The sequence below is a fragment of the Phyllostomus hastatus genome, unplaced genomic scaffold, assembly GCF_019186645.2.
Source record: "Phyllostomus hastatus isolate PE091 unplaced genomic scaffold, TTU_PhHast_1.1 phas_scaffold_60, whole genome shotgun sequence".
In the NCBI taxonomy this organism is placed as follows: Eukaryota; Metazoa; Chordata; class Mammalia; order Chiroptera; family Phyllostomidae; genus Phyllostomus; species Phyllostomus hastatus.
The window spans coordinates 17,383,175-17,451,765 of NW_025334038.1; the positions used below are offsets into that span (position 1 = coordinate 17,383,175).

The window sequence follows — 68,591 nt, forward strand, 5'->3', positions numbered from 1 at the left end:
TAAACTAGGTAACCAGAAGGTCTGCCCCATGGATGGATCTCTTAACTATAATATTATCTTCCAACTTTACCTTTATGATTGCCTTCTTGATTCCCTCCTTAGGTTTAGTTCTTGAGAGGAGCAAACAAGATTTCAACCTTCAGCAGAAATTCCAGGCCTCTTTCTCCTAATCATGTCTTTCCACTCAAATTTGCCTCACTCATAGTTTTTCCCCCTCCTTTCTCTGACTGCTTTATTTATATCTCTGCCACCCACAATGTCAGTTCTGCTACAGAGTTGTTGCTGTATTTGTTTGGACAATTAATGAATAGCAGGATGCCTGCCTCTCTGTTGTATAAAAAAATGATTCTTAATCTCTTCATTTTACTCACTTAATCCCCCTTTACCTCTAACAACCATCACCCTCCCTCAGAATAAGCTTCTATATAAATGGTAGAGATAATTATCCAATGTCTGCTTTAAGTCAAAACCTGCTCCCTCCCAACTAGGAAATGTTATGGGGTAACATATTTTTACCAGTCAAGTCTGTCCCATTTTGCCTAGCAGGGTGAGACTTTTCTGAAACCAGTGATGCCCAAATATCTTTTCCCAGGATGTATTTAGAACTAAAGGAACCAGATATTTGACCAAATGGGAAAAGAATGATTTTAAAGGAACCTCCCATGAGGAAATTAATCCTGAGACTGACCGAATGTTTGCGAACCATCTTTTCTTCATTATTAACTCCCCTGAGAGCCCCAGGAACAGCCTAAGAGAGTACCCACTTAACTCAGAATGGCCAAAAACAGCAGAGAGTTACAGGGATGCCCTTAACTCTCAGCTTGCTACATATCTGTCTCTCTGTAGATGGGGAACCAGTCCACAGTGCCTTGGGAGTCCCTTTTGGGGTACATACTTGCCAGTTGGGAGAAATTTGACCCTGAGTCCCTCAAGAAAAGGGCTAATCTTGTTTTGTAACATGGCCTGGTCCTAATAGAAAGAAGGCAGTGCTAGATGGTGTGGCTCAGTGAATTGAGCACCGGACTGAAAACTGAAAGGTCACTGGTTCGGTTCCCAGTCAGGGCACATGCCTGGGTTGCAGGCCAGGTCGCCAGTTGGGGGAATGTGAGAGGCAGCTGATGGATGTATTTCTCACACATTGATGCATCTTCTCCCTCTCTTTCTCCCTCCCTTCCCCTTTCTCTTAAAATAAGTAAAATCTTTAAAATAAATAAAGATAAATAAATAAAGTAGGCAATGGAAAGATTTGGTCAGTCAATGACACTGTTAATTTCAATGCTATCTTGCAACTGGACCTGTTTTACTATTCCCATGGAAAATGGACAGAGGTCCCATATATTTAAACCTTTATGGCTCTTAGAGATTACCCTAAGCTATATGCTGTTGGTAAACTGGAAAAAATGTATCCAAGTGGAAAAACATTTCACATATGGGTAAATAAATGTATTTGTCAGTCTTTACAAACATTTGAGTGGCCACCCAACTGTTGAGGTATTAAAATAACTACCTTTGTTTCATGAATAAAATCTTTATAGGGCCAGAGGTGTGGCTCCAGCACATGAAAGCCCACCAAAGCCAAAACTTCCTCTGTTCATCTTTAAAAGAAAAAAAAAAAGATTTATTTATTTATTTATGGGGATAACTTTTATTTGATACTTTTTTCTTTTTAAAATTTTTATTTATTTTTAAAATATATATTATTGATTATGCTATTAAAGTCCCATTTCCCCCCTTTATTCCCTTCTGTCCTGCACACCCCCTCCCACCCTCATTGCCCCCTGTAGCTCATGTCCATGGGTTATACATATAAGTTCTTTGGCTTCTACATTTCCCATACTATTCTTAATCTCCCCCTATTTTCTACCTACCATTTATGCTACTTATTCTCTGTACCTTTTCCTGCTCTCTTCCCCTCCCACTCCGTCACTGATAACCATCCATGTGATCTCCATTTCTGTGATTCTGTTCCTGTTCTAGTTGTTTGCTTAGGTTTTTTTTTTTTTTTTTAGGTTCAGTTATCAATAGCTGTGAGTTTGTTGTCATTTTACTGTTCTTATTTTTTATCTTTTTCTTAGATAAGTCCCTTTAACATTTCATATAATAAGGGCTTGGTGATGATAAACTCCTTCAACTTCACCTTATCTGAGAAGCACTTTATCTGCCCTTCCATCCTAAATGAAAGCTTTGCTGGATAGAGTAATCTTGTATGTAGGTCCTTGCCTTTCATGACTTAGACTACGTCTCCCCAGCCCCTTCTTGTCTGCAATTAAAAAAAAAAAGATTTTATTTATTTATTTTTAGAGAGGGAAGGGAGGGAAAAAGAGAGTGAGAGAGAAACATCAATGTGCAGTTGCTGGAGGCTGTGGCCTGCAACCCAGGCATATGCCCTGACAGGGAATTGAACCTGCAATGCTTTGGTTCACAGCCCGAGCTCAATCCACTGAGCTATACCAGCCAGGGCATTTGTTTGTTTGTTTGTTTGTTTGTTTTTAGAAATCAGCTGATAGTCTAATGGGAACTGCTTTGTAGGTAACTGTCTTCTTTTCCCTTTCTGCTTTTAAGATTCACTCCTTATCTTTAATCTTGGGTAATGTAATTATGATGTGCCTTGGTATGTTCTTCCTTGGGTCCAACTTCTTTGGGATTCTCTGAGCTTCTTGGACTTCCTGAAAATCTGTTTCCTTTGCCAGATTAGTGAAGTTCTCTCTCATTATTTATTCAAGTAAGTTTTCAATTTCTTGTTCTTCCTCTTCTCTTTCTGGCACCCCTATGATTTGGACGTTGGAATGTTTAAAGATGTCCTGGAGGTTCCTAAGCCTTTTCTCATTTTTTTTGGATTCGTGTTTCTTCATTCTGTTCTGGTTAAATGTTTCTTTTGTCTTTTTGCTCCAAAATGTTGATTTGAGTCCTGGTTATCTTCCCTTCACTGTTGGTTCCCTGTAGATTTTTATTTCACATAATGCAATCCTTATTGCTTCCTGGGTGTCACTCCAGTGAGTTCCTGGAGCATCCTGATAACTAGTGTTTTGAACTGTGCATCTAATAGGTTGGCGATCTCTTCATTGCTTAATTGTATTTTTTCTGGAGTTTTGATCTGTTCTTTCATTTGGGCCACTTTTTTTTTTAGCCTCAGCACACCCATTACATAGTAAGGGGTAGAACCTTAGGTGTTCACCAGGGCAGGGCAACCCACATCACTGTTTTGGGATACTGTATGTGGGGGAGGGGTCTGAGAGGGAACAGTGCTGCTTGGTCTGCTCTGTCGGATTTCAGTCACTTCCCCCACTTTTTGCAAGTAAGTTGGGTCTTTCTGATGCTGGTTCCCAGGTGGGTGGGTTTGTGTATGTTCTAGGACCCTGTAGGTCTCTCCAACAAACCCTCCTGTGAGGCTGGGAGTTTCTTCTGGCACCTCAACCCCCACAGGTGTTTTCAACCGGTGTTTTGAGGCTTTCTTTCCCCACGCTGGGACCCTGGGTTGCTTGGTCTGTCTCACTCCCCAGTTTTGCCTGGTTCATCTGCACGCAAATGTGGGACCAGACGCACCACACCCCTCTACAATCCAGCGCCTCACTGGGTCCCCCAGCTGCTGCTTTGCGCTCCTGGGGTCTGCCAGCTGCCCTGCAGTGAGCCCTCTTTGTCCAGGCTCCCTGACTCCACCCCTCTTGCCATTCTGGATGAATGTGTCTATTTTTTAACTCCTTGGTTGTTGAACTTCCATTCAGTTCAATTTTCTGTCAGTACTGGTTTTTTGTTTTTCAATTGTTGTTCTTATTTTGATTGTGCAAGGAGTCACAGTGTGTCTATCTATGCCTCCATCTTGGCCAGAAATTCAGAAGCAAATTTTCTAATAAATTACATTTTAATCGAATCTACAACCATGTCATTCTAATTTTTTTCATTTATAGCCACTGTTTTTACTCTAGTGCATTTGCAAATGTATCTTTGGATAGGTTCATGAAACCTATCCAAAGGTTTAGATTTCTTACTCTAAACCTTTAGAGTATGGTTTAGAGTATGACTTACTCAACTTACTCTAAATTAAAGGTATCTAAGGAATAACTAGATTCATGGAAATACTGGCAAATAGTCAAGACAAACAAAATTTGGTTATATGGGACGAAATAAACTGAAGATAGTTGTTATACTTATGACTTTGCTCAAATATTGCTAATTTTAAATCTTTTTGTTTTCCAGGTGTAAGAAAACTTGCTTTCTCCCCCCTAGAATAATTTGTAAATTTTACCCTCCTAAGCAATATTGAAACATTTATAGACACACCTCCCCACTGGGGATCAGGCCTGCGATCCAGGCATGTGCCCTAGAGTGAGAATCAAACCAGTGACCCTTTGATTCTCAGGCTGGTACTCAATCCACTAAGCCACACCAGCCAGGATGAGAACTCAGCAACTCTTACTGAGTATTATTTCCATGGCAATGTATTTGCATAAATCCAGTAAGAATCTGTTCTTTTTATAATAGCACCAGTTTCCAAATGTGATTTTATCAACTCAGACTTTGCCTGGAATGTCATGATCAAAGGTGTGTTGCCTGGATTCTGGATGTCATCAGAAAGCCATAAGGAATTAAGATTGACTTTGAAGTCAATTAAAAGCCCCTTGGAGACATGGCTTGGTACCTTGCTTGGTCAGGTGGTTCACAGCAGTCTTTCCAGGTAAGGTATGAAGGTTGCTTTCCTAAAAGATGGCAAGAAAGAAATCTGAAGACATTTTGGGGACCTCAAGAACATGAAGAATCCACCCAAACCTATAGGTACTGCAGGCAAAGCCATATGGCAACTATGTGGCTTGGCTTCTGGCTTCTTTAGTCCTGAAGGACTAAAACTTAGTTGGAAGGTTCCTTGTGAAATTCCAGCAAAGCAGATTTAAAAGAGCCTATATAGTCAATTGCTATTCTTGTGTTCATGCAAATAATCAGGCTAAATTGAAACTGAACTTAATGCAGTCTCTTTGATAACATGAGGGTGATTTTAGGGAGAGAAATTATTTCAGTGGAAATTGCAACGTCCAATTGTCACCCACAAACTGAAATGAATCCTACTTTTTTAAGTTTTTTTCCAAGCCAATGTTCCATTTTTTCTTTCATCTTTTGACTTGGAATTATTGACAACTGTTGATGCAGTGTCAGTCATACATAATTTACTTGCTACTCTGTCTCTCCCTTTTTGGGATTTTAAGGCCACTATCTGGTCCTGGTTTTCCTGGCTAACTCCCTTCCTAGGACCTATAGCAGCCTTTTAAAATTCTTGCTTTTAGGCCACATCTTCTCAAATATCTCATATCCTTCATTCAACAGTTTCCAGGCTCTAGGAGATTCTCTCCCTAAATAGCCTCCAGCCACAGCTCTCTTTTTGGGCTGTCCAATTCCACCCTTTCCCCCTTAATGACCTATACCCTGACCAACAGGCAGGGACAGGTCTACAGTCCTAATCTGCCTGAAGTAGTCACAGAGAGACCTTCATCTCTACTCCCTAACTAGAACTGGGCCAGGTCATTAAGAATAAATCCATTTTAAAACCCAAGGGGAGAAAGAAAGGATAAAGACAGTGCCATTTGCTGAGTAGGCCCTATGACCTTGTTAAACATGACTGCCATTTTACTCTTCTGAGCTTATGTTTGTAGCACTGGAAATTACTGGAGAGCAAGAACAGACAGTGACTAACCACTTGCCACACCACAGGCAGAAGATAACACTGGAACAAACTGCATCTTATGCAAAACCACCTGAAACCTTCTGTGTTGCAATTCCCACAACAGCCCAGTGGCCACACAACAGCACCCCCCATAACCCTTTTTATAATCCAATTGTAATCCAATAAAAGCTCAAAGCCCCCATCCCTCAGTGCTGGTGTATCTCTCCACACCATGTCCCTGTTCACTCTTGGAAAGTGAACAAAAACTTTGCTCTCTGCATTTTCTTTTCTTTGTGAATTTTTTTCACAGCCCATGTTGTTGACCACCCTAAAAATAATACTGTCAGAAAGACTGTCAGATGTGCAGTTTTGAGTGATGTTAGCAGATTCCCAGTTGCTGCAGATACCACCCCACCACTCTTCCTTGCATCATATCTATTTCGTGAACTGTGTTAGAAAAGCAGGCCCCACAAGCACAAGCTGCCCATTTCTCCTGTTCTTAATGCCTCCTGCTTCCTCCTGCAGGCCTGCAGGTTGCCTCCAAAGTGTCTCCTGTGTGGTAGCAATGTGGTTTACTGGCCAGGGCAAAGTATTACATGCTCACTCAAAGAGCAGGCAATTAAAGGGGGACATTCAGCATTTATCTAGCTCTTCCCATACAGACCATACTTTAAGACCAATAGCCTTGATGAAGGAAAGCTATTTTTTTTTCACTGAAGAATTCCAGCTAACAAATGAGGGCAAAATAATAGAATTTAAAAATCAACATTTCATAATCCATTATGAAATAACTGATTCAGGCAAAACTCATCTGTGGATGAAATTGTCAGAGGAAGGGTGATGGGGGATCATTGAAGAGGAGGGTCAGGCTGTAGCCATCTGAACCCATAGAAACCCACCAAATGCAGTTTTTTTCTCAGAGAAGGTGGAGCCCAAGGTACTTGCCTCCTGTGGGGGGCAGAATAGGAAGCACATAGCACCTGGGAAGGAACCCCCTAAAATGGAATCTGAATCCAATAAAAACTCCAGGTTTGATAACTGGAAATACAAGAGATGGAGCAAGAAGTTAAATGACATTCTGAGGAAGCAACTGATAAATCCAGAGAGTGGAACTGTTACAGGAGAAACTACCAAGTATTTGTATAGATGGTAATAAAAAAGAAAAGTGGGATTACTATAGGTTAAATTTAGGAGACATCAAAATGCAATATATAGATTTTCTTTGGATCCTGATTTGAACAAATCAACAACAAATAAGACATTTTTGAGACAATGAAATTTGAACACGACTGGTTATTGGATGATACCACAGTATTATCGTTCATGTACAATGGTATTATGGTTATATAATAAATGTTGTTTTAAAGAATGAGATGTATACTTAAGAATGAAGGGGTGAATGTCATGAGGTCTGGGATTTGCTTTAAAATACCTCAGGCCCTGGCTGCTGTGGCTCAGTGGGTTGAGCGCCAGCCTATAAACAGAAAAGTTACTGGTTCGATTTCCTGCCAGGGCACATACCTGGGTTGCGGGGCACATGACAGGTACCTGGTTGGGGGCCTGCAAGAGGCAACCAATTGGTGTTTCTCTCACACATTGAAGTGTCTTTCCCTCTCTTTCTCTGTCCCTAAAAATTAAAATATTAAAAAAAAAAATAGCTCTGCCTGGCGTAGCTCAGTGGATTGAGCATGGGTTGCGAACCAAAGTGTCGCAGGTTCGATTCCCAGTCAGGGCACATGCCTGGGTTGCAGGCCATGGCCCCCAGCAACCGCTCATTGATGTTTCTCTCTCTCTCTCTCTCTTTCTCCCTCCCTTCCCTCTCTAAAAATAAATAAATAAAATCTTTTTAAAAAATGTTCATTTTATTTATTTATTTTGAATCTTCACCTGAGAATATGTTTATTGTTTTAAGAGATAGGGAGAGAGAGAAACATTGATCAGTTGCCTCCTGTACGTGCCCAGCTGGGGACTGAACCCACAAAGTATGTATGTGCCCTGACAGGGAATTGAACTCGCAAACTTTTTGGTCTATGGGCCAATGCTCCAACCAACTGAGCAACTTAATAAAATTATTAAGATTTTATTTATTGGCCAGGACTAAGAAATAAAATCTTAATAAAATAAAGTGAAATAAAACAAAATGTATCAGTAAGGGAAAGGCACAAAAAAGGATCAGAAGTAACAATGTGGCAATATCTTGATAACTGCTGAAACTAGATGGATGTTTAGTACATGGGGCTTGTTAAGCTATTTACTTTTGAGAGCTTTTGAAAATGTCTATAAATTTAAAAATTGAAGTTTTATATTATTGGTCACAAATTTTGGATAAAATATAACAAAATTATAGCATATCTTCACACAGTGGTATTATTTCACTTCTATCAGCAGGATAAATTATCCTAACATTTGCTAGAGAAGCAGCTGCAAGTGAAACAAACTTCTAACTGCAAATGAATGTGGCCCTCATCCCTTTGTGTGAGAGACATTCTTACTACGTCGTCCAGGTGTTGTACTTTCCTTCCATCAGGATGAATGCTGACTCTCACATTCACCTGTAGCCGCCAAGGTTCTTTTCCCAGCATTGCTGTAGAATGAAGATGCTATTTTCTCCCATAATTTGTCCCAGTGTTTATTCTCTGACAGGCTGGCCTGGGAGAGGCTTGCCACCTGTACTGTACACAGCTGCTCCCTGCCTCGTGGAGGACAGCACCCACTCATCTTAGAGATACAAAACAGAGCAGGTTTCAAATACCTTGTGGGATTCCCCTCTGACTGTGCATTATACCTGTGAAGGTCAATCTGTTTTTCAGTGATAAAGAATGTGAAAGGGAAAAGAGGGTTTGATTTGCCAAAGTCCGATGTTCGTAGGCCATAAAACAACAGCATCTTCCCCAGAGCTCATTCCCAGCCCCACTGTGTACACAAGGAACACAGACATGAAGATGGGCATTGACTAAACCACAGACTCTACATCCGTTCATTCATCTTCATTAAAGATTTTGTGTTACAAACATTTTGATCCATAAATAGTCAAGGCTGATGGTGCTACTAGTCCCTTAACCTGAAAAGAAACACCATGCCCTCCCAGGCCCTTCACCAACCCTCTCCAAAGCTAGTATCTTACCTCAGAGAGGAAGCTCAGCTTTCCCCAATTTCAAGTTCACATTTATTCAATTCTACAGGCCCACCTAGCCCTGCCCAAAGAAAGGACCAATCATTGTTTTGAGAGGGCAAAAAGTGTATGGGGCCAGACCCAGCAATGTGGAAAGGAAGCACACCCAGGTGGGGGCAGGACTTCCTGTGTGGGAGAAACAGCCAGGCTTTTAGTCCTAACGGAATGATTTCCCTGTCAAAGAAAAGCTGATTTTGCAAAAGGCTGGATCTAAAGGAAGGTGTAACTGTCTTTTAGGCATGTCCAGCAGACCCTCCATAGGCCCATCATCCTGAAGACTGAGTCCAGGGCCTTCTACCCTTGTGGCAGGTGTACAACTCAGAGTGTCCCATACACGCTGACTTTGGCCAGGGAGATGCTCTCTGTGTAGTGGTTCCGGCCTTTCTCATACAGGACGAAGAGTTGGGGGGCCTGGTTCTTCCCGCCCACACTGCCCTCCAGGGCTGCCAGCGATGAGTAGCCACTAGGCCCTGGCCAGAGCTGGACTGTCTCTTTTCTCCATGAGGTACCATTGCTAAAACTCCAACGCAGGGTCAAGTTCACTCCTGGGAACAGCAGCAGAGTCAGGAAAGGAGGGTTTCTGCCCAGGCCTTCTCTAGACAACATGCTCCCTGCCCACCCACCCTGGCAGACACTCACGGAACTCTGGATGGGCTGGGTTGGAGAAGAACACAATGCCAGAGCTGGTGGCTACAGCTCCTGCAGCAACCACAGGGTCCACAAGCTCAGGGTCAAAGGTCACATCACGGGGCCTCAGTGTATCACAGGCATCGTAACTGCGGAGGACAATTCGGCAGTGGCAGTGGTAGTTGTTCTGGTTCCGGGCGTTGATGACAACTGACCCATCTGGGAGCTCATAGGGCTGAGGAGAGGAGAGAGAACAAGGTTTCAGGAGGGGGCGGGGCAAAGGGCCCTGTCCCTGAGGGAGTAAAGCTGGTGGCACAAAACTGGAAGCCAGACCCTGGCTCTGTGAGTGAAATGGTGCTCTGGTGGACAGGGCAGGTGGAGTGTGTGGGAAACAGCCCACGGACTCTGACCTGGCACTCATCGGGGTTGAAATCATTTTCTCGCTTAGGCTGGCCATAGGGAATGCCGCTGACCCCACTGCCATAGCGCCAGGAAGCGCCGTGGTCATCACTGAGGAGGCAGAAGACCCCATCCCGCTCCAGCGTCCCATGACCACACACGATGAGCCGACCTTTCCGTGGTTCCCGTTGTTTCTGTGGGAAAGGAAGCTGGGTGTCACAGAAGGAGAGGCTGAGGGAGGCTCAGAGGTAGGGAAGGGGAACCCACCACCCTCTAAGTGTGAGGACACGTATGGTCCCCTTCAGTTCTGTGCTTGCTTGCTCAGGGTCTGACAAAGATCCCACAAACAGCCATTGCCTGCATTAAGCTCTTTTGCAGAATAAGCTCCTTCAGGACATCTAAGACCTATGCTGGACAGTTTGTGCACAGAATAAGGGGGCCCAGCCACAGTGATGGATGGGAGCTTACTCTCACACGTGGTGTGCTCACTCAAGCCATGCACCATGGCACAAACTTGTGTCTGACCAAAGGAAGGGGTGTTTTTTCCTAATATGCAGCCCTGTTGACAACCACCAAGTGGGAAGTTACATCTTCCCAATACTCCCAGGATATCCCTTTCTTCTTAGGGACTCCACCTAAGAGGGAAATTCTGACTTCACAGGATCTTCTCCTTGGGAGAGGTCCATTTTGGGGCATCTCCCAGGCTCTCCACTAGGCAGCCCCCTCTACCTATCTCAGGACAGAGACCTGAATGCCAGAGCCAGGTCCAGGAGCAAACATCTCAGTGCCAATATCCAAGGAGAGGTTCCGGGGCGGGCTCCAGGAAACACCATCATCTTTGCTCCATAGCAACATGGTGGAAGCCACCTGGCAGCCAGCCTTGTGAGCACATAGGGAGTAAAAAAGGAATACCACTCCCGTTTCAGTATCGCTCACCACTGCTCCCAGGTTCAGACCATCTGGGGTCTCCCCATCATCCACAATGAATGCTGTAGGAGACCATGTGCTGCCTGAAGAAAAAAGGGAAGAAACCCAGGGTGAGCACCCTGGAGATGCCGTTTTCACCACTCCCTGTAACCTTCACCTCCTGCTAGGAACCTGAGACCTCACAATGGCCCTGGGGCCTCCAAGACCTGCTTATGCCTTTGATCTTAACTATTCTACCCTCACTCACTCCATCCAGCCACACAAGCCCCTCCCTACTCTTCAAACACCTCCTTCCTCAAGGCCTTTGCACATGTTGTCTGGTACACCCTTCCTACAGGCTAACCGTGCCAGTCCTGTGAGTCTTTGCTCAAATGTCACGTACTGAAAACTGCAATCAAACTCTGGCACTCCCCATACCTCTGTTCTATTTTACGTCTCGTCATTGCATTGATCACCTTCCAACACAAAAAATACATGTATTTATTTGTTATGCTTACTGTCTGTTTCCCCCTAGTAGAATGTAAACCCTGTGAGGGCAGGAATTTTTGCTCTTTTGTTCATAACCGTATTCACAGAACCTACAATACAACAGTACCAGGTATATAGTTAAGGGCTGGGTGGATGTTTGAATAAATGTTCAACTTTGTGGTGATCCCACTTCCATGTCACTGCCCTGGTCACCTTTTCTCCTTGGTTCCCCCTCTAAGGTACCCCATCCCAAGGGCCCTTAGGCAGGTCAGACTGGTTCCCCCTGCCCACCCCACCCGACCTAGCACCAGCTCTTGCGACCCAGGCATCTTTATACCCTGGTCTATGGATCTCCGTAGAGCGATGAACTTGGCCCCCTCATCCGATGTGGACATTTTTCTCGCTTCAGCAAAGGCAAGAAGAGTGCCCTGAGGAGTGGCTGTGATGAGCGGGATTCGGAAAGTGTCCACAGAGCCGATCTGCCTCCCACTCACCCACAGCAGCTGTTCCATGGTCACCAGCGGTTGAACCTGCGAAGGGAGAGGGAAGGGTCAACGGGACACACTTGAGTTGAGGTTTTAGGAAGGATGAATAGCGGCTCTGAGTCAAGTTCCGCTGAGACAGGCAGGGTGATGGGGATCTCGACTGGGGGCGGGGGTCCCAGAACAAGGAAGGAAAACCCAGAGGAAGGTTTGGAGGGAAGCTAGGGGAGCGGAATGGGGCTGCGAGGGGAGAAGGTGCCCTCAGAAAGAATAGGGAACCTGGAAAAGGGAAGGAGCTAGAATGAGGGAAAGGGGCTGAAGACGGAGACGGGCTGGGAGCGGATGGAAGGAACGGGGTCAGAGAGTGTCGCGGAGAAGAGGGGCTCAGCAGTCCGCGTGCCAGGGGACCCACCAGGAATAGACCGCTCTCGAGACTCGGGATGGGGCTATTCGAGGGGTGACTCACCAGACCGAAGTCGTTCTCTGCCCTAGCCCCGAATACTGCCGCAGACAACAGCAGTGGGAAGATCGCGGCAAATACCTGTATCCTACAGACCCCCCCGAACCCCAGCACCCGTGGTCCCCCGGGTCCGCCAAGGAGCACTGTGCTAGGTCGCTTCTCTGTCATTTCTCCCCCGCGGTGACTGCGACCTTGGCCCCCAGGACTAAACCAGGGCTGGAGTCAGTAGCTGACCCCCGCCCTTTAAACAATCAGCTGTCATCAAAGCCGCCCCTCCTGCAGCCGTGCTGCTGCACTTCCGGGACTCAAATTGGCCTCCGGAACTCTCCGACTCTCCAAAGTGACCCATCAGCGCCTCTAAGCTAGCCCTCCTATTGGCCCCCTTTGAAACCCCGGAGCGCGTGACTCGGCGGAGAAGCGTATTGGTTGGGATGAGGAAAAGCCGGGTTTGACTCCTCAGGAGCCTTTTGATTGATCACAGCAGCTGGTGTACGTCATAGGGGCGCGGCCTCTTTTAAAGTGCCCAGTCGGAAGAAAAGGGTTTCACTGTCGAAGGAATAAAATATCAATCTTTAATAAAATCTTTTTACTACAAAATCAAGACCTGAAAGGCGGATGGGGCTGGGAGGCTGTATAGGCAGGGTGCAGTCTTCGTTCAGGGTCGCGTCTCTCACTTCTTTCTCCTGTTCTCTGGGGGCGCGTCGTTCTTCTTGCCTAAAATCTTCAGAAGGGCCTTGGACATGTAGTAGGGGCGGTCCAGGGAGCCGTCGTTCCGCTCTAAGTCTTCCACTGAGCCGCAACGAAAACCAGTTAGAAGGGACCCTGGGATCTCCGCACTCCCGGCAAAACCCGGGACTAAGTGACCAGTTGCCTGGTTTCCAGGCTGCACTACCAGTAAGTTACGTAATCGCAGTTTACTCATTGGCAAGTGGGGTCAATAATAGTCCATTTCATAGCTTGTAAGGGTTAACGGGGAGGGGGGACAAAACCAAACCAAACAATCTCGCATGCTTACTGCTTAGCGCAGAGCCTGGTACCTTACTAAAGTCTGAATGGATGTATACAGTAGGGTAAGAAAACCCTGCTCACTACAGCCACCTACTGGGAAGCCTACATTTCTACCCAAGGTTTCCCGGGAAATTATACTGGAAGCCTTTCCCCTGAAATGCTCTTTCTTGAAATAACCCAGTAGCCCACCAGCCTGGGAGCTCACTTCCCCCTTCAGCCTCCAAACACCTGGCCAGAGGATGTCAGGAGATGCTCCCTCTGGCTCTGGCTCCTTTGACTCACAAGGTTGCTGTGTCTAGAAACACCAAGTCTTCAAAAAACCCTGAGTAGCCTCTACCTTGAAGTTGGGGGGCGGGGGGAGTCACTCACAGAAACAGAGGAAGAGTGTGTCCACACACATGCCAAAAACGCTGAAAAAGCCGCTGGCAATGACGTAGGCCCCCAGGATGGAGGTCTGGAAGACACAGGTCTGTTAGGATTTGTTTGGCAAATTAGGGGATAAGGCAGAGTCGAGGAGTCACACTCACCATGATGGGCAACCAGTAATAGTTGAGGTGGGGACTCTCAAAGTCTTTACCCAGCCCAGGGATACGACCAGTGAAAAAAAAGAAGGACAGGACGCCTGTGGGAGAGGTCAGTGTCATTCCTCTAAAGTCACCTCTTTAGCTTCCCAGCACCCCCGCTCTTTGTCCTTGTAACTCCTTCCCTAGTCCTTACCAACACCACCCACCACCAGCAGCTTCCCGAAGAACAGCAGCAGGTCTGTGACTTTGTCCAGGACAACCACCCTGCATGGGGAGTTGGAGCAGATGGGGGGTGAGGGGCCCAGCAGGGCTATATGATTTGTCATGACAGAGACAAAATGAAAATTGTTCACATTTCAAGATCGAGGCAGCAGAGCTTTAAAGAAAACTCAAGGCCCTTCGAGCACAGCATGCCCATGAAGCTGGCTGTACGTAGGAGATCACAGGGTCGGGGGACAACCTGACCTGACAATGTTCCGCATGAGTAGCATGAAGGCATTTTTGGCTGAGACACAGAAATTCTTCCCGTAGATGGCAATCTGGGTGGGTGGAATGGTGAGTTACCTGTGGGGAACTCACCAGGGCCAGGGTGGGGGGTTTGGGGCCAAGGGCCTTGAAGCAGAGGGCTGCTTGCGCAGTAGGGCTCACCATAATGTATGCGTTTCGGTTCAGAAACTTGATAAACTTTTCCAGACACCAGAGGCAGCACTTGAAACAGCACATGATGCAGCGGGCTATAGGATTCTGGGCTCCTGGGGACCAGAAGCTTGGGTTTGGACACTGGTTCTGAAGGCCTTTCTCCGAGGATCCAGCTGCTCAGCTGGGCCTCCCTAAGCCTCTGACCTTGGCTCACCTCTCAGTTTGTGATCAACATACTCCAAGATGACTCGGGCTATCTGCACAAGGGCCAGGATGAGGGCCCCAAAGGCCAGAGACCCTGTGTGGTAACTACAGAAGGATTAGTCAGTCAGAGGCAGCCCGCAAATCCCTGGGACTCCTAGGCTCACAATTCCTAGCCCCCAGCCCCAGGCTTACCGTAGTGTGCGGATGAAGGCAGCGCTCAGAGGGAAGGTGGGAATATCCCGGGGCTTGTCTAAGGCCCAGTAGAAGGAGGCAAAGGCCCCAGCCAGAACACACTGGCCCAGGGCCAGGACCCAGTTGAGGGTCCAGAATAGCCCCAGGACTGCGTAGATTTGCAAGTTGAAGAGAAAACGTTGTACCAGGCCTGTGGACAAGTAGCCTTGGAAGACGCACATCAGCCCTGGGCATGAGGAGTTCATGGGCTGAGCCTGGGGGACACAAATTAGGCTCATTCCCAGTCAGCTCCTGCCACTCCCAGAGTAGAGGGCAGGAAGTAACAGCCTCCCCCAGCTGGGGAAGCAGGTCCTTTCAGGAGATTCATCTCCAGGTTCAAACTGGGTTTAGCTTATCTATTATGTGAGCATAATATTGTGAGCATTCACTTCTTTCGGTCTCTGGGTGGGCACAAGAGCTCCCAGGAGGTCCCAGGACATGTGGGCAAAGGCTTAATGGTGTGTGGGGAGCCATGTGACTAAAGCCTGGCTCTGGAGAGCTTGGCACTCAATTAGTAGCGCCCTGTCAGAACAGCCTCTGCAACTCTAGCCGGAACGTTTTCCAGCAAAACTGAAGACTGGATATCAGATGATATTAAAATGTTATTGTTCATTTAGTTGAGTTTGATAATGGCAATAGTGGTTATGCTTTTTAAAAGCCCTTATCTGTTAATATCTATCCTGATGTATTTACAAGGGAAATGGCATGATGTCCAGAATTTGCCTTAAACTCTAAAAAAAAAAAAAATTGCTCATATGAGTGATGAGATAGATAAAATGGGAAAGTTGAAGGTGTGGAATCTGGGTACAGGAATTCTCTACCTAGTATGTGGTTTGAAAGGTTCTGAAATAACAAGTAAAAAGCACAGAAATTAAAAACAAAACAAAACAAAAAAACCCCACTTTCCAGCAAATGTGACAACCTTGGTAACTCCTGAAATTTGATACAAAAATACACCACTTTTCATTTGTATGTAACTGTGGCTTTGTGTCAATCTCCAATGCTAGATCCTGAGCAAGTTGAAAGCAAGAACCAGGTCGTTGGGGCCTTGCACACCCAGTGTCTGGCATACGTGGGCCTATTGCGTAGGTAAGCAAACCTCCCGCTCCTGTTTCAGAGTGGGGCGGAACAGCTGTGGGCAGAGCCCCTGGTCCCAGCTCAGAGCAGGTGGCCACATGAAAGCTTTGAGGACAGTAAAGTCCCAGAGGTCCAGAGCCACTCCCTGGGACCCTCTCAGGGGAGACTCCAGCAGCCCCTCTTCCAGATCCCCACCCCAGGTGTCCCGCCTACTTATCGTCTAGGGAGCTCTGTTTCCAGGGAGGGGGATTTAAAACAAACAAACAAACACTAAACAAAACCCGTAGTTATCAGCTCTTATCAGGTGCCAAGCATTGCACTAAGAGCTTTATATGCCCAATATCAATTAATCTTCTTGGCCACCTTGAGAGATTGGTATTAGGGTTAGCTCCACTTTCCAGATGAGTGGACTGAGACCCGGTTGGGTGGGATTGCTCATGGTCCTCCTGGAAGAATGTCTTGGGGAGGGTAGAGTTCTGGTATGCAGCTTCCTGAGGCCTGGCCCTGCATCTTGCACAGCATACCTCTTCCTCCTGCCTCAGGTGTCTGTCCTGCCCTGTCTCAGGGCCAGGATGACTAGATGTGGAGCCAGAGGACTGGCTTCCTTTTGGGCTCTGTTGGGGGCATGCTGTATGACCTTGAATGAGCCCCTTGCCTTTTCTGACCCTCAGTCTCTACTCCACGACGAGGCATTTGTGGAGATCCCTTAGACCTGTTGGTGCCTCCTCCTTCTCTACCCCCAATCCCCTCACCATGGGGTCACATGATGTATTCACTGGCGCTGTCTCACAGCTGGCTAAGCTGATGTTGGGTGCCCAGAAGACATACTGAGGTTGTCCTGATGTGGCCAGGTACCCAAAAGGAAGTCAAGGAAAGCATGGTCACATGTGGGCCCCTACAGAGTGCCTCCTTAGGAATCCCTTCCCAGGGCCTCATGTAGGATGTTCACTGTGCAGATTGGCTGGATTCAGCCTGACCTCCCTCTTCCAACTCTGTCTAGGGATGGGGCTGTGTCTGCCCAGAGGAAGGGGAGCCGTCCTCCCATTGTGCTAAGACACTGTGCAGCTACTGCCCTTTCTGCCCTCTGCCCCACAGACCCCAGGAGGGCTGGCTGTGTGCAAAAAGGATACAGAGCGATCATGGCCCAGTAGGCAATGCAGATGAACAGGAGGACAAAGGTAATCAGCGGGTAGAACATGGTAGACATCATCAGTCCCACAGCTCTGCAAGGAGATGAGTACGTCCACCAGCAGGCCCCCACTGGCCCTGGCCCCACCTCTGCCCTGCAGGGCCTGCTCCCTCCCCCAGGCTGGGCACAATGCTGGTGATCCCAGAGGGAACTGAAATGAAGGAATCAGGCTCAGGGTGGAGCAGCTTCAGGGAGAGTAAGGGAAACGAGTCCTCAGTGTATGGTGTGTTGGCCAACTTGGCAGATAGGTCTTGGTTGGGAGCAAGCTGCTGCTTCTCTTCCCTGCCTGGATTCCTGGGTCATCCCACCCAACCACCATCACCACAGCAATCATTCTCAAGGGGGATCTGCTTCATGCTCAAGGCACTTGAGACCCTAACTCACTTCATCCTCAGGGCAATCCTACAAGGTAAGAACAATTACCACCCCCGCATTGCATTACTGATAGGTAAACTGAGGCTCAGAAAGGCTGTCATACATCAGAGTTAACACTATTCTGCCCTTCATCTCTAGGGCTCCTTGCCAACTGCCCAGCATGCCCACACTGGCCCACACCCCTCCCCTCTGCCCCATCTCCCTCAGACAGGCGCTGACTTGCTGGCCTCCTTCAGGAGGGCGATGGCGATACGGATCCGCTGCCGCAGGAAGATGAGCATGAGCAGCAGGAGGCCTTCCAGCACAGCCAGTACAATCACTGAGGGTAGACAGGGCAGAAGGGCGGGGGTCAGGGCCAGGGTCAGGCATGGCCCAGGCAGCCCTTGGGCAGCTGGTGTTTGGAGGGGGACAGGGTACTCACTGGCTGCCAGCCAGGTCTCCCGAACGCTGCTGTAGGCACTGAGGTTGGTGGTGAAGCCCACCTGGCTGATGGAAGCGTTTGGATCTCCCTGCAGCGCTTGGTACTCTTTCCAGCAGTGGTAGATGCCATATGCCAGCACGCCTAACACCCCTATGATCAGGACCAGCACCATAGGCCCAGCCACCAGGCGCAGAAGCAAAATAAACAGCAAGCTCAGGACCAGAGCCACGGCGAGGGCACTGTAGGGAGGGTGAGGTAGGTGAGGGTTACCCCTGGTCCCCAAATGCCCTTCCTCACACCCCAGATTAAACTTCCTTTCTATTATAAATCCTGTTGGGCTTGAGGTTCATTCTGAGCTCTGGCTCCTCCTTCTTTTTCTAAAGACTGGGTTTCAGACATGGACTGGAGGATGAGGATCAGGAAAGAGCAGGGAAGGAGAAAGTTGTGGAATCTGGTGACTCACACAAGAATCCAAGACCAAGATTTGGCAAAATCTTCGAAGATCTTAATGCTGATGTCATGAGCACTGAGGCTGTCAAAAAGACCATTATGGGGAAAGACAGAGTCAGGCAGGGCTGTGGGTGGGAAGGGGTGAGGGACAGAAATATGGAGGCAGGGGGTGCCCACCTGATCCCCTGGTAGATGGTGTTGTTGCTGGAGATCCCTGGGAGTTCGGGCCAAGCACTGTTATTGACCCATGGAAGACAGCGCCCCAGAGCTGAAGGAAGAGAACTGGCTATTGGGTTGGGGATTGGGGCCCAGAGATTTGCCTTGAAAGTCTCTGGTCCCATCTCAGCCCACAGTGCCTTCAGGGGAGAGGGGAGAGGGGCTCTGCTCCCTTGGGCAGTTGCTCCTGATTCTATAGTCAAAAGGGAGCTCTTCTCCCTGGCTGGCGTAGCTCAGTGGATTGAGCGCAGGCTGGGAACCAAAGTGTCCCAGGTTCGATTCCCAGCTAGGGTACATGCCTGGGTTGCAGGCCATAACCCCCAGCAACTGCACATTGATGTTTCTCTCTCTCTTTCAATCTCCCTTCCCTCTCTAAAAATAGATAAATAAATAAAATCTTAAAAAAAAAAAAGGGAGCTCTTGACCACAGAGCCCAGGCCACGCTTCCTCGCTTCCTTCACCGTCTCTTAATGACCCCTTCCTTTCCTCCCTGAGCTGCTGCCTTGGCAGACCCTCCTCCTCTCTGTCTTGACCCTTACAACACCTCCACCTCCAACCTTGCCACCCATCAACCCACCCATCAACCCACCCTCTGCCCAAGTGCAGGAGAGACTATGGCACAGCATGGGCCTCATCGTTCCAAGGCTCAAGGTCACTCTGTTGCTCAGACACCTCCAGAGGCTCTGCCCTGGCCAGTGTCTACCTCATGGCCAGGCTTCAAGGACCCACTGTCCGAACACAGCCGCTTTCCCCTCACCTCTGTACCTGCACTCTTGCTGAACCCTCTCTGAGTGTCTCCCTCCTCCAGAAATTTTATCTATTACTCCCTGTTCAGCTCCATCGACACCTCACCTCCTCCAGGAAGTCTATGCTGTCTCCCGAGGCACCTACTACTTGCCTACAGCACTTGTCACCACCCTTACAACAACTTTGCCAGGTAAACTTGCTTCAACATTGGCAACATTCTAAAGATGAGGAAACAAGGCTCAGAGAGGTTAAGTAATGGGCCCAAGACCACACACCTAGAAAGTGCTGGGATTTAAATCCAAACCTGAATTTGGAGCATTTGAGGTACTTCCTCTTGTACTTATGGTGAGAACTGAATATCTTTTCTCATGCTATAATTTAAATGTTTTTCTTTTAAAAAATAACATTTACCATTGGAAAGAAGAACATATAGAATTTTTAAGAAGTTAACTGCAATCCCACTACCCTGTCACATCCTTTAGTAGCAATTGTATGAACTTCTAGTTTGTCTCCTGTGCATATACCTAAATGTACACTCTCTGTGCATGTCTTCATGAGATTCCCATGCACCCTCTTTGTGGATGTCTCCAATCTCCCCACCTAGCATGTAGCTCCCACAGGGAGCAGTTGTCATCTTCCCTGCGTCTGTCCCCAGGGCCTGGCACACAGCAGGTACATGATAAACTCTGCCTCAGCCCAGTTGTGCTGAGTGAAGTTGTGTGACTTCACTCTCTCCGACTCTGGTTTCCTCATTTGAGCAATAAAAGTATAGGACTAGCTGCTGACTGAGGAAGGAGTGTGCTTCTCACCTGGAGTAGAAGGAAGGAGGAAACGGGGGCACAGCTCTTGTCGCAGGCTTTGGTGTACTGGCTGGGGTGTGGGAGGAGGACGGACAGACACACAGTCATAGAGAAGGATGAAGGACTGACCCCCCCCACACACTACCTCCACAGCCATCTACCCAACTCCCCTTCACAACCCCACCCATGTGGCCCCTCCTTGAAGACAACAATGACATTGGGGCAGTGCTCACCATACTCCAGGGCACCCCCGGCAAACAGACATCCCGGTCTGCGGTGTAGAAGACTTCCCCGACCGTCTGTGAGAGCTCACTGTTACTCACGACCCACGGGGCCTCCGGACAGGAAGACACACACACCTGGGGGCAGAGAGTATGCCGAGAAGCTTGTACCTGGATCTGGGGGAGATCTGGGCAGAGGCAGGCCCCAGACTCTGACCTGGGGTGTGGAGCACTGCAGGCCTTGTGCAGCGACAGTGATGATGTTGGTGTCCAGGATGCAGCTGAAGATGTTGAAGTATAGGAGATAGGGTTTATCTCTGCAGGAAAGGAGGAAGTGCATGTGTCAGGGCCTGGTCAGGTGTAGGGGACAGCCAGACCTTGCTTCCAGGCCGCAGTGGGCCCAGGTGGGCTTGACAGGCACCACCCAGCTCCTGGCCTTAGGAAGCTCAGTCCACCTGGGAGGTGTGAGAGACACTAAAAAAATTCCAGAGTCATTCAGTATTGCAGATGGTTCAGACAGAACTGAGCAAATTCATGCTGACAAATCTTTAAGAGCAAGAACCCTAGAGCCAAATCACCACCCACTTTATGACTTCCAGCAAGTCATTTGATTGCTCACTGCCTCAGTTCCACCATGGCTTTAAATGATTTTGTGAGTATAAAGTACACCGCCTGCCTGGAACATGTACATACCATATAAAGACTAGAGGTTTTATTGTTGGTTGAAATTTCCTGCTTGCAAAGACTGATGGCCTCACTTCTGGGACCATTCTTGCATTTCAGATGAAGATATCAAAGCTCAGAGAGGTTGGGTACTTTCCCTAAGGCCATACAGCCAGAATCCCAGTTAGGGATTCAAAGACCAGTCTCTGAAGTCTAAAACCCTGTGTGGCTCGTTGGATTGAATGCCGGCCTGCGAACTGAAAAGTCGCCAGTTCGATTCCAGTCAGGGCACATGCCTGGGTTGTGGGCCAGGTCCCCGGCTGGGGGCATGCGAGAAGCAATCAATATATCTCTCGCACACCAATGTTTCTCTGCTTCTCTTTCTCCCTCCCTTCCACTCTCTCTAAAAAGTAAATAAATAAAATCTTTTAAAAATAAATAAATAAAACCCATGCACTTAACCTTGACTCTACGTTGCCTCACATGGGGGTAGTGCTCATAAGCCAACTTCCCAGCAATGGAGGCTGCTTACAGGGACCTGGGGGGTGAGATTCAGGGAGGCGGTCTGGGAGGTGGAATGGGAGGGCAAGAGGGAAGGGCCTGGAGCCTGAGTGTTGGGTGTCTCCTGCCCATCCCCATACTCACCACCCTTTTGGCCCTCTTCCGTACTCACTTGTTTGCCCCTAAGCCACAGTAGGCCCCAGTAGAGTTCCTGGGGTAGAGGACTTGCCGGGGGTCTCCATACACCCATGCTGGACACAGAGACACACAGAAGAATCACCAGAGGGGAAGGGCAGGGATTTAATAGGGGCAGCCATGGGTACGGTCCCTCTCTGGGTTATTGCCCCCCAGCCACTGCCCCAGCTCTGCACAACTGGAAACTCACCCACGATTCCCACCACAATATAACCCAGAATGAAGAGAAGGAAGAGGACACAACAGATGACATCTGTGCAGCTCCTGGAGAGGAAGAGGAACGCCTTTGGGGAAGAGAACTGGAGGAGACTGGAGAGTGGGCATTGGCAGATTTCAATTTTCTAAGAAAACTTTTTTCTATGTGGGTAAACTTTTCTCTAAAATAGAACAGAAAAGTGCTTAACTCATAAATGCTCAGCTGGATGAATTTTGCCAAAAGACACACGAGAACATCACTAGCACTCCGGAAGTCCCTGTGCCCCCTCCACACACAACAATGCCCCAACTCTCCAGGGACAGAAGTTTTCTTTCTCACAAACTTCCCTGCCCCCACCAGTGCAGTCCCCAGAACTCACCTGTTCTTGATGGGGCCTCGAAAGGAAGGGTCATATTTGACCGGTTTCCCTGAGGGGCATGGGAAACAGTTTGAAAAGTGAGGAACTGAAAGGAGTCTCTCTCCGCATTTCCTGAACCCCCAAATCTTTCCCCGCCCTCACTAGGGTTTGCAGGAGATGGACAGCGGAAGGGCTGACTGGAGGGGAAATTGGAAAGCAGGAAAGATAGGATTGAGGTCAGGCCAGCAGCTGACTACTCATCATGAATCCACTCAGGTGGCCTTGAAGGAAGGAGAGGGGGGCTTTTACCGGTCATTTCCAGTTCACATCTTGAGGCCAGCAGCCAGGAAAATGGCCTTTATCTCCTGCCCCCACCTTGGCTCATCATTCTAGACACTCTCCCTAGTTGTTAGGTGGGTCTCTGTATCTAGTAATCTCAGTGGGCCTCATGCTCCAATCCTTGTCCCCCTCCCTCCCTCCTCAGGGAGGTCACAGGCCCTCCCCCATCTGCTCCAGATGGCACCCCTGGCTCCAGGCCATGGGGAAAGAAACAAACCCAAAGCATCAACTCTGCAGGGACTGGGGAGAGAGGAAGCTCCCCGTAGACCCCACCTGAAGGGACCTCAGTCTCCAGGCCACTGCCTGTCTCTGGGCATGCAATCAAATCAGGGTGACACCTGAGCTTGGTGACTGGGATTGTGACCGTGTCCTGTTCCTGGTCCTCCCTGAGTACACACAGGGAGGAGGTGGGGCCAGGCTCCTAGGGTCTTTTGTGGGCAATGTAGGCAGAGTGGAGGGCTGGACAAGTGTGGAAGGAGGTGGGGTCTGCAGGTGCTCTGGACCCTGTCCCTCCGTGGCTCTCAGACAGCCGTTCCAGGAAGTCTCCTGGAAAGTCCTTACAACTTCTTCTCCGGTCCCCTTTGGGGCTCAAGCCCCGCTCTGGGAGGCCTCTGCTGTGGGGTCCCCCTCTCTCCAGAGCAGGGGCTCAGAGCCCCCAAGATCCCAAAGGACTTGTATAGGCAGGCCTCTAGCTCTCACTGCTCACAGGGGTCCTTGGGACTGGTCCCTGTTTCCTCTCTCCTCATATCGCCCCACCCCTAGTTCTCAGACCCCTGGGACAGGCTCCCAGCCCTCATTCCTCACAGATTCTGGAGACGGGCTTCTTGCTCCCTCTCCCCTCAGGACTTACCCTTCATGGGAACCCCGTAAGGCCCCTGCCTCTGTTCCTCAAGGTGCCCCCAGAACGTCTCCTCTATTAACACACCCAGAGGCAGAACCATCCTCCCTCCATAAAGACCCTGGGCCCCAACTCCTCACAGGGGCCCCCAGCACAATTCACTTCCCCTGCCACTGCTCACAGAGACCGGTGCGGATCCCCAGCACCGGTCTCCCTCAGAGACCCAGAGTCCAGGGTGAAACTTCCTCATGGGGACCCCAGCCTTTACTGCTGACAGGGGCCTGCACCACTGGCAGGTTGCAGGCTCCACAGTACAGGACACCCCCAGCCCTTGAGCCCCAGCCCCCTCCTTAGGACCACACCCTGCCTCCTTCCATTCAGGGTTTGCTTCCTGATCAGGGCCCTGCTGGCCCTGAAGGACCAGAGTCTAGGTCTCAATCACCCTCTTCTCAGGGACTCCAGCCCATTTCCTCTTGGAGTCCCCTGCTTCACTCCCCAAAGTCTCCTCAGCAATGGCACCCTGCCCCTGAACCCAGTCCTCCTCCCAGGACCCTGGCTCTGCCTCCTTCCATCAACTCCCCCAGCTCCTCTCCCCAGGGCCAAGCCCAGACACCGTTCCCCCAGTGCCCAGCCAGGCCTCCCTCCCTCTGCAGGGCCCTGGCCTCTCCCCAGCCTCACCGTAAGTCTCCTCCACGTCCATGTCCTGCTTTCCCCTCATGGCTCAGTCTCCGGAGTGATTGGAGCCCGGGAGACCAGGCAACTCACCTGCCATCGCCCCGCCCTCCCACGTCACAGCCCCACCTCCACCTGTGGTCCCCCGACACACTCTAGTTCCTCCTTGGTGTGTGGGAGGGAGGGCTGAGGGCGGGAAGGCCCAGCCAGGGACAGGGCACAGGGCTGCTCGCTGAGACCCACAGACCATGACCTGAAGGACCTGGAATGCTCCAAGAATCCTTCCTAATCCTGCAAACTACCTCACACACGTCCATATCCCCTAGCCAAGATTGTTATTTGCCTTTTAGGCTTTGATTAGACCCTGCCCTTGGTGGCCCCCCACTGCCCCCTCCTGTCCTGGGCTACTGTTTATACCAGCCCAGCCTCCCATCTCGCTCTGCCCCTTGGACTCACATTCCTTCGGCTGTGTGTGCATCCTCCCTGGAAGCCCCACCCCCACAATCACCCAGACAGTTTGTTACCAAACCCAGTATTTATTGAGAACAAAGGAAACCAGTTGGCAGAGGGCCACTTCAGTTCATCAAACTTTAGCTGAGGTTGGGAAGCAGAGGGGCGGCCAGCCCACGTCACCCTCCCAGGGAGGAACCAGCCCTGGAAGAGGGGCTGTCAGACCCCCAGGGCCTGGCTGGGGTCTCTGGCCAGGAATGTGTGAAGGGCTATGGGGAAAGATGGCAGTGTCCCTGGGTGTGGCCATGAGCAGCAAGTGACAGAGGCGGCTGCTAAGCTGGTGGCCACTCAGGGGTGGGGAGGGAGAGTATGGTCCACTCTCAGGGATTGACAGAGGGCAGGGAGCTGAGCTCGGGCAGCAGCTCCGGGTGGGGGTCCAGGCGGGCCAGGCGGCTCTGCTCTAGGGCGATGGCCTCAGCTGAGTGCTTACACTTCTCAGAGCCACACTGGCAGGTGAAATATTTGCTTTTGATGTCCCAGAAGCGGTCGCCATAGTCAAACCTGTCAGAGGAGCACAAGAGGCTTATGGGGGCCAGACCTGACTGCCCAAGCCCATTCCAGAACCCGTGGATCCTGCTCCCCAGGGGGCACTCTGGCACCCACACCCTTCTTCTCCCAATAGGCTCTAAATCCTTGCATGCTCTATGGGTCTGCAGCACCAGCACTGGCTGGGAACTTGTCTGAATGCAGAGTCTTGGGCCCTATCCCAAACCTATTGAATCAAAATCCTCTGTGAGGCTCAGGCCTATATAACACAACCTCCAGGGACACTTCTGTACACTGACTCTGAGCTCTGCTCTAATCCAAGCTGGCAAATCAGGAGCTCTCTCCAGCTGCTGGCCTCAGGTGTGCTGTTTCCCATGCCCCGGGCCGAGCCCAGCCACCTCACCCCAGCTCCTCCCCGGTCCGGATGTCTCGGGAACTGAAGAAAGCAATGCGTGGAAACCGCAGGTCTTGGTGCAGCATGAAGACCCGGACGGGGATGATGTTGGGGTCACACAAGTGGTTGATGAATCGGCTGATGTTGCCATAGTAACGGGCATCGATGCAGTATACCTCTCCATCCTGAGGGGAGGGTGGCACACTTTACATTTACCACCTCTCGTGCCCCGCCAACTTCCCCACTCACCGACAACCCTGTCCTGCCCTCCCCAGGTTTCCACTGCTGCCCGGGAGTAGGAGACAGAGGGGCCTCCTGCCCACCTTGTTGTCTAAGTCGAAGAGATAAGAATCATCCTCTCTCACATCGGCCTCGGCGTCGGAGATCAGCTCCCCGACATACCTGCCGGGCAGGAAGTGATGGTGCTGAAGGTGAGCTGGGGTTACGGGGGCCGGCTCCAGGCCGTGTCTCCTCACAACCCCACAGGCTCCTCTTCCATTAGGTCAGATGCCTAGTAGTGTCTGTGAATGTCGCAGATCAAAACTGCTGGGACCTGGCTGGGTGGTCCCCTCTGAAGGTGAGATCAGGAGGAGGAACATGGGGACACTGGCATGTGAGGTCGTCACTGGATAGCTGCCACAGGTGGGGCCAGCAAGTGCGGTGGCCGGGGATGAGCTGGTGACACGGTGGGGGAGGTAAGGGGACTGATGCCAGGCCTCCGGAGTTCAGGGGACAGCCCGTGGCCTTGGGTGGGAAACTCTGCTCAGGCTTAGACACTCAGAGGTTTGTGGACTCGGAGTCACCACGCAGGTGGTAGCAATGGCAGGCTGAAGGACATGAGTGGTCAAGCCAGCAGGAAGGGGTAGAGCCACAGAAGCTGTGAGGAACTCTGGGGAAGAAGTCAGAGGTGAGGATGCCCGCACTTGGAGAGTAGAGGAAGAGGAGCTGGTGAAGAGGAAGGGTAATTAGGGACCATTTGGATGGTCCCTAAATAAACAAATGGGGTTAAAAGTTTTTTTTTTTTTTTTTAAGTTCAAAGGAGACCTAGGTAAGTTTAAAGGCCATGAGCTAAGAGCCAGGGGGCAGAGAGTGATTACAGATGCCAGGCAGAGAAAGGAACTGATGGGGAGGAAAGAGGGCCCTGAAAGTGGACAGAAAATGAGGCTCAAAAAAGCCAAGGATACCAGCAGCTGAGTGGAGTTCAAACCCTGATTTATCTCCCAAAATGGTGCTTTCTCTAGCTCAGAAGAGCAGGGGCAGGCTATATAGGGCCGGGAAGAGGGGGCAGGGTGGGGATGTGGGCAGTGGCGATGGATAGCTCTGTGGTCTGGGCTGAGTGAGGTAGGAAGGGTGCCTGGCTGTGGGGAAGACAGTGTGAAGAAGCTGGCTGGAGATGGGACCGTGAGAAGAGTAGGACCCATCAGGGAGAAGGGCAGAGAGGGCAGAAGAGGTAGTAATGGCTGTGGATCCATCCCTTCATCCCTCCCCAACTCACTCGCAGATGAAGGTTCCCTGGGGGATGGTCTGCAGGGCGCGGACACCCCAGCCCATCTTGGCGGTTCGGTAGAGCTGCAGTCGCACCCTAGGGGTGGGAGAGAAGGCGATGTTGGGTGGATGGGAGACAGCGTGTGCTTGTATGTCTCTGTGCATGTGGGTCTGTGTGCGCGCATGTGTGCGTGCTTGTCTGTGCATGCAGTGGGCAGCAGCGGGGGGTGGGGTGGGAGGGGAGGCTGCAGGGACAGGGTCTCACTTGATGCCACTCTGCACCACCCGGTTCTTGCAGTTTCTCCAGCAGGAGCAGGCCTGGTTACACTCGAAGATCAGTGGGGGCTCGATCTTGTTAAATTCCTGGAGCAGCCGCCCATCCTTCGGGAGGGAGGGGAGGACAGTGGTTTCTGTGTAGTCCCACTTCAGGTGTCCAAGATCCCCAAGTCCCACAGAAGAATCCTCCCCTGACCTCAACCTGGTGACAGGGAGGCCAGGGTGGGGGATACTACACACACTCTAAGAAAGGACAAATGCCCCACAACCACCCGCCTCAACTTGCATGTGTCTGGGCCAGGCCCACCTCTGTCCTGGCAGTGTTGCAGGAATTCCAGGTCTGGCCCTGCCCTCTCTGCCACTCCCCCCCAGGGTAGGAGGTGAAACACAAGGTCCCGGGGAGTGAGCACAAGGCCTCCGAAGGAGTGAATGAGCACCTGCGGACAGGGCAAGGGCACGTACCTTGTCATACCAGCAGCGAATGCTGAGCTGGCCGCACAGGCAGTTGGAGCTGGAGCAGTCGTCCACACAGGTGCAGTGCTGGGCGGGAGGCAGGGTGAGCCTGACCCCCGGAATTGGCCCTGGCCCATCAGCTCCCAGGGCTCCCTGCCCCCCAGCTGCTGCCCTTTTGTTAGGGTCCGTGTTTTAGGATCGTGATGGTCCCACAGCGAAGGGAATCAAAATGTTGCTGAAGGTTTGTCCCTAGGGCTACCTCAAGCCTGCTTGATACCGTCCTGTGTCCAGAGTAAGAAGACCCTTCTCTGGGTGGAGACCACGCCCCTGGAGCTCCCTTCCAGCCATGACTTTGCAGGTTCTCTTGTTGGCCCACGACTCGCCCCACTATACTTGGTGGCTCTGCTGTCCCCTCAGGAGGTCTCAGGCCCCTCACCTGCAGATGGGTGATGTTACGGTCGATGTTCATGGTGGATGTCTCGCAATTCTCCGAGATGTACTTATAATCCTCGGGGCAAGGCTCCCCGTCCACGCCGTTGACACAGGGAATGGGCACATTCTCATAGCCCCGGGCCACGTCCCTGGTAAGGGAAATGGGGCTGAGGGCTCCTCTAGGTAAAAAGAGAGGAGTGGGGAGGTTCCTGGGCCGTGGGGATTGGGCTGGGGGGCTGGGGGAAGGAAGAGGAGGATTCTGGGTGTTCATTGGGGCATGTGGAGGGAGGTTGCCAGAAAAAATGCAGGGCACCAAGTAAAAATCAGATTTCAGATAAACAAGAAATAATTTTTAGTACACGTACATCTCAAATACTGCACGGGACACTTTTACACCAAAAAGGTAGTAACTGTTCATCTGAGATTCTAATTTAACTGGATATCCTGTTTTTACTTGCGATATATGGCAATCCTAGTAGGGGGAACCGGAAGGGGTTCTTGGGACTCAGGGGAGCCTGGGGAGGGCAGAAGGCAGTTCGGGGACTGAGGGCCCAGCACTCACCGGCAGATGATCTTCTCAGTGCGGATGGCCCGGTTCCCCACGCCAAGCCGGAGCTTGCGGTTGAGCTGCAGTGCAAACCACACGTCAGAGCGCTCAGGAGTCAGGTCCCATGCGGTGTCCCCCTCCTTGTTGCGCAGCTCAGGATTCGCTCCACGTGACAGGAACAACCTGGGAGGGGAGAGGAAGCCTTAGAGGCCGGGGGCCGTGAGGGGCGGTGGAGGGGCTTTGGGTGTGGGGTGGACAGAGGCTCACAGCACACAGTCATGGTAGCTCTCCCGGGCTGCGATGTGCAGGGGCGTGTCCCCGTGGTAGTTGACAGCATGGAGGTCGCAGCGGGCATTCAGGAGGACCTCCGCGATGGCAGCGCTGCCAGTGAAGGAGGCCCAGTGCAGACAAATGTTTTCTTCCTGTAGAGGTGGTGGCAGAAGGAGTGGCCCGGGCAATGAGCCCTTGAATCTAGCCTCCACCATGCTCAGGGCCTGGGCCAGCCCCACCTCCCCCACCCCAACCAAACTCTCACGTTGTCTGTGAGGGTGACATCGGCACCCCGTGTGAGCAGCATGCGGATCACCTCGATGTGCTTGTGCTCTGCGGCCCAGATGATGGGCGTCCATCCCCCACTATCCTATGGGTGGGAAGGGAGTGAAGAGAGTCGGGGGCAGGCCCAGCATCCAGCCCTGCTCACCAAAGCAGCATGTGGGCAGGAGCACATGCCCTGCAGCCAGACTCAGCTAGAGGCCCAGCTCCGCCACTCAATGCTGTGGCACCCTGAGCAAGTCACTCAATGTCTCAGCGTCTGTTTCCTTATCTATAAAGTGAAACTACAGTGTGTACTGTTCAAGGCTGCAGAGTCCTTTTTCTCTTTCTAAAAAGTACATTATTCCCTAGGTCTGCCTACTCAAAAGTCCTAGATGCAGTGACCCAATAGCAACAGCTATCCCTAGGTACACAGATGGTGTGTAAATGCTGAAAGGCCAGATGCTCCCAAAGGATACTAGGTCATGTCAAAAGCCACAGGAGCCAACTTCCAGGGGCTCCTCCTCACAAAGGATGGATTGAGAAGAAAGACAATAGAGTAAAACATATCTATCACACGAAAAACAAAGACTTCACAAATAATCTCATTGGACACTTCAGAGATTAAAGCAGCAACTCATTACTCTGAAAACTGATAAAGAGAAAAGCAAGAAAGAAAATAGTGAAGAGATAGCTGAATGAGGAGAGAGAAATAAGGGAACAGCTGGAGCAACATGGGATGCAGGGAGGGGTCAGAGGTCAGCCAATGTGGAAGGTGCCACAGCCTGAGGCTGAGCCAAGGACCAAAGGGCTGGGTAGCGGGGAGTGGGAGGGGTGACAGGGCAGCTGGGCCTCTGACCTGGGCGTTGACGTCCACCTGTCCCGTGCTGAGCAGCAGGCTGACCATCTCCAGGTTCCCAATTTTGGCTGCGTGGTGGAGGCAGGTGGAGCCATCCTCCTCCTGAGGGAGACACAGGCAGATGAGTCTTCCAGCTGGCACCTCTAAGCCAGTCCCGCCCCTGGGCCCCGTGGCCAGCCTAGCACACCTTGCTATAGACACAGCCACCACGCTGCACCATGTAGCGGGCCACCTCCAGGTGGTTGTTCACCACAGCCTCCATCAGCGGCGTCCGCTGCTGCTTGTCCACTGCGTTGATGTTGGCTCCCGCCTGCAAGGAAGGGGCATGTGGGCTGGTGCCAGGGAGGGGCCAGGCAGGGGGCGCCCGAGGGCCTGGTCAATGAGGCAGAGGGCCAGCCCATGCTGACCTGTAGCAGCACGTGGCAGATCTCCACAGAGCCCTTCTGGGCGGCTGCATGCAAGGGCGTGCGCTTGCTCTGCTGGTCGCTCTGGAAGTTGGGGTCCAGGTTGTCCACTGTGGGGAGAGCCCACCACGCCGGGAGAGGAAGGGACAAGGGGTAAGCAAGCCAAAGGCCAGGTGGCACCTCCTCCAGGAAGGTTTCTCAGGGCACGTGTCAGGAGTAAGGAGCCAGGTGCATTAGCTGTGCCTGAGTTCAAAGCGGCCCTTCCCCTCAGTGCTGCTGTGCACTGAGCAAGGCAGGTAACCTCTGGGGAGAGGATGAAGTCCTTCACTGCGCTCCTGGCCCCAGCCCAGCGCCTGACATATCCTCGGGCCCAGTCAAGCTTCGCTGAATGAGTAAGCGGATGGATACTCACACAGCATCAGGATGACCTTCTGCAGCTCCCCCTGCTTCACTGACAGGTACAACTGCCGTGGGTGGAAGCGCAGTTTCTTCCGCCTGCCATGGTGAGGGAGGGCGGGGTCGGCTCCTTAAACTCCAGCATCAGCTTCAGCAACCACAGATCCGCCCTTCCAACCCACCCCAGTCTCCGTGCTGAGAGCAACACCCCCCTCACCTCTCCGACTCCTGGATGACTAGTGCTTTCTCCAGGGCTTCCCGGCCTGGTCCAGGTGGCAGCCCCACGGCTGAGAGGCACCCTCCACTGGGCAGGGTCAGGGAGGGCCCTGAGCTGTCAATGGTGTCAGCCACAGGGTCACAGGGTGGGCGCCGGAGCTCCCCCTGCCCTCGCATCCGGGCACTGCAAGAGAAGGGGCTAATGTCTCGGGTGATGGGGAGGAGCAGGGAACAGACAGTGAGGAAGGGAGAGGCCAGTACCTGGGCTGAGAAGTGTCTGCTCTCCCAGGAGCGTCCTGGGCCAGGGGTAGGGGGGCAGGGGCTGCAGTGCCAGCTGGCGGTGTCACTCCATCTCCCCAGGGGATGGTCACCTCCTGGGCCTCGGACGCATCCTCCCCACAGTGGGGACAGAAGACCATCCCATTCAGCTGGGACACACAGGCCTTGTGGAAGCGATGGGCCACACGGAAGTCGGGGTGGCACTCCAGGAAGGTGCCCTGGACAGGGAAACAACACGGTGAGGCGATGGAAGCCCCTTTTGTGGCGGGGCTCACTGCCGGTGTGCCCTGTGGCCACTCACCGCCGTACAGAAGTAGCCACAGCCTGGGCAGCAGTGGTGTTTGACCATGCGGGCGCGGTGGGCCTCACAGAGCACCATCAGGGCCACACGGCTTGATGGCCTCATGGTCTCCCGCTTGAGGATTGCAGCATTGCAGCCCGACAGCTGTGGGCAGAGAGGATGGGCGAGAGGAGAGGTGAGGCGGGGGCCTGGGCCACGTAACCGGTCTGCTTCTCCCTGTCCACGGGCCCACCTCTCCATCCACACTCTCTGTGGCCATGCACTTGTGCCCTGCTCGCTCGCTGATGCGGTCGATCTTGGGCGCCTCCATGCGGCAGCTGCACAGGGGCAACTCCTCAAATCCGCGTTCTGTCTCCAGTGAAGATGTGTCGTTGGACACCCCTTAGAGGAACAAGGGAGCTGAGGGAGGCCCTGCCCCTCACCCACCGGGACCCCTGGTGGGGCCGTTCACCCCCACCCTGCCTGCCTTTCTCTCTGTGCTCCAGAACCCCCAAAGGCTGGCCATGGATATATATACCCTGGCTCCAATGGGGTCTCCCTCCTCCCCCTTTCCCTCCGGTCCTGAGGGTGCCCCCTAGTGGCTCCCTATCCCAGCAATTGGCAATTACCAGCGTGGTTGGGGGAGAGGGTCCCCTCGCTGGGCAGCTCCAGGGACCCCAGAGGGACCTCCATGTACTCACTGGGGCCTGAGGAGCCCACACCATTCACTCCTGACACAGAGACAGAGAGAGTGAGAGTGCGAGCCCATGGGCACCTGGATGTGTGGGCACATGCGGGCATGTACATGCATGAGCACGTGTTTGTGCATGCTCTCTGGGGGCTGGGACGGGGGCTGGAGGAGGGGACCCCAAAGCAGAGGAACCTTCTCACCTCGTGGCTCCTTGGTCCGGGGAGGATCCCGCTTCCGCCGTTTCCGGGAGGGCTTCACCCATGGGCTGTCCTTCCGCCATTTCTTTTTGGCTTTTCGCCGGCCACTGGAACCACTCTGGGGAGGAGGGAGGGTGGAAGAGCCTGGCCCCAGCCCTCACTCCTCAGGACTCAGACCTCTGGCCCCACAGTCCCTACTCTTCTGGGCATGTCAGCCCCCAGCTCTCACCCTGTCAGACTGATTGCCTGACTCCTCATCTTCCTCCTCTTCCTCCTCCTCTTCCTCCTCTTCCTCCTCCTCTTCTTCCTCTTCCTCACTCAGTTGTTCAGCAAGCGCTTCAACCTCGGACTGGGACAGAGGCAAAGTGGGGCGGAGCAAACAGGGACCCTTGGGCCACAGATCTCTCCAGGGGGGACTTGGGAGAGAGGCAGAGCAGGTCGTGTCCAACCGCCAGGACTCACACAGTGAGACGGGTAGAGAAAACAGCCACTGGAGGAGGGCTCTCCAGTGGAGGCGAGTGCTTGCAGGAAAGCAGGGAAAGAGCAGGAGGAAGAGAGGTAGAATATTATACAGCAACAAAAAGAAGGCACAATGGTTAGATGGAACAACATGTTTGAACCTTGGTAAGGCAATATTAAGCAAAAAGCAAAACCAAACAAAACCCCAGTTAAGTTCCAGAAAGGAAATGTATAGTATGTATATGTATACTCGCTCTTTCTATGAAGTTCATAAATAGGTGAGACTATCAATGGCTGCTAAAGACACTCGATGAAAAGCTAATGAGGAACTTTACAGCGAGGATCAGGCTGACATCACTTCAATCTCCTCTGACTGATCTCAACATAACTAATAAAAGGCCACACGCCCTACGCCTCCTGGCATGATGTGACAGGAGGCACTCGCACCAGCAGCGGTGGGGTGCGCTCCTGAAGCTGACCTAGCTTTCAGATACATGACTACAAGGGATACTTGTCAGAGAGCGACGAGTCAGTCCCCGCCCAGCCGGCCAACCCCTAAGTGTGAGGATTCTGTCAGACAACTGACCTGGTTTCTTCAACAAATAAATGGCAAGAAAATTTTTTTTAGATGACAGGGAACCTACATATCAAGAAAGAATGGTGACAAGTGTCAAGTCAATGTGTGGGCCTTGTTTGAATTTTGACAAATAAAAGCCCATTTATGAAACAAATGAGATATGAAGACTTAAATGGTAGTGAAACGATGATATTGAGAAATCACTGGTAAATTTTTTAGGTGTGAAAATAGTCATGCAGTGATGTTAAGGAACAGAAAGAGGTCTTTTCTTTTTAAAGATTTTATTTATTTATTTTTAGAGAGAGGGGAAGGAAGGGAGACGGAGAGGGAGAGAAACATGAATCAGTTACCTCTTGCATGTCCCAATCAGGGACCCAGCCAGTGATCCAGGCAGGTGCCCTGACCGGGAACTGAACTGGTGACCTTTGGATTTGTGGGAAGAGGCTCAACTCACTGAGCCACACCAGTCAGGGCAGAAAGAGGTCTTATGCTTAGAGATACATATGGAAATATCTCTAGATAAAACATGGCCGGGGCTGGCTCTAACACAAGCAGGGTCCGCTGGGGGAGGAGTGGATGGTGTAAGGACCGGCTGTCGGTGCGAATACACGACGGGGTAGGAGAGCCTCTTCAATCAATGCTGCTAGGGAAGCTGAACCAGCTTCTTACCCCATATATGAGAATACACTCAAAATGGATCAAAGACTTCAATTTAAGACTTGAAACCATAAAATTCTTAGAAGAAAACATACAGTAAACTCTCTAACATGGCTCTTAGCAGTATGCTTTTGGACATGTCTTCTCAGTCAAGGGCAACAAAAGAAAAACTAGACATGTGATTATATTGAGCTAAAAAGTGTCTGCATAGCAGAGGAAACCACCAACAAAACAGAAAAAGATATTTGCCAGTGATACATCTGATAAAGGATTAATATCCAAAATATGTGAGAAACTCATATAACTGAACAGCAAAAACCAAAACCAAACCAAACAATCCAACTAAAAAATGGGCAAAGGACCCAAATAAACACTTCCGCAAAGAGGACATAGAGATGGCCAATAGACAAAGGGAAAGATGCTCAACATCACTAATGTTTATAGTGATATGAGCAAATTAAAACCAGTGAAGTTTCACCTCACACCTGTCAGAATGGCTACCATCAATAAATCAACAACTGTTGACAAGAGTGTGAAGAAAAGGAAACCCTTGTGCACTGTTGGTGGGAATGCAAATTGCTGCAACCACTATGGAAAACAGTATGGAGGTTCCTGAGAAAAATTAAAAATAGAACGACCATATGATCCAGCAATTCCACTCCTGGGTATTTATCCAAAGCAATCCAAAATGCTAATTCAAAAAAACACATGTGCCCCTATGTTCACTACAGTGTTATTTATAATAGCCAAGATACAGAAGCAGCCTCAGTGTTCATCGGTTGACGACCGGATAAAGAAAATTAGGTACATATATAATAGAATATTACTCGACTGTAAGGAAAGAATAAAATCTTGCCATTTATGACAACATGAATGGACCTAGAGGGTATTGTGCTGAGTGAAATAAGTCAAAGACAAATGCCGTATGATTTCATTTATATGTGGAATCTAAAAAACAAAATAAATGGAGCAGAAACAAACTAAACGTTAGAGAGGATTTTGAAAGGTTGCCGGATGAGAGAGAGGCAGGAGGCTGGGTGAAAGGGGAGTGACTGGGAAGCGCACACTGGCAGGGAGGGCACAGCCCCGGGGGTGTGACGTGAAGCACAGCACAGGGGACGCAGTCAGCACCGTGACGAGTATGTGTGGGGCCAGGCGGGGACTGGGACTCAGGGGCAGCACTTTGTACAGCACATGATTGTCTGACCACTGTGCTGTACACCTGAAACCAGTAGAAGATAACATTGAATGTAAAAAACAAACATATAAATTTTAAAAAGAAAAAATACTGGGGTGGGGGGTAGTGGTTGGGGGAAAATGCAGTCAACTGTAATTAACAACAATAAAATAATTATTAAAAAAAGAAAAAATATCAGCTGTGTATTGCTAGAGCTGGGTGATGGCCTCATGGGGCTCACTGTTCTATTCTTTTGTGCACACGGTTGGTTGTTAAACAACACAGGGGCAGGGTGCCGACCCCCATGCAGTCAAAACTCCATGTGTAACTTTTGACTCCTCCCAAATTAACTAGCAGCCTGCTGGTGACTGGAAGCCTTACCAATAATGTAAACAGTTGATTAACATATATTTTGTATATGCAATACATACTGCATTCTTACAATAAAGATAGAAAAAATAAATCATAAAAAAATACACCGACAGTATTTATTTTTAAAAAATCTGTGTAAGAGGACCCATGCAGCTCACACCTGTGTTGTTCAAGGATTACCTGTATTTGAAAGTTTCCATGATAACACAAAACAGGCAAGACTAAGCATTATAGTACATAGGCAAACACGTGTACGATAAAACTGAACCAAGTGCCCTGCCTGGTGTGGTTCAGTGGATTGAGCGCCAGCCTGTGAACCAAAGAGTTGCCAGTTCAATTCCTAACCAGGGCACAAACCTGGGTTGCCGGCCAGGTCCCCAGTAGGGGGCACACTTGAGGCAACCACACATTGATGTTTCCTTCTCTTTCTTCCTCCCTTCCCCTTTGTGTAAAAAAATAAATAAAATCTTAAAACAAAACAAAACAAACAAGCAAACAAAAACCAAACTAGGAGCAAAGGAATAACCCAGCAGGCAAACAACAAATAAACCATAAAATGGATGGTGGTCGCTGTGGAAAGGGTAGGGATGGAATGGGTGCAGCACACACGGCATTAGGTTATAGAGAGTATGGGGCAATGAATTAGTGGGTGTTCAGAAGATAAAAAGGAGAGAGTGAAGCGGGGGGCAGAAAAGACGGGAAAGTAAGCCCTGGACACGGGGCGGCAGGCCATCTCACCTTGCTGTCAGAGTCCACACGCTCGTCCACAGAGTAGGAGTCATAGTAGAGGCTGAAGTCATCCCCCACCACTGTCTCCCACTCCTCCAGGGACCCAGGGTTTGCCTTCTCCAGGGTCATTTCTCCTGAACTCCGGGCAGAGCCCAACTCCTCCGACTGGAAAAGTAGGACAACAATAGACACTGCTGGCATTCCCCACCAACCCATTTCCTTTGAGTGGGGAAGCAGTCCTAGTTTGGGGCTTCCCTGAAGTAGCCCCCAGGTGGAGAGGTCTTGTTCTCTGCCCCTTCCTGCTCACCAGGCCACCTCCTGAGTTCAGTTTCCTCCTTTTGGCCACATCTGGAAGGAGAGAAGGATCCAGGCTTGTACTCTAAACCCTCAGGACAGGCCATATCAAGCTGCAGGTGGGTGAGGGGTGGGACTGACCTGAGGTCACCTTCCCAAGCGGGTGCACATCATCACTCATTCGGAAATGCTGCACTTCAGGGGGCCTCTTCTCAGGGACTGGGGGCTGGGAACCAGAGGGAGCACACTCAGGATAAGGAATTGGTTGTGGTTTGGCCTGAATTAGCCAGGAGTGCCAGATGGTGGTGAGGTGGTGAGCCACAACTTCAAAAATGCCATCTCATGCTGAAGTAGCCAGATGTGGCTGTAACAAGAACTGCTGTCTCCCCAGAGAAAGTGGGTCAAGGACATCCCACACCTAACCCTCACTTCTTCGAGTGTGCAGTGGGTCCTTTCTTCCCATTTTATAGATGAGAAAACAGGTTAAGACCTTGACCAAAGCTACTCAAACCACATGCACAACACAATACTACCAAGGGCCCTAAAAACACTGTCATAAAGGTTGTGAGATTCTGGGGCCCCGGTCATGTCCCTTGCCCTCATCTCATTCCCAGTAGGAACACAACCTTTAAAATGAAACAGGGGTAGGTTCTATGGGAGGAAAAATTCCCTGGGGTGTCACTTCGAAGTAAAAAGAGTGGTTTCAAGTTTCTTTACATAATCATTATCTTAAGAGTAATTAAAACATTAACTACATAAATAAATCTTTAACATTGGTCTCTTCTACTCCCCTCTCCCCAAGACGGTAAGCTCCAGGAAGACAAGAAACTATCTGTTCACACATTACACCCCAGTCCAGAATGTGACACAAAATAGCCCTTTGGTAAATTGTAAAGTTGTGAATGGATTGGAAAAGACCTGAATATGTATTATAAAAAAGCCCACAAGAGATGGAGGGTTGATTACCTGGCTCTCCCACCCCCTCAACCCTTCCCCTAATCCTCACCTGTCCATTTCCAGGTTTGGACATGGTTTTCCTGGCTCGGTGGATCTTGGGCTGTCCCTCAGGGCTGGTAGTAGATGGAGTAGGTTCAGGGCCTGATGCTGCTGCCCCCTGGGCCCCTGGCATACTCAGCAGCCTCATAGCCAAACTCTGGACAGATGGTGGTGATTTCCCAGCCCCTGTCATTGACATCTTGGCACGGCTGGGACAGGCACCCCCTTTGCTGGGTGAAGAGGGGAATGACTTTGTGGCATGACCTGGAAAACACACAAGCAGACAGGCAGAGGCAAGATTAGAGGAAAGGCAGAATCAGAGGATGCCCCACCTCATCCCCAGCCTCCACAGCCTCTCACCCAGCAGGATGCGCCCCCCTTGCAGGTCCCCATCTCCCTCAAGATTTTCAGGTTCATCCCCAATGGGTGGTGTGGCTCCTACAGGGGTGTTGGCCCCCTCATCGCCAACAGTGACGGTGACAGTTGCTGGGGATGAGGGGCCAGCAGGCTCCAGAGAGTCGGGGCTGGCCTTAGGTAGGGTCTCCTCACTAAGTGGGTTGTCCCCAAAGGAGCCATGAACTGTAAGGGAAGAGAAAAAGTTCAGGACTATGGGCTCAGGGAGTCCTGTGTTTGGGGAGGTGAAGTCTAGCTGGGCCGGTTTCTGTTTCACTCACCTCTCTCGGTGGCTCCTCTGAGCTCCTTGTCCAGCACCAGAGCCCCCATCTCAGCGGGGACCTCCCCCTGGGAGGCGACACAAGGGATAGGAGGGCTGGTCAGCCCGGTAGGAAGTTGGGGGACCCAGGGCCCCTGGGCCCTGGGAAGAGAGAGTAGGCTCCGGGGCCTACCTCTTCCTCTGTGGGCACCCCCCCTTCCGCGACCTCGGCTGCCGGGAGGGGCCGCACGACCCCTCCCCCGGGCCCGCATCAGCCCCCTGCCTCTGGGTAGACCCCGCATCTCAGAGGCCGAGAAGAGAGGAGGGGGAGGGGGCGGGGCCTCCGAGCACCGGCCCCGCCCCCTCCTCCCGGTTGCACGAACCGTTCCCCCTTTGTCCCCCAGGCCGCGGGGACCCCGGGTACCAACCCCTCCAGCGCCCGTTGCCCCCCCCCCAGCCCGGAGGACGGCCCCTCGTGCCCCTCGCGCGTGCTCCTGGGGCTCCGGCGCCCGCCGCCCACTCGGGGACAGCCAGCGGCTGCACGCGCGCCTCCGTGCCCACTCCCCCCACCTCCCACCCCCTGGTCCCCTCATCCGCCCCCGGTGCTAGCCCTCCGGATTGCTGTAAGTCCTGCCCGGGCCCCCCGGCCCCGTTGCACCCCCGGAGCATTGCACGGGCGCGCGCTTCCCCCGGGCGCGCGCGCGGGCATGCACCCGCCTCTCCCCCTCCCCTTCCGCACCTCGGCGGCCGCCGCCGCTGCAGCTCCCGCCGCCGCCGCCATCGCCGCTTGCGCTGGGGGCAGAGCCGGCGCGCGGCCGCCCCGGGTCACGTGGGCGGGGAGGGAGGGCGAGGAGAAACTTTAAAGGAGCCACTGCGCGCTTTCTGTCCATTTTCCTCCCAGAGGGGCCTTGTAGTTGGTAATGGTTGCTGTAGGGTGGAGGCTGCTGGAGAGAATTGCTGCCATTCCTGGTTTTATTTCAGCAGGGAACCGAAGGCGAGGCGCTACCGGGTCCAGGTGTGGCCTCTTCATCCCCCTACACCAGGTTTTAGGTAACAAGCTGTGTCAGACTCCCGGGAGCGGCTGTATTTCCAAATCTGGCTTACGTGTGCTTCTCCCGCTTCTCGGTGCTTTCTAGTTTGAGGCTCCAGATAGAAGGCACAGACTCAATTTTGGCCTCGCTTCTCTAACGAGCAAGAAGGGGTGATGGGGACTAGCAGAGGACACTTTTACTTTTGGCTGGCTTTAGCATGCTGGTTAATGTCCCGTTTTGAAAACTCGGGGGCCCTCCACTTTATGCCAGACATCTTGCCCCACCACATGCACTAGGCATTCAGGTGAGCCCCCAGTGGCCCGAGTCATTACTGTCTGGTCACACTCTAGTAACCTTTTTTGCCAAATACTTCACAGTCATAGGGAGGCACTCTGTAGGTTCTAGCCCAGCAGAGTGGAAGTATGAATATTAGGTCAAGATATACAACCTTGATAGGTATTATGTTCTGGTCAAAGTTGGGAAAACATCTATGATCTCAAGTAGTATCTGACACAGGCAGATGGTTGCAATATACGGCTCCTGAGGCCAATTCAAAGCCTTCTGGGAGCTGTAGTTGTCTTTGGTTAAGAACTATTCCAATAGGGTTTTGTGGGAATTGTAGTCTTTCCTGTACTCTAATCCAAACCTAGTGGTTTTTAGCTTTCCCAAGGCCACAAACCTTTTCTTCAGACCAAAAGTGCCCAAACATAGGCTCCTGCTTACAATTTCAGTAGGCACAATGATCACACAGGCGATCAATGGCCTGGGTAACAAACTCCTCATATACAGGAGCAGGTCATGTGTCATCACTGCCACAACAGTCACAGAGCACTTAAGCTTGAGGTATCTGTCAGGTGTTAGGGCTTCAGAACTGGGAGAGTCCCTGGCCAGAGGAGCCCACTTGTCATACTACTCTTCCCCACTGAGCCTCCTTCAGGCATGGGACCTGCATGAATTGTGACCTATGTCTGGGTATTGACCACAGTAACAGGCTGTCTAGAGTGGGATGGTCATTTACATGAAGTTTTGAATCACAGTACAAAGAAAAAGTTTTTTTTTTTTTATTTATTTTGTGGAAAACAAAAGCAAAACAAAACAAAAACAAAAACAAAACCCCCACAAAACCCTAAAACCCCAAACTCCAGAAAAAATCCTAAAAAATATGCTTTTTAAAAAAAATACTGTATAACTCTCCTCTCCCTCCCCCTAAACAGCCCTTCTCGTGTCCTTTCATCTAAATGCCCTACCCCCACCCCCATTCCCTGTTCTTGCTATTATTGTATCCCACTTCCCATTATCTATCCAGTATGCTCACCCCCATGATCTCTTACCTGCCACCTTGTTCTCCCTAGAATTTTGGTGAGCCTTGTACCCACAGCCCCATTCCCCCCACATGCAAGACCTGCCCTCCCTTCCTTTCTGGGATTCAATAATCCTTCCCACTACCAGTCCCTCTCCCAAGCATCTATTCTAAGCTGGAGCATGTAAAAAATTCCTGCCAAATTCCCTCCCAATTCCCACCCACCCAACACTACCTCAAGAAATGTCAGACCTCTCCCTGGGCAGGCTTAGCTAGGAATAAAACATTTTCCAGTTGTTTTGCCTCATTTTGTAGGACCCTTTCCCTCTCTCCACATATCCATGTATCTTTAATACGATCTCTCTGGGACCCTATATTCCCTTGGCCTTCCCAAAGAACCCTCTCCCTCTCCATCCTTTTCTTCTGAAGAGGCAGGATCTTCTCTCAAGAAATCTTGGGCCCCTCAGGGTGTGTGTGTCTGCTTAAGTTCCCCACCATATCTGTCCTCTCTGATCCCCAACCCCCTATTCTCCTGGGCCAAGGAACCCCTTTCTCACCCAGCTCAAGGACCCAGGCCTGCCGGGCCAGTGCTAGCGGATGAGGACGTTGATCTCGGCCACGCTGGCCTCCAGCACGTTCTCGGCAGTGGTCTTGCCATGCTGCTCTTTGAGGTGTCGCCTAATGGCAGGCTTGTGAGCAAAGCGCACATCGCAGTAGGAGCAGCGATAGGGCCTTGCTCCTGAGTGCAGGTTGAGGTGGTCGTGCAGCGTGGACTTCTGTGTGAAACACTTGCCGCAGATGCCACAAGAGTGAGACTTGACACCCCGGTGCACGTTCATGTGGCGGTTGAGGTTGCTGCTGTGGTTGAACTGCTTGCCGCAGCGCGGACACATGAAGATGAAGTGCTGCGCCCGCATGTGGAAGACCAGCTTCTCCACGCCCTGGAATACCTCTGGGCACTTGGTGCACTTGATGTTCTTTAGAGAGTTACCACTGGAGAAGCCCCCAGGCAGGGGACCCCGGCTGCTCCCCCCTCCCAGGCTGCCCCCCGCCCCCCGGGCAGCCATGGCCACTGCTGCTGCCTCCACCAGGCCCGAGGTGGCCCCCACGCTGGCCCGGCCTCCAGGGATCAACAGCAGGCCCTCCCCTTCCGCATCCTCGGACAGGCTATAGCAAGCTTTCACCACACCCTGTGGTGGGGCCACGGTGCTGGGGGGCAGGCTGCTCTGGGCCAGCTCCCCCAGGTGGCTGCCCACCGAGCTTCCGATGCCCAGGCCTCCTCCCAGACTTCCGGGAGGTTTGAGCCGGTGTGCCACCTCCAGGGCAGACTCCACCTTCACAATGCAGATATCAGACACATCCTCATCCTCGTCTTCATCCTCCTCTTCGGCCTTTAGCTCCAGATCCTCATCCAACGGGAACTCCAGCTTCACAGGCCGCAGGAGCGGAGGGGGTAGAGGGGGTGGGGGTGGGGGTTTGGGGGCTGGCTTTGGGGTCCTGGAAGGAGGGAGTAGGGATTTGGTGGCACTGACACTGCTCACAAGGCTGGTATCGCTGACCCCATCCTCTTTGAGGCCTATTTTTGGTTCGATGAACTGGCTGAGGGCATTCCGGCATTTCTCCACCACGTGCTCCATTTGCAGGTAGGAGGCTGCGGTCAGGTAGTTGACGATGTCTCTGACGGCGAATTCCAGGGCACCCGTGTAACAGGAGAGGAGCAGGTCGGCCACTATGCGTGCACTGTGCATCAGTGAGACCTGCAGCTCAGAGCTGGGGTTCAGCAGGAACTGGTCCCGCAGGAAAGGGGAGCAGGCAGCCAGGATGACCTTGTGGCCGCGGAACTTGAGGCTGTCGGCCACAATGGTCACGTCGCAGAACCGCTCCTCTGCTCGGAGCTGGTTCATGTTCCTCAGTGTAGCGGCCTCGTGGCCAGGCAGCTGGAAGCGCAGGACTTCCACCCCAGACGCCATTGTGGCAGGGGGTGGGCAACCCTGGTTGGGAAGGAAACCGGTCAGAGACAAAGGTCTCTGGCTCTCCTAAGCCAATGCTCCAGGCCCCTCTCCTCCATTCTTGCCCAGCCCCCCAGCATCACATCTCCCAGTCTTCAGGTCTGGTCCTCAGTTTCCCCAGCACCATGAGGGGGGCAGGAGGAGGCACAGTCCCTCCAAGGGGAGGGAGGCGTGGTTCCCGGGGGCGGGGCTCTGGTGTCCGCACCCCCAGCCCAACCGCCCGCAATGTGGGACGAGCCCGCTTGCCCGAGAAAGCAGGAGGAGTAAAGGCCTGGGACTCTAGGCTCCCGGGTGCCCAGGTTGCATATCTTCTCACCCCGCCCCCTTTACTCGCTGCCTCCTTCCTCCGCCCCCCCACCCCTTGCACGTTTGCACACGCCTTTCACGTCCTTCCCCAGCCGCCTGCACGCATGGTGCACGCCCCCCCCAAGCCCCACGACCCTAAGTGCACGCGCCTCTCACCTGGCCCTGGTCCGCGTTCTGTTTTTTTGCCCCCTACTTCCCCCACCCCCCCGGGGCCGCGGGCGCCCCCACACTCGGGCAGGGCCTGGGCAGCGCGCAGGCGCGGGGGTGACCGGGGCGCGCGCGCGCGCGGGTCTGGCTCCGCGTGGGCGTCAGGGCTGTGGGGCGGGGGCGGCTCGTGTGGTGTGTTCTAGGCTCCGCGCGCGGCGGCCGCGGCAAGAACTGTGGGAGGAGGAAGAGGGGAGGGAATTAAAGGAGCAGGAGTCCCCCCCTTCCCGACCCCCCTTCTTCACCAGCTCCCCCACACGGTTAAAGGGCCAGATGGCCTGGCCTCCCCTTTGGCCGGTATTATTTGTCCGCCAGAGCGGAAATACGTTCCACCCACACTTCATTCTAGCTCCCCCTCCTCTGTGCCTCCGGGCTCAGCGGCCGGTCTGCGCGTGCGTGCGAAGTGCCTCTGCGAGCCTCTGAGAAGCTTCCCAACTCCGGCCCGCTCCCCTCTCCGGGCGTCCCGCCGCGCCACCGACTCCGTGTCCTCCAGTGCTCGTTCCCACCCGTAGCGCACCCCGGGCCCTGATCTCCCCGAAGTCACCTGCTGCTCCCTGGGTGGTTCCGAGCGGCCCGGGTTAGAGTCACGGCCCTTCCCAAGGCCTAGGCCGCTCCGAGGCTCTCTGAGCTGTTGGTCGATGCTGCCCCACGAGTGCATCGCCTCTTGAATATGTTCCCAGTTCCTCCAGCAACACTTTCAGATTTTGCCAACTGGTTTTTGAAGCTGGTAACTACCCCAGCCTTCCAGGCCACGCAATCCAGCGCCCTCAATTTTCTCCATCTCGTGTAAATCTCATCCGCCCTCCTCTCCTCTCCATTTTCTCCTCTCCATTCTCAGAATTGACTCCAACTTTTTTGTTTATAGATATTCATTTATTTTTAAACAGAGGGGAAGGGTGGGAGAAAGAGGGAGAGAAACATCATTTGTGGTTGCTTCTCACATGACCCACACTGGGGACTTGGCCCACAGCTCAGGCATGTGCTCTGATTGGGAATGGAACTGGTGACCTTTGTTTTGCAGGTTGGCGCTCAATCCACTGAGCCACACCAAGCCGGGCTCACTTCAACTCAAATGCCAAGGCAAATGCCCTTCAGGCCTCTACTTAAACTGTCGATGACCTTGCATATCCATTTCACCCCAACTATACAAGTAGCCCTAGTAGTACTACTTCTAATTATGCAATTATTTATGTTATTGAGATTCTACTGTCTTGCTCTGGCTGTTGTGGCTCAGTGGATTGAGTGCTGGTCTACAATCAAAAGGTCTCCCATTCAATTCCCAGTCAGGGCACATGCCTGGGTTACCAGCCACGTCCCCAGCTGGGGACATTCGAGACACAACCAAGTGTTTCTGTCACACATCGATGCTCCTCTCCCTCTCTTTCTCCTTCCCTTCCCCTGTCTTTGAAAAGAAAATCTTAAAAAAATTGTACTATCTTTTATCTTCCCAACTGCAACCATCCCTCCACCAAATTACCAAGGTCAGAGCTTCATGGTCCTAAATGAAACCTCTTTCAGCTCTTCACCTCTGTCTTCTTTTTCTCTGACACTCCCAAACTATGGTAAGCTGCAGTTTCCACAGCTTCTGTACCAGCATTTATTAGCACCTTGAAGACTGCCCCTCCCCCCAACCTCTCATACCCACGCTTCCCTACCCATCCAAGCCTAGGTGAGGAAGCCCTTGTTTCCTGCCAATTGGATTCACTATATCTTCCAGGATATTACAGCATTTTTCTTTTTAAAATTTTATCTATTGACTTGAGAGAGAGGAAGGGGGAAGGGGAGAGAGAAGGAGCGGCATCGATTTGTTGTTGTTCCACTTATTTATGCATTCATTGGAATTGAACCCATGGCCTTAGTGTATCAGGATGATGCTCTAACCAATTAAGCTGCTGGGGCTACAACGTTCTCCTTACACATCAATTTTGATGAAACTGCTTGTTATATAATGTGTCACAATCTGGTTTCTCTAGGTAAACACCGTGATTGCAGGAATTATGTACATTGTGAGTTATGTTTTGCAAATAAAAGTCATGAAATAAATGACTGACTATTGAAGTCATTCCTCTTCAGTGCAACCAGCATCCACCCATAAAAAGTTTTTTCCTGACTTAACTGAAACTCCTGAACTGTAGGGATGCCCTTTGGGGTGAGGTCAGTGTTTAGGTGGTGCCTTGATTCTTTGCCATTATCTTTTAAATTCTGTGACTGTTATGCCTCCACCCAGTTTTCTCTATTCTAAAAAGCCCTCTTTGTAGAAATCTTTGTAGTGAGGCCCTGTGGATTGGAGGAAGAACTTTGGCTTTTGTGTCAGACACATAGGCTCCAAGTCACATTCCACTGCTCACTAAAAGAGGGCCCTTGGGCAAGTTATTTAATTCTTTGAATCTTTATCTTTGAATTTGAGACCTTGATTCCTTAAAGGGCTAATGTGAGGTTTAAATGAGCGTGGCTTACAGGAGGTGCCTAATAGTTGATAGCTCCCTTCCCATTTGTCTAACTGGGAGACTATGAAATTTTCAAAATAACTTTAACTAAAAATTCTATTTCTCTATCTCCTCCCTTCTTTTTATCAATACCAAACTTCTCAAAAGAATAGTTCACACTCCAGTGAGAACAGAAATACAAAAATATGTCATGGTAAGAATTTAAGTTTGTAAAGTTTTGTATCCTATCCCTTCCTGCCACTTCTCTTTCCTGGGAGTGTGAATGGGATAGGGGGCCTAATCTCAGCTTGGAGTTTAAGACAGGACTTTGGTGGTAGGTGGACTTTGGTGGTAGGTGGAGGGGACGGTCTTCAAGTGCTCAGTCCACCTAGTTACAGTTTTACATGGAAACAGTAGTGCACCAGGCTGTTTTTTTCTCTACATGCTGGTGGGGAGATGTGGTAGGACTCTTTTCCTACATGCCCCATGCAGGGGTATCCAGATCCTTGGCCCTTGGTCCCCAACTTTTGCCAGTGTGAGATAAGGGGCCCTCCCGGCCTTGGTTGGCAGTACCAAATACCCTAGTGCAGTGTCAAATTCACAGATAAATTCAGGATTCTTAGTGGGTGTGAGAAATAAAGTCTGACTAGGGACATAAGGAATGACTAGGAGACAGAAGTTCTAGGTTCTAGTCCATGTTTAAAGTCCTGGAGGCACCAGAGGTTTCAGTATCCTATCCAGTGAAATGGAGGATTGTCTTTTCCAGCCCAATGAGTCTATACAAGCTCATTCTGAAAGGGTGGGTGTATTTTTGTGTGAATGTCTGGGAGAAGTGGTTGAGGGTCACCTGGCTCATGGCTCAGAGAGCACCACTCTTGGTTTATTGATGGAGGCAAGCAGTGGCCGAGAAAATCCCAAACAGTAGGAAAAATTAGGCATTTCTCTGAGGAAGTCAAAGTATTTTTGTCAGTGGGTTTGACAGGAGACTGAAGAGTTGGAAAATTTTAGCTTAAGGTAAATAGTTATAAGCCTGGTAAGTAATGCATACATTAAAGCTTTTGTTTCAGAACCTATAGATAAGGCCCATCCTGGCTCCTGGGAGAAACAGCCGACCTCCTGGGGCACTAGAGAATGCTGCAGTTTTCTTTCACCTAATTCTCCCTGAATTTCAAAACCCCTCCTGCACCTTGTTTATTCCCTGTTATAAAAGGCTGGCTTGGAAAGAAAATGTAAGATGGTTTTTTTTAGGGTATGAACCTGCCGAACCTGCCATCTTCTCAGACCGCTGTCCATCTGAATAAAGTGTCCATAAATATGCAATCCCTCTCTGCTCATTGGGTTCTGTACGAGACAGGCAGCATGAACGATGGTGCCTTTTCCAGTTCCAGGTTTACTTTTACAATTGTGTTTAGCTCAGACTAGAGTAACTGTATGCCTTGAGCAACCGATATGGAAGGAGGAGGGAAGTCAGCCTTGACTTTTTAATCTACAGACTGATAAAACTTGACTGTATTACAACAAAATCTCCAACTTCTTTCTCCTCTGACTCACACTCAACTCTGACCTCACTGGAGTAACCCTGGTGAAAACTCAAACCTGTTCAAGCAATGCTGGCAGGGGCTCACAGCTTGAGAAACTGTAACCGGAAAAGACACCAGTGTTCGGGCTGCCTGTCACTACCAAATCCAATAAGCAATGACAGTGATTGAATCTTTGATAGGCGCTTTATTCAGATGGCAGGCAATCTGAGAAGATGGCAGGCTCACACCCTAACAAACCATCTTGCTCTTTCTTTCCCAGCCAGATCTTTTATAAGGGGGTTGGGGAAGGGCAAACAAGGTGTCAGCGAAAGCCTTTGAAATTCAACAGTTGCCTCCAAGGGGGAAGGGTAGTTGCTTGCTTCTTCCTGGTTACAGTCCTCTCCAGATTAGGTAATCTCCAGCCAGTGCCCCAGGAGGTCAACTGCTTAATCTCAGGCACCAGGATGGGCCTTATCTGTAGTTACTGAAACAAAAATTAACATACACATTACTTGCTAGATTTATGACTATTTACCTTAAGCTAAATTTTCCCAAGTCTTAAACCCCTATCAAAACCATATGAAATCAAAAGGCCCACACCACTCCCAACTGAAACCAGAAAAGACCAGCATTCATGCTGCCTGTCACATACAGAACCCAATAAGCAGAGACAGGGATTTAATCTTTATGGGCACTTTATTCAGATGACCTGTGATCTGAGAAGATGGTGGATTCATACGTTAATGGACTGTCTTAAATTCCATTTTAAAATGGCCCACCCTGGCTGGTGTGGCTCAGTGGATTGAATGCTGGCCTGTGAACCAAAGATTCACCAGTTTGGTTCCCTGGGTGGTGGGCCAGGTCGCCAGTTGGGGGGCGTGCGAGAGGCAAGCACACATTGGTGTTTCTCTCCCTCTCTTTCTCCCTAAAAATAAATAAACAAAATCTTTTTTTTAAAATCCCTTTTTATAAGGAGAACAAAGTGTAGGTAAGGGGTTTGGAATTCGGGGAAAAGTTAATTGGGTTAAGAAAACTGCAGTATTCTCACCCTAGCCCTTGGTCATTTCACTGGAGGACAATGGCCCAGAAACCATCTTGAATTGCTTGCAGTTCTCCCGAGGCACAAAGGTGGAACTGCTTATCATCTCTTGGAGTCAGGGTAGGTCATACCTTCAGTTCCTGGAACAAAAGCTTTTACATGCACTGATTACTAAGCTTATTAGCTATTACTTAAACTAAAAATTTCCAACTCTTGAGTCCCCTATCACAAGCATTTGTAAAACCACCTTTCTCAAAATCCCATCCATCTCTGGCAAAAGTTTCCAATCCCTGACTATTCCTCCTTGCTGGTACCTCCTCCTTCCTTCTGACACATTCTCCCCAGCTCTTTGGAACCCTCTCACAGCTTCAGCCTCCTGACATACTCTTCCCTCCTTCCAGCTGCTCTAAGTCCTCACACCCTCCCACCCTGCTCAGCACTAGGTCTGGGTTCATGGTGGTGGATTCTCCGAGCTCCTTGTCAGTCCCAGGAACAGGGTTCTTCTACTTGACGCCAAATACCTTTTCCTACCACCCAGGAAGTCGTGCTCTGCTACTCTCTCCCTCTCCTTGTTGCCATGAGCAACTGACTCCCAGGCCTGGGTACCTGGGAAACTGGCTTAGGTAGTCTTCCCCAGGCCTGCCAGTGTCCATGCAAATGACCTAATCCACACCCCAATTTTCCCTTCTGTCTGGCTCTCTTCCCTCCATCCTCCTCTGTCACTCTCCCTCTCCCACTCCCCCTCCTCTCTTCCTTCCCAGTCCAGCCAAGATGCCACTCAGGATGCATCACATCAGCTGGCTCTGGGTGCTGCTTTGTGCACCTGGAAGAGCCCCTGTTCTCACCACAGCTTCCTTCCAAACTTGTCCACTGTCCTGAGTCCTCCTGCTCTACTCCCAGTACCCCTCTCTCAGCAGACAGCCCTATTTCGTACCCAAGGTACATCAAGTGCCCTCCCTCACACCCATGAACATGTCATTCTTTGCTCATCCTTCTTTTCTTGTCCTTAACTTCAGAGTCTGTTGAAAGCCAATCCTTCCTTCTAACACCTCACTCCTATTCTTGCTCTAGTTCTTGCCTTCCTGGGCTTCATAGTGATTCCCTGTACTAGAACCCAGACAATTCTTTGCTATTCTTCAACCTGCTTCCTCTCCAGCTGATGCCACACCTAACCCCCCTTTTTCAGCATAGCCAGCACTCCAAGTGTTCATCGTTTTTCACTGTCTCTACATGCACCCTCTCTGCTAAAAATATTTATTGTGACTATATTGTATACATAGAAGGTATGAAATGAACATGTTTAGTCAAAGACAAATGAAACAGAACATCTGGAGCCCTAACCACACTTTAAGAAAGAATTCCAGGGACCTTAGACATCCCATGTTCTCCATGCTGAGTGCATCCCTCCATCTCCACACAGAGTGACCTCTACCCTGAATCTCCTGCTTATCTCATAGTTTCACTATCTCTGCATGTTGTAGGCATTCCTAATCAGCATACTGTTTAGCTTTGCTTGTTCGATCTTCATGTGGATGGAGTCATACTCTGTGTTTTTTCTGTGTCTGGCTCAACATTAAACTCAATATTATGACTTTGTTTACTTGTATAATTGAAATTCATTCACTTTTTTTTCCATTGCATTCTTACACCACAATTTATGAATCACTTGTTCTGTTGATGGACATTTGTTTTGTTGAATAGGTGGTTATCACCACAGTGCTGCTGTGAGCTCTCCTTTACTCTTCTCTGTGTAGGGCCAGTAAGCTCTCCAGGGCAGCAGTCTTCAGACTGGGCCATGTGTGTCCCTATAGTGCCAGATGACTGTCCAAGGAGTAGGTGGACCTGGATAGAGGTAAGAGAACAGCTCTCAGATTTGACATTCCAGTATGATATTGGGAGGCTGATGAACCTGAGAGGGCCTCTGAGAAGGAGGAGCATGTGCCCCTTCCCCCTACTGTTGCCTGACTCTCCTTGACCAAAGACAGAGGCTCAAGGGGGAGTTCAGGAGGGTCAAAACCCCCAGAAAACAAAGGGGCAGTTTCAAAATCTGTGTTGGTTATGAGAAAGTGAGTGATCTAGTGGCATCTTTCTGCAAGTCAGGTGCTTTGTCTTTCTTTCCTTTCAATAAAATTGAAGCAAAAGTCATTGAGTATCAGCTGATTTATTTATGTATCTACCCTTTTTCTTATTGAGGTGAAACTCACATAATATAAAAGGAACCATTTTAAAGAAAACAATCCAGTGGCATTAGTATATTCACAGTGCTGTGCAACCACCACCTCTATCTAGTTCCAAAACATTTTCTTTTTAAAATTTTAATTATATTTTATTGATTATGCTATTACAGTTGGTCCAGTTTTTCCCCCGTTGCCCCCCTCCACCCAGCACCACCCACTCCCTCAGGCAATCCACACACTTTTGTTCATGTCCATGGATCATGTGTATAAGTTCTTTAGTTACTCCATGTCCTATACTGTAGTTTATATCCCCATGACTATTCTGTAACTACCTATTTGTACTTCTTAACCTCCTCACCTCTTCACCCATTCCCCCACACACCCCTCCCATCTGGCAACCATAAATATGCTCTCCATGTATCCATGATTCTGTCTCTGTTCTTATTTGCTTAGTTTGTTTTTTAGATTCGGTTGTTGATAGATATATATTTATTGCCATTTTATTGTTTATAGTTTTGATATTTTTATTAAATAAGTCCCTTTAACATTTGATATTGATAGGGGACTCAAGAGTTGGAAAATTTTAGTTTAAGTAATAGCTAATAAGCTCAGTAATCAATGCATGTAAAAGGTATTGTTCCAGGAACTGAAGGTATGACCCACCCTGACTCCAGGAGACCATAAGCAGTTCTACCTTTGTGCCTTAGGAGACTGCAAGCAATTCAAGATGGTATTTGAGCCCTTGTCCTCTAGAGTGAGATGACCACCGCCAGGACACAGCTAAAGACCACCCCCCGGGCATGCTCTTTAAGGACCACACCAAGATACATCTTAATTAAAACACCAAAGGTTAAAGATAAAGAGAGAATTTTAAAAGCAATGAGAGAAAAACAAAGAGTTACCTATAAAGGAATTCCCGTAAGACCATCAGCTGATTTCTCAAAAGAAACCTTTCAGGCAAGAAGGGGCTGGAAAGAAGTATTCGATGTCATGAAAGGCAAGGACCTATGTCTGAGATTACCCAGCAAAGCTATCATTTAGAATGGAAGGGCAGATAGAGTGCTTCTCAGATAATGTAAAGCTAAAGGAGTTCATCATCACCAAGCCCTTATTATATGAAATATTAGAGGGACTTATTTAAGAAAAACAGAAGATCAGAACTATGGACAGCAAAGTGACAATAAACTCACAACTATCAACAACTGAATCTAAAAAACAAAAACAAACTAAGCAAACAACTAGAACAGGAACAGAACCAGAGAAATGGAGATCACATGGAGGGTTATCAGTGGGGAGGGGGAAGGGAGAATGGGGTGGGGAGAAAGGTACAGGGATTGAGAAGCATAAATGGTAGGTACAAAATAGACAGGGGGATTTTATTTTAATTTTAAAAGTTATTTTATTGTTCAATTACAGTTGTCTGCAATTACCCACCCCCCCACTATTCCCCCCCGACCCCAGCCAAACCCACCTCCCTCCCTTGCTTCCACACCCCCCTTTTGGTTTTGTCCATATGACCTTTATAGTTCCTGAAAATCCTTCCCCCCATTATCCCCTCCTACTTCCCCTCTGGTTACTCTCAGATTGTTCTTAATTTCAATGTCTCTGGTTATATTTTGCTTGCTTTTTTCTTTTGTGGATTAGATTCCAGTTAGACAGGGGGATATTAAGAATAGTATAGATAATGGAGAAGCCAAAGAACTTATATGCATGACTAATGGACATGAACTAAGGTGGGGAGATTGCTGGAGGGAAAGGGGTTATTGGGTGGAGGGGGACAAAAGGGAAAATGGGAAGACTGTAATAGCATAATCAATAGCATAATCAATTAAATATACTTTTAAAAAAGATTCTCTCTTTAACCTTTGGCATTTTAATTACGATGTGTCTTGAAGTGGGCCTCTTTGATTCTCTCTTGTATGAGATTCTCTGTGCTTCCTGGACTTTCATGTCTATTTCCCTCACTAAATTAGGGAAGTTTTCTTTCATTGTTTTTTCAAATAGATTTCCAATTTCTTGTTCTTTCTGTTCTATTTCTGGCACCCCTATGATTTGATTATTGGATGCTTGAAGTTGTTCCAGAGACTTCTTACACTATATTCATTCATTTGGATTCTTTTTCCTTCTTGTTCTGATTTTTTTCTTCCTTATGTTGCATGTGATTGATTTGAATCTCAGCTTCATCTACTCTACTGTTGTTTCTCTGTAAATTATTCTTTATTTCAATTAGTGTAGCTTTCATTTCTGACTGGATCTTTTTTTATGCTGTTGAGATCCTCACTAAGTTCCTTGAGCATCTTTGTAACCAGTGTTTTGAACTCTGCATCTGATAGATTGCTTATCTCCATTTTGTTTAGTTCTTTTTCCAGAGTTTTGATCTGTTCTTTCATTTAGGCCATGTTTCTTTGTCTCCTCATTTTGGCAGCCTCCCTGTGTTTGTTTCTATGTATTATGTAGAGCTGCTATGACTCCCTGTCTTGATAGCATGGCCTAGTGTAATAGGTGTCCTGTACAAACCAGTGGCACAGCCTCCCCTATCACCCAAGCTGGGTACTCGGGGTCACCCTTCGTGTGGGCTGAGTACATCTTCCTCTTGTAGCTGATCCTTGATTGCTATTGGCAGGTCACTGGGAGGGATTTAACCAGGCTAGTCAGCTACAAGGACTGGCTGTGACCACTTACTACCAACCTCTGCCTTCCATGGAGGATCAGCTGTGCAGGGGCAGGGTAGTCGTGCTCTGACATGGTCTGTAGTTGCCCATTGAGTAAATGGGGCAAGTTCTGGGGGTTTCTGAATGATGCTGGCCAAGGTCAGCCCCACCCTGGGTTCTGTCTGGGGCCCCCTTGCATGAGCTATAAAGCAATATGAGATGGCTACAGCTATTGCTGTGCCTGGGCCCCCTTAGCAAGAGGCACAGGGGCTGGGGGATTACTGAGGCTGGCTGTTGGTTGTTTGATAGGATTTAGGAAGTTGTGAAGCAGGAGCCAAGACCAGCCATTCATAGGAAAAAGTCAGTTAACAGTTTGGGTGTGCCTGTAAACTGGGGGGGATAGAGCCTCAGGGGATCTCTAGGCTGGGGCAAACAGTGCTAGCCAGGTTGACAGAGTCTCAGATATGGCACTCACCTGCCTGCCACCCTGTGTCTCCATGGTGGGGGAGGGCTCAAAAGAGGGACAATGGCCACTGTTGACCTTTCTGTCTGGGAGAAAGCTGTCCCTCAGCTCCTGCCTTGGTGCTAGACACTTCAGTTCCTCCCTGTATGCCACTGGTGCCTTTCAAGCTGCTACCCTAAGTGCTGGAGCTCAGAGGGAGTGAGTCTCTGTAAATCCATGTGTTAGTTCTTTAAGGGGAACTGCTTGGGACTACAGAAATTTCTTCCACTGACTCAATAGCCACTGATTTTTGCAAACAGAAGTTATGGGGACTTATCTTCCTGTCACTGGAACCCTGGGCTCAGGAGCCCGGTGTGGGGCTGGGACTCTTCACTCCCAAAATATCCATCCCAAATTTTTATCCACCACATGTGGGTTTGGGACCAGCCCGTCCCATATCTCCAGCCCTCCTACCAGTCTGGATGGATGTGGTTTCTTTAATTCCATAGTTGTCAGACTTCCATTCAACTATATTTCTGATGGTTCTGAATGGTATTGATACAACTGTATCAATACAACTATGGTTTAGTTGTAATTTTGATGTGGTTGTGTGAGAAGGCAAGCTGTGTTTACCTATGCCACCATCTTGACCAAAAGCTCCCAAAACATTTTCATCTCCCTTTTCTCGTCTGTGGATTTACCTATTCTGGATATTTTTTATAAATTGAATCATATAATCTGTGGCATAATGTCTTTGACATTCATCCATACTGTAGCATGTATCAGTACTCCATTTCTTTTTATGGTTGAATAACATCCCATTGTATGGCTATACTGCAATTTGTATATTCATTCATCTATTGATGGACATTTGGACTATATCCACCTTTTGGCTATTATGAATAATGTTGCTATGAATGTATATGTACATGTATTTCTTTGAGTACTTGTCTTCAGTTCCTTTGGGTATGTACCTAAGAGTGGAATTTTGGGGTCATATGCTAAATCTAGATTTAACTTTGGAAGAACCACAAAATTGTTTTCCATAGTGGCTGAACCATTTTTTATCCCCATCAGCACATTGTACAAGGGTCTCAGTTTCTGCACATCCTAGCCAACACTTGTTATTTTGTTTTTATTAAGTAGCCACATTAGTAAAATAGTAACTCATGGAGGTTTTAATGTGCATTTCCATAATGACTAGTGATACTGAATATCTTTTTTTTTTAAGATTTTATTTATTTATTTTATTTTTAGGGAGGGAAGGGAGAGAGGGAGAGAGAGAGAGAGAGAGAGAGAGAGAGAGAGAGAGAGAGAGAGAAACATCAATGTGCAGTTGCTGGGGGTTATGGCCTGCAACCCAGGAATGTACCCTGGCTGGGAATCGAACCTGGGACACTTTGGTTCCTAGCCCACGCTCAATCCACTGAGCTACGCCAGGCAGGCTGAATATCTTTTCATGTGGTTGTTTGTGCCATTTGTGTATCTTCTTTGGAGAAATGTCTATTCAAGTCCTTTACCCACTTTATTTTATATTTATATTTATGTTTTTTTTTAAGATTTTTTTCTTAAAGACTTTATTTAGTTATTTTTAGAGAGGGGAAGGGAAGGAGAAAGGGAGAGAAACATCAGTGTGTGGTTGTCTCTCATGCACCACCACCCGCACTGAGGATGTGGCCCGTAACCCAGGAATGTGCCTTGATTGTAAATCGAACCAGCAACCTTTTGATTCATAGCCTGTGCTCAATCCACTGACCTATGCCAGCCAGGGCTATTTTTCAAAGATTTTACTTATTTTATAGAGAGAGGGGAAGAGAGGGAGAGAAACATCGACATGTAGTTGCTTTTTGTGCACCCCCTACTGGGGACCTGGCTGGCAATATAGGCATGTGCCTTAGACTGGGAAGCAAACCTGCAACCCTTTGGTTTGCAGGATGGCATTCAACCACTGAGCCATACCAGCCAGGGCTTATTTTATATTTTTAAAGATTTTATATATCTTTAGAGAGAGAGGAAGGGAGGGAGAAAGACAAACATTGATGTGTGAGAGAAACTTTGATAGGTTGCCTCTTGCATGTCCCCAACCCTAACCCTAACCCACAATCTATGCATGTGCCCTGACTGGGAAATGAACTGGCAACCTTTTGCTTTGTGGGAAAACGAACAAGCCACTGAGCCATAAAGATCAACAATCAGATCTAAAAAACAAAGCCAACAAACAGAACAGAAACAGAATCATAGATATGGAGATCATTTGGAGGGTTATCATTTTGTCACAGGCAGGCACACGTAACCAGGTTCTTGGTGATCGAGACAAAGAATTGAACCAAACACCCAGAGTTTAGAGCAGAGAACATGGAGCAGACCAAGTCCAAGCAGAGACTGACCTCATGGGCTAGGGCTAGAGGGATTCTATTCTTATAAGGCAGATCCTTCCTGGCTAGCTATGGTGGGCTTTTACTGCGCATGTACAAGTAGTTGTATTACTTTAAAGCTACTGCGCATGTGGTCTTCCATGATTTTCCCTGATTAGCCACCAGGGAATGGGGTCCCACAATGTTAGCTAATTGACCCCCTCTTCTCCTGGGGTCCCCCTGTACTAGGTTCGCCTTGCCCATCACCAGAGAATTATAACTCTCCATGTGAGAGATTGGTGAAAAGGAAAGGAATTATTTATTCAAGTTATACAGACTTAAGAGTAATGACTTAATGTCTTCATTAGAATCCCAAAGTCCCTTAAAACATTCACAAACACACACAGTCCTTCTTTCCCCCCTTTGCCCAGTCTGGAGTATTGTATATCAGGAAATAGGAGCCCGTGGCTCAGGCAACCCCCAGTTCTTCCCAGTAATCCGTGCTCAGCTGATAGGCCTCCCTCAGTTCCTGGCACCATCAGCTGTGTCGCCGGGATCGACCTCCAGTTCTTATTCCAAAACCACATGGCAGCTTCTCATGGCCCACCAGGAAGAGTCCTTTCACCCCTTTCCTTCCTGCAGCATCTCTCCTGCATTCTTCCGAACTGCTAAGAGAGAGCTCTGCATTGCTGCTACATCTTGCTTTCCAGCTTCCTAAGCTGCATGGCAAAGGGAGACCCAAAGCTGTATGGTTTTCCCCTACTAAAGCGGCACGGTTCCTCTCTGCTAAAGCTGTGTGGTTCCTCTTGTCAAGGCTGCCACACCTGGGTTTAAATCCCAGCTCTAATCTTCCTCTGTAGCCCCATTTCTGACTCCTCCCACAATTGGTTACACTTGCCAGCACTCCCTTATTTTCCAGCTTTTCTGGGCTGCCATCATAAGTCTGGGCAGGTGTGGCCCCATGGCATGGAGCCAATCTTCTCCAAGCTCTGATGCAGGCACTGTAACCAGAGGGAGTTGCCTCCCAGTTACATCTTGGGTAGAATTCACTCCCCTCTCCCTGGCTCAATGCCTGGCCACAGCTATTTAACATATCTATGAAACCAGTTAAAGGTTATAGATATGTTAAATGACCGTTCTAGATGTTCTCTGCAAAACTGTTGCTATGCAAAACAACTCAATGGCCCCGCTCCATGTATCCCATCCCCAGCTCAGACTTGTGGGGGTGAGGACATCCCATATAAATATATATTTTTTTCATTTTATTTTAATTGTTGTTCAAATACAGTTTTCTGTCTTTTACTCCCATCCTGGCCCACCCCCCCACCAGTCCTCCCCACAGTTTTTGTCCATGTGTCCTTTATACTTGTTACTGTAAACCCTTCCCCTTTTCCCCTGAAATTCCCTCCCCTCTCCCCTCTGGTCACTGTCAGCCTGTTCTCTATTTCAGTGTCTTTGGTTATATTTTGCTTGTTTCTTGTTTTGTTGTTTAGGTTCCTGTTAAAGGTGAGATCATATGGTATTTGTCTTTTACTGCCTGGCTTATTTCACTTAGCATGATGCTTTCCAGCTCCATCCATGCTGTTGCAAAGTGTAGGAGCTCCTTCTTTCTTTCTGCTGCATAGAATTCCATTGGGTAAATGTACCATAGTTTTTTGATCAATTCATTTACTGATGGGGACTTAGGTTGCTTCCAACATTTGGCTATTGTAAATTGTGCGGCTGTGAACATTGGGGTGCATAGGTTCTTTTGGATTGGTATTTCAGGGTTCTTAGGATATAATCCTAGTAGTGGAATTGCTGGGTCAAAAGGCAGATCCATTTTGAGTTTTCTGAGAAAATTCCATACTGTTTTCCATAGTGGTTGTACCAGTCTGCAATCCTACCAATAGTGCACTAGGGTTCCCTTATCTCCACACCCTCTCCAACACTTGTTTGTTGCTTTGTTTATGATGGCCATTCTGACTGGTGTGAAGTGGTATCTCATTTGCATATGGTTTTAATTTACATCTCTCTGATAGCTAGCAATACTGAGCATCTTTTCATGTGTCTCTAGATACTCTGTATGTCTTCTTTGGAGAAGTGTCTGTTCAAGTCCTTTGCCCATTTTTAATTGGGTTGCTTGTCTTCTTAGAGTGGAGTCATGTAAGTTCTTTATATATTTTGGAGATCAAATCTTTGTCTGAGGTATTGTTGGCAAATATGTTTTCCTGTACTGCTGGTTCTCTTTTCATTTTAATGCTGTTTTCTTTAACCATGTAGAAACTTTTTATTTTGATGATATCTCATTTGTTTATTCTTTCCTTTTTGTCCTTTGCTCAAGGGGACATGTCAGTGAAAGTATTGCTGAGTGGAATATCTGAGATTTTCCTGCCTATGTTCTCCTCTAGGACTTTTATAGTGTCATGACTTTTATTTAAATCTATTATCCACATTGAATTTGTTTTTGTGTATGGTGTCATTTGTGATTGAGTTTCATTTTTTTTTTACATGTAGCTGTCCAGATCTCCCAACACCATTTGTTGAAGAGGCTATTTTTACTCCATTTTATGTTGCTGCCCCCTTTGTCGAATATTAATGGACCATAGAGACTTGTGTTTATTTCTGAACTCATTGCTCTGTTCCATTGGTCCATGTGCCTGTTTTTATGCCAGTACCAGGCTGTTTTGATTACAGTGGCCTTGTAGTACAGTTTTGTATCAGGTGTTGTGATCCCTCCTACTTTGCTCTCCTTTCTCAAAATTGCAGCAGCTATTTGGGGTCATTTATGGTTCCATATAAGTTTTTGAAGTGTTTGTTCTATGTCTGTGAAATATGCTATTGGTACTTTAATAGGTATTGCATTGAATATGTAAATTGCTTTGGGTAGTATGGACATTTTGATGATGTTAATTCTCCCAATCCATGAACACGGTATATGTTTCCATTTGTTGGTGTCTTCCTTGATTTCTTTCTTCAGTGATGTGTAGTTTTCTGCATATAGGTCTTTTACCTCCTTGGTTAGGTTTATTCCTAGGTGTTTTATTTTTCTTTTCGCTATATTGAATGGGATTTTTTTCTTGATTTCTGCTTCTGCTGTTTCATTGTTGGTGTACAAAACTGCCTTTAATTTCTTGATGTTGACTTTGTATCCTGCTGTTTTACCAAATTCATTTATTAGGTCAAGCAGTTTTTGGGTGGAGTCTATAGGATTTTCTTTTATTTTTTTAAGATTTTTTTTTATTTATTCACTTTTAGAGAGGGAAGGGAGGGAGACAGAGAGAGAGAGAGAGAAACATCAATGTGCGGTTGCTGGGGGTTATGGCCTGCAACCCAAGCATGTACCCTGGCTGGGAATCGAACCTGCGACACTTTGGTTCGCAGCCTGCGCTCAATCCACTGAGCTATGCCAGCCAGGGCAGGATTTTCTATGTACACTATCATGTCATGTGCAAACTATGACAGTTTTGTTTCCTCCTTTCTGATTTGGATGCCTTTTATTTCCTTTTCTTGTATGATCACTGTGGCTAAAACTTCCAATACTATATTGAATAGAAGTGGTGAAAGTGGACATCCTTGTCTTGTTCCTGATCTTAGTGGAAAAGATTTTAGTTTTTGCCCATTGAGTATGATGTTGGCTGTAGGTGTCTCATATATGGCCTTTATTATGTTGAGGAATGCTCCCTCTATTCCCATGTTGCTGAGTGTTTTTATCATAAATGGGTGCTGTACCTTATCAAATGTTTTTTTTTCTGCATCTATTGATATGATCATGTGATTTTTGTTTTTCTTTTGTTTATGTGATGTATTACATTTACTGATTTGCGAATAGTGAACCATCCTTGCATCCCTGGATGAATCCCACTTGGTCATGGTGTATGATCTTTTTAACATATTGTTGTATGTGCTTTGCCAATATTTTGTTGAGGATTTTAGGGTTTATGTTCATTAGCAATATTGGTCTGAAGTTTTATTTCTTTGTTGTGTCTTTATCTGGTTTTGGGATTAGGATGATGCTGGCTTCATGAAAAGAGTTTGGGAGTCTTCCATCATTTTGGATTTTTTGGAATAGTCTGTGAAGGATAGGGGTTAGCTCTTCCTTAATTGCTTTGTAGAATTCTCCAGTGAGACCATCTGATCCAGGGCTTTTGTGTGTCAGTCATTTTTTGATTACTGCTTCAATTTCATCTGCTGTCATTGGTCTGTTCAGGCTTTCTGCTTCTTCTTCATTGAGTTTTGGGAGATTATATTTTTCTAGAAATTTGTTCATTTTACCTAGGTTTTCAAATTTCTTGGCATACAGTTCTTCATAGTAATTTCTTACAACCCTTTGTATTTATGTGGTGTCAGTTGTAATCTCTCCTCTTTCATTTCTGATTGTGTTTATTTGGGTCCTCTCTCTTTTTTTCTTGATGAGCCTTCTTAAATGCTTGTCAATTTTGTTTATCTTTCCAAAGAAACAGCTCCTGGATTCACTGATCCTTAAAACTGTGCTTTTAGTCTCTATGTCATTTAATTCTTCTCTGCTCTTGGTTATTTCCTTGCTTCTACTTGCTCTGGACTGTCTTTGTTGTTGTCTCTCGAGTTCTTATAGGCATAGGGTTAGGTTTTTGTTTCAAATGTTTCTATCTTTTTTTAGTAGGCCTGTATGGCTATGAACTTCCCTCTCAGGACTGCCTTCACTGTGTCCCATAAGTTTTGCATTGTTGTGAGTTCATTTCCATTTGTTTCCAGAAACTTTCTGATTTCTTCCCTAATTTTTTTCTTGACCCATTCATTGTTTAATAGCATACTATTCAATCTCCATGATTTTGAGTGTTTTGGGTTTTTCCTCTTGGGGTTGGTTTCTAGTTTCAGTCCCTTGTGGTCAGAGAAAATGCTCGGTATGATTTCAATTTTCTTGAATTTGTTGAGGCTTGTTTTGTGTCCTATCATGTCGTCTATCTTTGAAATGTTCCATGTGCATTTGAAAAGAACATGTATTTAGCTTCTTTGGGATGAAGGGCTATATATATATCAGTTAAGTCCATTTCATCTAGGGCATTGTTAAATGCCACAATATCTTTGTTGATATTTTGTTGGGAAGATCTGTCCATTTTTGACAGTGGGGTGTTAAAATCCCCTACGATAATTGTGTTGCTATCAATATCTTTCTTGAAGTCTTCTAAGATTTTCTTTATGTATTTGGGTACTCCTGTGTTGGGTACATATATATTTATAATGTTTATGTCTTCTTGATGGATTCTTTCCTTAAGTATTAAAAAGTGACCTTCTGGGTCTCTTTTCATTGCTCTTTTTTTTGAAGTCTATTTTGTACGATATGAGTATTGCTCTTCTGGCTTTTTTTCCCTGACCATTTGCTTGGAATATTTGTTTCCAGCCCTTCACTTTCAGTATGTGAAGGTCTTTTGTCTTGAGGTGGGTCTCTTGTAGGCAGCATATATGTGAGTTATGCTTTCTTATCCATTCAGCTATTCTATATCTTTTGATTGGAGCATTTGATCATTTACGTTTAAGGTTACTATTGATAGGTACTTATTCATTGCCATTTTCGTACCTGTGTTCCCCTCTCTCTCCCTCTCTCTCTCTCTCTCTCTCTCTCTCTCTCTCTCTCTCTCTCTTTTCTCTCCTTTCCTTAAAGCAGCCCCTTTAGCATATCTTGCAGAGCTGGTTTGGTGAAGGTGTATTCTTTTAGACTTCTTTTGTCTGGGAAGCTCCTTATGTGGCCTTCAATCTTGATTGAGAGCTTTGCTGGGTAAAGTAGCCTTGGTTGCAGGCCTCTGGTTCTCATTACTTGGAATATTTCTTGCCATTCTCTTCTGGCTTGGAGCATTTCCTTTGAGAAGTCTGCTAACCTTATAGGGGCTCTCTTGTATGTTACTTCCTGTTTCTCCCTTGCTGTCTTTAAGATTCTCTCTTTGTTTTGGAATTTTTCCATTTTATTATGATGTGTCTTGAAGTGAGCCTCTTTGGATTCCTCTTGATTGGGACTCTCTGTGTTTCCTGGATTTGTGTGACTTTTACTGTCATCAAATTAGGGAAGTTTTCCATCATTACTTTTTCAAATAAATTTTCTATCTCTTACTCTTCTTTTTCTGGCATCCCTATTATACGGATATTATTGTGTTTCATATTGTCTTGCATTTCTCTTAATCCCTCTTCATTTTTTTCTGAGCCTCTGTTCCTTTTCTTGCTCTTTCTGGGTGTTTTTTTTTCTACTTTGTCCTCCAGCTCGCTGATCCGATCTTCTGCTTCATTGATCCTGCTTTTGATTCCTTCTACTGTGTTCTTCAGTTCAGAAATTGTGTTCATTTCCTCTTGGCCCTTGTTGATAGTTTCTCTTTCCTTTTTCATGTTGATATAGTTTGCAGTGAGTTCACTGTAGTTTCCCTGTGGTTTCTGGTAACTCATTGTGAGCTCATTGAGCTTCCTTATAACCATTGCTTTGAACTCAATATCTGATAGTTAAGTTGCCTCTATTTCATTTAACATTCTTTCTGAGGCTTCCTCCTTTCCTTTCATTTGGGGATTGTTTCTTTGTCTTCCTATTGTTTGTGAAACTTTTCTTGTTAGCCTCACGCAAAGAGGGGGCCTGGCTTCTCACACACAGCCAATTCTCAAGCACAGCCAATTCTCCAGCCAGACCAGGGACTGTCGGGTCAGGACCTGTCACTGAGGAACTCTAAACTGCCCCCAACCTGCATCCATAGACTCTGTGGGTGCTCACAGCCCCTGTGTGTTTGCCACTTAGTCCTTATCCCTGTCTGTTCGACTTCAAGCAACCAGGTCTCTCCCGGTGCTGCTTAAACCTTGTTTGGCTGTGGAGGGAGCAGTTGACCCAGCTCTTTCCCAAGGACCCTGTGGCAGACCTGGTGTGCTGGACCTGGGGCTGCAGCCGCCCTGGTCCCCAAACTGGTCCTTGGGACCTTATTGTCCTGAAGCACTCTCCTTACCATCTGGTTTTTCAGTGTCTGGTACAATTTTTGGTCTCTTATTTTCATATATGCTGAGGTACTGTTGGTTGTTTGCTCTGTTCCTCCGTAAATTAGCTAGGTTTTTCTCCCGTGGAAGTGGAATCTGCTCCCTCCTACCTTGTTGCCATCTTCCTCTCGACATCCCATATTTTTAATATTTCCTGGACACCCTGAGTTCTGGACCCCATTACAAATCCTTCTTTTGAGGGCCTCCAGCTGTACCTTCTTACAATTTGGGAATGGGAAGTGGGGAAATGGGGGGAAAGATGCAGGAATTAAGAAGTACAAATTAGTATGTACAAAATGGACAGGGGATGTTAAGAACAGTATAGGGCCCTGACTGGTGCTAAAGTATGTTCTGAAGCAGTTGTACAGATTTACACTCCCACCATCAGTGGGGCTGCTGCCACCACCGCAAAAGGTCACTAAAGGCCTCCTGATGACCACTCCTCAGCTCACTTGAGCTTTCTGCAGCTTGGGGTACATTGGATTGTACTTGTTTGATATACTGCTTTCCCTTGGCTTCTATGACACCTCTTTTTTTCTGGTTCCCTTCCTTCTGCAACCTCAGTCTCTTCTATAACCCTTCATTCTCTTCCTTTGAACACCTTTTAACTGCTGGTGTTCTTTGGCCTCCTTGGCCTTTATCTCATTCTCCCTGGGTAATGCCATGTACTGCTCTTAAGAGATTGGTTATCCCTTTGATGACTTATGGTTAATTTTATGTGTCAATTTGGGTGGGCTTTGGTGCTCAGTTGTTTGGCTAGTTAAACATTAGTCTGGATGTTTCTGTGAAGGTATTTGTAGATATGATTAACATCTATACTCAGTTGACTTTAAGAATTGGATGTCATTCTTGACAATGTGGATGCACCTCATCCATTCAGGCCTTAAGAGCAAAAACAGGTTTCCTAGAGAAGGAATTCTGCCTCAAGATTGTAACATAGACATTCTGTCTGTTTCCAGCCTGCTGGCCTGCTCTATAAATTTATACTCAAGACTACAACACCACCCTGGCTGATGTGGCTCAGTTGGTTAGACTGTTGTCCTGTAACCAAAAGGTTGTGGGTTTGATTCCCAGTCAGGGAGCATACCTAGGTTGCAGGTTCCATCCCTTATTGGGAACCGCCCTGCCTGGTTTCAGGAACTGTAACCCCCCATGGCTAAGACTGAGTAGAGAGAGCTTGGGACCATAAGCCATGAAGGAGACAAAGCTTATCTTCCTGGTAGGTGTGCTGCCTCTGCCCCCTTTTACTTTATCCTGCTTGGCCCTGGGTGGATGACCGGTTAGCCAAAGATGGCTAAGATTCCTCAAGGGAGGGATGACCTAAGACAGGCACAGTTACAAAGGGGCCCTCAGGGAAGGACTTGGGGGGCTATAGTAAAAGGGGGTGATGGACCCTCATTCCTCGGCTTTGACATAGCCTGAGTCCTCATTCTGTCTGTAAGAAGTCTCCTAATCTCTTGGCTACCTTACTTCCCCTGCCTGACTTAAACCTGAAACAATGCCAGAGGGCAGTGCAACCCTGGGCAGGAATGGGCGGTTCCCTGGGGCGATCAGGCCTAAGAAAGAATGCATAAAATCCTGTAAAACCTGCTTTGCTAAAAATGCCCTCAATTTCCCAATAAGGGTCCAAGCATGAAATGAGTTTGTTTCCCAAAGTTATATGGCCCTTTAGCTAACTGACCCTGATTCAGAATAAGCCCTCAGAGTTCTTTGAATATTATCTGTAAGAAGTAATCAGCAACATCCTTTCCTTTGTTATCTGTGAAAGGTAATCACCTAAAGCAAACCTGAGCATAATGAATGAGAACTTTCTTTGATGTATGCTATTAGAAAGCAATAAAAGCTTGTCCAGGCAAGGATCAGGGTGCTCTCTCACTTCAGAGAGTGGCCATGTTGTCCCTTTTTCTCCACAGGACTTCTGCAGTCCGTGTGAATTTGTTCATCGCATCCAAAATACGCAGACCCTGCTGGATGGAGTCCACATCAATCCCTGGTCCAGACACATATGATCCCCTGTCCAGGCACCAATTTCCAGTCTGGGTGTGTATGGGAAGCCACCAATCAATGCTTCTTTCTTGCATTGATTTTCCTGTCTCTCCCTCTCTCCCTTTCTCTCTCTAAAAGCAATGAAAAATATGTCCTCAGGTGAGGGTTAAAAAAAAACAACAACACTACAACACATCAACGCTTTCCTGAGTTGATGGTTTCCATCCTGCTGGCTTGCCCTATGAATTTTGGATTCGCCAGTACCTACAATTGCATGAGTCAATTCCTTAAAATAAATCTCTTGCTATGCAGGCATGCTTTGGAGATATTTCAGGTTCAGTTCCAGATGACTGTAGTGAAGTGAGTATCACAATAAAGTGAGACACATGAATGTTTTAGTTTTTCAGTGCACATAAAAGTTATGTTTATACCATGCTATAGTCTATGAAGAGTGCAATAATAGCTTTATGTTTAAGAAAACAATGTACATAATTTATTAAAATCACTTTATTGCTGCCCTGGCTGGTGTGGGCCAGTTGGTTGGACCGTTGTCCCATGAATGGAAAGATTGCAGGCTTGATACCTGGAGAGACAGCACACTGATGCTTCTCTCTCACACCGATGTTTCTCTCCCTCTCTCCTTTCCTTCCCTTCTCTCTAAAGTCAGTGAACATGTCCTTGGGTTAGGATAAAAAGAATATTGCTAAAATTTGCTAATCATTACCTGAGTCTTCAGTGAGCGGTCATCTTTTTGCTGGCAGAGGGTCTTGCTTCTACATTGATGAAAATGCATATCAGTGAAGCTCAATAAAGTGAGGTCTACCTGTGTATCTTGTTGGTTCTGTTTCTCTAGAGAACCCTGATGGACACAGACTCCCAAGCTTCTCTCTCCCACCAGACTTGTCTCCTGTTTCTGGTCTAGAATACCCATCTCCTCCCACATGTTTTAAACATATTGAAAATACAATGTGTCCTGAACAGAATCTGTTCTCTTTCTTCTCAAACCTGTCTCTCCTTCTGTCACAGCATTAAAACTTGGGATTCAATCTGGACTTCTCCTTTTCCCTTCATTCCTCATATATATATTGGGTTGGACAAAAAGTCCATATTTTTTTCCCATAGAATAAAAGATGCATTTTTAGTTTTTACCAATAACTTTATTGATATGAATATTTTGAGTATGTTGACTATCTCCTGCTATTGGCTTCTAGTGGCTAGAGACCAGGGGTGCTATTAGACATCTTCCAATGCATAAGACAGCCCCACAGCAAAGAATTATTTGGACAAAATGTCAATAGTACCAAGTAACTTCACAAACCACTTTTGACATGTTTGATTAGTCACAGCACCTTCTCCATACGCTGCACAAATTTTTTTTTGCTTTTCAGTTCTTATTTTACCTTTCTTGAAATAATAAAGCATAATACACCAAAAATGTTGCATCTTAAATATTAAAATGCACAAAATTTACCAATTTTGATAAGTCTTTAATTTTTTATTATCCTTTTTATTTTTTATAAATGTTTATAAAAGTTATATTTTATTGTTGGATTAGTCCTTTTGTCATTAGGTAGTGTCCTTCTCTGTCTCTTCCTATAGCCTTTGTTTTAAAGTTTATTTTGTTAGCTGTATGTACTGCTACCCCAGCTTTTTCTTAATTTCCTTTTTTAAAACAATACTTTATTTATTTATTTTTAGAGAGAAGGGAAGGGAAGGAGAAAGAGAGGGAGAGAAACATCAATGTGTGGTTGCCTTTTGCGCGCCCCCTACTGGGGATCTGGCCTACAACCCAGCATGTGCACTGACTGGGAATCAAACCACTGACCCTTTGGTTTGCAGCTTGTGCTCAGCCCACTGAGATGCACCAGCCAGAGTTTTTTTTTTTTTTCCATTTCCCTTTGCATGAAATATCTTTTCCCATCCCTTTACTTTTATTTATTTACTTTTTAAAGATCCCTTTGCCCATTTGTTGTAAGTCTTTTAAAAAAGATTTTATTTATTTATTTTTAGAGGAGGGAGGAGGAGAGGGAGAGAAACATCTATCAGTTGTCTTTCACACACCTCCAACCTGGGACCTGAGGCCTGGCCCACAACCCAGGCATGTGCCCTGATTGGGAATTTAACCAGTGACCTTTCAGTTTGCAGGCCATCACTCAATCCACTGAGCCACACCAGCCAGGGTGATCAATTAAAAATAAATTTAAAGATTTTATTTTTAGACAGAGGGAAAGGGAAGAAGAAGGGGAGGGAAACAGCAATGTGTGGTTGCCTCTCACACACCCCCTACTGGGGACCTGGCCCAGCACCCAGGCATGTGCCCTGACTGGGAATTGAACCAGTAACCTTTTGGTTCATAGGCCAGTATTCAATACACTGAGCCACACCAGCCAGGGCAATATACTAATTGTTTTAAATGAAGTTAAAGACAACTTAGTGCTACTAGAGCCTTTGTATGGAAAAAAACATAATGGACTTTTTGGCCAACCTGATACCTAGCCACCAAATCCTTTTACCCATCCATTTAATAAATATATGAGTTCCTAGAATATGTCAACACTGAACTAGTGCTGGTAGTAAAAGGGAAGTAAGACGCATTTCCCGAGGGAGTGTAGAAATTGAAACCTTTATGCACTGTGAGTGGGAATATAAAAATGGTGCATCCATTATGGAAAACAGCATGGAGTTTCCTCAAAAAAAAAAAAAAGAAAGAAAAAGAAAAAGAGAATTACCATACTTCTGGGTATATATCCAAGAGAATTGAAAGTAGGGTCTCAAAGAAATATTTATACACCCATGTTCACAGCAGCAGCATTCACGGTAGCTAAAACATAAAAGCAAGCCAAGGGTCCATTGATAAATGAATGGATAAGCGAAATATCGATACACACACAATGGAATATTATTCATCATGGAAAAGGAAGGTGATTCTGACACATGCTGCAACATGGACGAACCTTGAAGATGTTAAGCTAAGGGAGATAAGCCAGCCACAGAAGGATAAATAGTGCATGACTGCACTTATATGAGATACTTGGAGCAGTCAAAATCATAGGAACACAAAATAGAATGGTGGTTGCTACCTAGGGCACCCTTGCTAGGGGGTGGGGGGGAGTTGTTTAATGGATGCAGAGTTTCAGTTTTACAAGGTGAAAGAGTTCTGGAGATGGGTGGTGGCAATAACTGCACACATTATGAATGTATTTAATATCACTGAACTGTATACATAAAAATGGTTAAGATGGTTCTAGCTGCTATGGCTTGGTTGGTTGGGCGTTGTCCCACAAAACAAAAGGTCGACAGTTTGATTCCTGGTTAGGCCACACACCTGGGCTCAGGTACTCTGGTTGGGGTGTATATGAGAGGCAGGTGGTTGATGTTTCTCTCTCCCACCCTTCTCCTCTTTCTAAAAACAAATAAATAAAATCTTTTAAAAAATGGTTAAGATGGTAAAGTCTATGTTATGTGTATTTTACAATAATTAAAATTAAAAAAAAAATAAATGAGAAATAATTTTATTTTGTAGTAAACACTAATTTTTTTACAGAAAATCATCCTGTCAAATATACCCCTTTTTCTTAAAGATTTTATTTATTCAGTTTTAGAGAGAAGGGAGGGGAGGGAGAAAGAGAGAGAATCATCAATGTTTGGTTGCCTCTCATGCATCCCCCACTGGGGACTTGGCCTGCAACCCAGGCATATGCCCTGATTGGTAATTGAACCAGTGACCTTTTGGTTCAAAGGCCCGCGCTCAATCCACTGAGCTACACCAGCCAGGGCCAAATATAACT

General features: G+C 48.3%; 4 protein-coding genes across 9 annotated transcripts; all 4 read right to left on the reverse strand.

Moving 5' to 3' along the window:
• Nucleotides 1–8,622: 8,622 nt before the first annotated feature.
• On the reverse strand, nt 8,623–12,561 carry NEU1 (neuraminidase 1). Of its 2 annotated transcripts, none has more exons than XM_045825986.1 (6): nt 12,192–12,561; nt 11,581–11,773; nt 10,785–10,858; nt 9,860–10,042; nt 9,462–9,684; nt 8,623–9,367 (listed from the first exon to the last, which is right to left on the reverse strand). In XM_045825986.1, the coding sequence occupies exons 1-6, from the start codon at nt 12,351–12,353 to the stop codon at nt 9,141–9,143; spliced, it is 1,062 nt and encodes a 353-aa protein (XP_045681942.1). In that variant the 5' UTR covers nt 12,354–12,561; the 3' UTR covers nt 8,623–9,140. The 2 variants fall into 2 exon arrangements, with proteins under 2 accessions (XP_045681942.1, XP_045681941.1); XM_045825985.1 differs by having other exon boundaries at nt 10,596–10,858.
• A 175-nt stretch (nt 12,562–12,736) lies between these two features.
• Nucleotides 12,737–24,166, reverse strand: SLC44A4 (solute carrier family 44 member 4). The gene is made up of 21 exons (XM_045825984.1): nt 24,056–24,166; nt 22,222–22,270; nt 21,837–21,910; nt 21,624–21,702; nt 20,505–20,604; nt 20,300–20,425; nt 20,076–20,136; nt 18,481–18,571; nt 18,317–18,385; nt 17,854–18,092; nt 17,652–17,751; nt 16,999–17,091; nt 16,621–16,723; nt 14,753–15,006; nt 14,571–14,665; nt 14,366–14,469; nt 14,183–14,256; nt 13,911–13,981; nt 13,721–13,815; nt 13,563–13,647; nt 12,737–12,974 (listed from the first exon to the last, which is right to left on the reverse strand). Exons 1-21 carry the CDS (start codon nt 24,093–24,095, stop codon nt 12,856–12,858), a joined length of 2,121 nt encoding a protein of 706 aa, XP_045681940.1. The 5' UTR covers nt 24,096–24,166; the 3' UTR covers nt 12,737–12,855.
• Nucleotides 24,167–24,565: 399 nt separating this feature from the next.
• EHMT2 (euchromatic histone lysine methyltransferase 2) lies at nt 24,566–39,202 on the reverse strand. Of its 4 annotated transcripts, XM_045826021.1 has the most exons (28): nt 39,138–39,202; nt 38,421–38,487; nt 38,107–38,325; nt 37,757–38,010; nt 36,892–36,976; nt 36,764–36,804; nt 36,466–36,621; nt 32,715–32,834; nt 32,489–32,603; nt 32,227–32,328; nt 31,851–31,999; nt 31,619–31,762; nt 31,300–31,535; nt 31,040–31,222; nt 30,839–30,921; nt 30,430–30,536; nt 30,210–30,332; nt 30,023–30,124; nt 29,168–29,272; nt 28,900–29,054; nt 28,648–28,815; nt 28,090–28,234; nt 27,663–27,740; nt 27,190–27,305; nt 26,935–27,021; nt 25,763–25,841; nt 25,449–25,624; nt 24,566–25,060 (listed from the first exon to the last, which is right to left on the reverse strand). In XM_045826021.1, the coding sequence occupies exons 1-28, from the start codon at nt 39,177–39,179 to the stop codon at nt 24,880–24,882; spliced, it is 3,618 nt and encodes a 1,205-aa protein (XP_045681977.1). In that variant the 5' UTR covers nt 39,180–39,202; the 3' UTR covers nt 24,566–24,879. The 4 variants fall into 4 exon arrangements, with proteins under 4 accessions (XP_045681977.1, XP_045681978.1, XP_045681975.1 ...); XM_045826022.1 differs by lacking the exon at nt 32,227–32,328; XM_045826019.1 differs by lacking the exon at nt 39,138–39,202 and having other exon boundaries at nt 38,421–38,836.
• A 1,332-nt stretch (nt 39,203–40,534) lies between these two features.
• ZBTB12 (zinc finger and BTB domain containing 12) lies at nt 40,535–44,087 on the reverse strand. Of its 2 annotated transcripts, XM_045826201.1 has the most exons (3): nt 43,793–44,087; nt 43,201–43,422; nt 40,535–42,720 (listed from the first exon to the last, which is right to left on the reverse strand). In XM_045826201.1, the coding sequence occupies exon 3, from the start codon at nt 42,697–42,699 to the stop codon at nt 41,320–41,322; it is 1,380 nt and encodes a 459-aa protein (XP_045682157.1). In that variant the 5' UTR covers nt 42,700–42,720; nt 43,201–43,422; nt 43,793–44,087; the 3' UTR covers nt 40,535–41,319. The 2 variants fall into 2 exon arrangements, with proteins under 2 accessions (XP_045682157.1, XP_045682158.1); XM_045826202.1 differs by lacking the exon at nt 43,793–44,087 and having other exon boundaries at nt 43,201–43,452.
• Nucleotides 44,088–68,591: the final 24,504 nt, after the last annotated feature.

Excerpts from the sequence above, each read along its gene's own strand:
- NEU1 (XM_045825985.1), bottom strand. The coding sequence starts at position 12,353 with ATGACAGAGAAGCGACCTAGCACAGTGCTCCTTGGCGGACCCGGGGGA. Across the intron at positions 11,774-12,191 it reads CAGAGAACGACTTCGGTCTG|GTTCAACCGCTGGTGACCAT; the intron begins GTGAGTCACCCC and ends CTCCCTTCGCAG. Across the intron at positions 10,859-11,580 it reads ACGGAGATCCATAGACCAGG|GCAGCACATGGTCTCCTACA; the intron begins GTATAAAGATGC and ends TTTTTTCTTCAG.
- SLC44A4 (XM_045825984.1), bottom strand. The coding sequence starts at position 24,095 with ATGAGGGGAAAGCAGGACATGGACGTGGAGGAGACTTACG. Across the intron at positions 17,752-17,853 it reads GGAGACCTGGCTGGCAGCCA|TGATTGTACTGGCTGTGCTG; the intron begins GTGAGTACCCTG and ends GTCTACCCTCAG. Across the intron at positions 14,470-14,570 it reads TGTTGATCACAAACTGAGAG|GAGCCCAGAATCCTATAGCC; the intron begins GTGAGCCAAGGT and ends TCTGGTCCCCAG.
- EHMT2 (XM_045826019.1), bottom strand. The coding sequence starts at position 38,700 with ATGCGGGGTCTACCCAGAGGCAGGGGGCTGATGCGGGCCCGGGGGAGG. Across the intron at positions 32,329-32,488 it reads CCGGACCAAGGAGCCACGAG|GAGTGAATGGTGTGGGCTCC; the intron begins GTGAGAAGGTTC and ends TCTCTGTGTCAG. Across the intron at positions 31,223-31,299 it reads GCAGACACTTCTCAGCCCAG|TGCCCGGATGCGAGGGCAGG; the intron begins GTACTGGCCTCT and ends CTTCTCTTGCAG.
- ZBTB12 (XM_045826201.1), bottom strand. The coding sequence starts at position 42,699 with ATGGCGTCTGGGGTGGAAGTCCTGCGCTTCCAGCTGCCTGGCCACGAG.